Below are 66,649 nucleotides of genomic sequence, written 5' to 3'. Positions count from 1 at the left end.
GAACACTGTCTTTCAAAGAAAAGATAATTGTTACACTGTTTTATAGGAAGATTGCCAGTGCATGGGCTGGTACTGTTTTTTAATGACTTCACATTGTAATCTACAAATTGAGATATTCTTAGCATATTTTTAGTAATTTTATACAATTTTAAACACCATAGGTTAGCAATTGAATTTATTTTTATGCTTAAAATTGTTCACCTTGATAACCCACAAACCCTACAACCCTAACTCTGGAACAATTTCTGTGTCATGAATTCCTAATGCTCTCTTTGTCATGAATTCCTAATGCTCTCTTTGTGGAACACGTCTAAACAAAGTATACAGATATGCAGATTGCAAGCACAGTTTGTACATAATCTACATTTTAACTGGGATGTCATTGCTATATGACTATGCTTTTATCTCTTGCATATTTTGCAATAATAAGATCTTTTAAAAATATACTCAATACTCTTATATACCTTTTGCTCCTAATGGTTGCATATTCCATTATTTTTCATTCTATAAGAAAAATAAAATGATAGGAAGTAAACTGTCTCAAATTCTAATTCTCACACAAACTTTTCACATCTACAGTCATTTTTTCTTTCTTATTACTCTATTTGTTCATTATCAATTCATTTTTCTGATCAAGCAAGGTTCTCAAAATATGGTCTTGGGAGCTCAGACTATCTAACACTTACTCCTATATCTTGTGTTCACAACCTATATAAATTCAGTCACTTTTTGACCCAATAGCAAAATTTTTCTTTATCTTAGTGACCTTTTTAAAGCAAGTTTCTGAGAAAAATTTTCCGAACTAATTATTTCTGCTTTTTGACTCCTATTTTTTTACTATGTTATAATCTGGTTTCAACCACAAGTTTAACTTTCCATTGAAATATCTGTCATCAAAGCCAACAGTGACTCTTTGTAATTGGACTACTTGACAATATGTTGTATTATTGGCTATACCTAATTCTCTAAAATCTATTAGCTACCACTTCTGTGATAGCACAAGATCCATACTTTTATTCTATGTCTATAATGTTTTTCTTGTTTTCAAATAAACTATATGGATCAAAAAGAAAACCTCAGTTATGTCGATAAGAAAAAATAATAATATTTCAAATCTGAATGCAATAAGGCTAGAAATAAAGGAATTAAAAAGTCAATATTTTTAGTTATTAAGCAACTGTAAATTTAAATGTCATAGCAATATCAGTTTCTCTAATAAATTCAGTATGGATTTCCTAAAGATAAACTTTTTCTTGGAATGGTCTAGAATGCAAACTCTTATACACTGCTAGGGATATGTTTTAGATAAATAATAAAACTAGCATGATGATTACTGAAAAATTTATTACAAATTTTTTATTAAGTAAAATGAACCTAAAATATCAAAAGACAGAAAAAATTAAATAAATTCTATTCATCTGTTTAATAAAAAGTATGCAGTCTTAAAATTTTTCCTTGGGAGAGAGGGAAGATGGCGTCGGAGTAAGAGGGAGCGGATTCTAGCTCCCGCACTCGTGGGTGAAAATCCTGGCAGATCTATAGAAAAGCAGCGCACTAATCCATCAGTTATCCAGCATTTGTGAAATTGAAAGAACAGAGACTCTGTTGGACGCTGAAACACCAGAAAACGGCAGGTCAGTGGGGCTTTGGGGTCCAGAGTAAAGACAAAGAAGCGGCAGGGGCTGGCGCCCCAGGCCAGGTGGCCCGGGTGCTGCATCTACAGCCGGGGTCCAGAACCATCGGTCTGAGACCAACACCAAAGAGGTCTACCACAGGAGCTTGGGCACCCAGCGGCTCCAGTGGCCACCAGCGTGGGCCAGAAGCTCCCCCTTCATCCTGTATAAGCAAAACTGGATAACACCAGGCAGAGACCCGTTTGCTTGCCGGCTTGCATTTTTGGGGAGGGGTACAAACACACAGGGCCCGGTTCAACTGCAGACTCTGGGATTGCAAGCCTGGGAGGAATCCAGAGGCGCATTAGCCTCACGGGTTTGGTTGGGGACTGAGCAGGAATGAGAGACAGGATGTCCGGAAAGTTTTGTTTTGTTTTATTGAAAGTGGACTGAGGTGTTCTCCTGCCAAGGCAGATTGGCTTGTTTCCTATCCGACCTTGCAGGGAGCCAAGGGGAAAGTGGAGGCTTTTGGGGACTAGCCACACGAATGGGAAGCGCCCTGCCGGTTACTCCGGGTCCCAGAAGGTCTGTTGGAAGCGGAGGCCTCTGAGCCAACACCAGGGGACCGGGAAGCCCGCTGCCGGTTGCGCCAGTCCCAGAAGGACGAGTTCGCGGGCACAGAGAGTTCGGAGAGGCGCCGCAGGACAAGGACGCTCCCTGACGGTTTCCTGCTTGCACCCATAGCTGGACTCTGGCGCGCACTGGCGCAGGGTTCTTTGAGCCGGGGCTACTGGTCCTAGAAGCGCCAGACGGTTTCCCGCGCGAGCGGGGGCGCAGAGAACTCTAGGCTGACGCCACTAGGGTCGGGAAGTGCTCGGGCCGGCCGGTCCCGGGAAGTGCGCGGACCCGGGAAGTACCCGGACCCGGGAAGTACCCGGGCCGGCGCGGACCGGCGCGGACCCGGGAAGTGCCCGGGGCCGGCGCGGTCCCGGGAGGCGCTGGTTGCACAGTCCCGGACAGCCCGGGAGTGCGCCCGGCAAGTGCGCAGGCACCCACACCCCAATCCGGTAGCCTGGCCAGTGCGCGCGGCGGGTGCACAGGCGCCCACACCCCAAGCTGGTAGCCCGGCTGATGCGCGCACTTGCGCCGGCATCCCAGCACACAGGGAGATCCTGCTACAACCGGTTCGGCTAGTTTGAAGCCAACAAGAGACATTCCTTTTTCTGAGGCTGTGTTTGAGAGATTATTTTGGTGCTTTTTTTTTTTTTTTTTTTTACTTTATTTTATTTTTATTCTTTCTTTTTTTATTTACCCTTCTCCCCTCTCCATTCCTTTTCTTTATCTTTTTGCTTTTTTAAAGTAATCTGTTATTTCTTTTAAACTTTATTACTGTTTCATCTTTCCATACTTTTGTCCTCTTTTCCCGGATTTTCTGTTTTATTTCTTTTTCTTTTCTTTCTAAACTTACTGCTATTTATTCCATTCCCCTACCATTTTTTTCTCTCTTCCTTTTATTTCTTTCCTTATCATTTCTTTTACCCACAAGAGTCACAATCAACTTGAAAATATAAAAAGACCAGAGCTGGACCCATAGAAGAGGCCTCCCAATAGTAGAATCAGAGAGACAAATTGCACATTGTTGTAGGAGAGAAGCCACAAGTTGCTGCATATTTGAGTAGGTGGAAGCAGAGAACAACAGGATAACCAAAAGAGGCTGCACCATTGAAATTCACAGGCATTCCACCACAAGTTCATACCATAAACCCAGGGTGTCAAAACAGATTAATCTAAGAAGCTGAGGCTAACAAGAAGAGTCTCACAAACAATGGGAAGACAAAGAAACAATCCCCAAATGAAAGGAAAGGAGGAATCCTCAGAAAGAATGTTAGATGAAACAGAGGCAAGTCAACTATCAGATACTGAATTCAAAGCACTGGTGGTCAGGAAGTTCAAAGAGCTCACAATCAGCTACCAGAAACTACAGGGAAGTTACAATGATCTCACTGTGAACTATATCAACATGAAAAAGGAAATGGAAATTATTAGCAAGGGCCAAGAGGAAATGAAGAATACAATTTCTGAATTAAAAAACACAGTGGAAAGCATTAAAAATAGGGTGGATGAAACAGAAGATCGGATTAGTGAATTGGAGGACAAAGTAGAAAGCATCTCACAGAAAGAACAGGAAAGGGAAAAGAGGCTCAGAAAGAATGAAGAGAGATTAAGAGAAATGCAAGACAATATGAAACGTAATAATATCCGAATAATAGGAATACCAGAAGGAGAAGAAGAAGAACAAGGGATAGAAAACATATTTGAAAGAGTAAAGAGAGAAAATTTCCCTAATTTGACAAAAGAAAAAGTCACACAAATCCAGGAATCTCACAGAGTCCCATTCAAGAGGAACCCAAAGAGGCCCACTTCAAGACACATCATCATTAAAATGGCAAACTTCCAAGACAAAGAGAGAATCTTAAAGGCAGCAAGGGAGAAAAAAGAAATAACATACAAGGGCATCCCAATAAGGTTAGCCACTGACTTCTCAATGGAAACACTCCAAGCAAGAAGAGATTGGCAAGAAATATTCCAAGTAATGAGAACCAGAGGCCTACAACCAAGGCTACTTTACCCAGCAAGGCTCTCAATCAAGATAGAAGGCCAAATAAAGAGCTTCCAAGACAAAAGAAGTCTAAAAGAATTTGCTGCCACCAAGCCAGCTCTACAAGAAATACTAAAAGGTCTGCTCTAAGGAAAGGAAGGAAAAGAGACAGACAGAGAGGAACACAGATACAAAAATGGCAATGAATAAGTACCTATCAATAATAACCTTAAATGTAAATGGATTAAATGCTCCAATCAAAAGACACAGAATAGCGTCATGGATAAGAAAGTATGACCCACACATATGCTGCCTACAAGAGACCCACCTCAGGACAAAAGACCATCAAAGACTAAAAATCAAAGGCTGGAAACAAATTTTCCAAGCAAACGGACAAGAAAAAAAAGCCGGGGTAGCAATTCTCATATCAGACAAAATAGACTTCAAAAAAAGAGCCATTAAGAGTGACCCAGAAGGTCACTTCATAATACTCAAGGGAAGAATCCACCAAGAAGACATTAACATCATAAATATATATGCACCCAACATAGGAGCACCAAAATATATAAGGAAAATCTTAGAGGAATTCAAGAAAGATATAGACAGCAACACAATTATAGTGGGGGATTTTAACACCCCACTATCAAAAATGGACAGATCTTCCAAACAAAATATCAACAAAGACATTGTGGCATTAAACAACACCCTTGATGAAATGGACCTAACTGATATATACAGAGCTCTTCACCCCAAAGAAGCTAAATACACATTCTTTTCAAATGCACATGGGACATTCTCAAAGATAGATCACATGATAGGGCACAAAACAAGCCTCAACAAATTCAAGAATATTGAAATCATACCAAGCATTTTCTCTGACCATAAGGGACTGAAACTGGAAACCAACCCCAAAGGAAAAAACCCAAAACACCCAAAATCATGGAGACTGAACAGTATGCTATTAAACAATGAATGGGTCAAGAATGAAATTAGGGAAGAAATCAAAAAGTTTCTGGAAACAAATGAAAATGATCTCACAACAACCCAAAACTTATGGGATACAGCCAAGGCAGTCCTGAGAGGGAAGTTTATAGCAATACAGGCCTACCTTAAGAAAGCAGAAACATTTCAAACAAATGAACTTACTCTACGCCTGCAAGAACTCGAGGAACAACAACAAAAACAGCCCAAAGCAAGTAGAAGGAAGGAAATAACTAAGATCAGAGCAGAACTAAATGACATAGAGACTAAAAGTACAATTCTAAAGATCAATGAATCCAGGAGTTGGTTCTTTGAAAAAATAAACAAAATAGACAAGCCTTTAAGTAGGCTCATCAAGAAAAGAAGGGAACGGACACAAATAAACACAATCAGAAATGAAAGAGGAGAGATTACAACTGATACCACAGAAATAGAGAGGATTGTAAGAAATTACTATGAAGAACTGTATGCCAAGAAATTTGAGAACCTAGGGGAAATGGACACATTTCTAGAAAAATATAATCTCCCAAAACTCAATGAAAAAGAAGTAGAACACCTGAATAGACCAATAACAGCAAAAGAAATTGAAGCAGTAATCAAAAAACTCCCATCACACAAAAGCCCTGGACCAGATGGATTCACAGGAGAATTCTACAAAGCATTTAAGGAAGACCTAACCCCCATTCTTCACAGACTATTCCAAAAAATACAAAAGGATGGAAAACTCCCTAACTCCTTTTATGAAGCCAGCATCATCCTAATTCCAAAACCAGATAGAGATACAACAAAGAAAGAAAACTACAGGCCAATATCGCTGATGAACATAGACGCTAAAATCCTCAACAAAATATTAGCAAATCGCATCCAACAATATATCCAAAAGATTATACACCCTGACCAAGTGGGATTCATCCCAGGGATGCAAGGATGGTTCAACATTCGCAAAACAGTAAATGTAATTCATCACATAAACAAAAGCAAAGACAAAAACCACATGATCATATCAATAGACGCAGAAAAAGCTTTCGATAAGGTACAACACCCATTTATGATAAAAACACTCAGCAAAATGGGAATAGAGGGAACATTCCTCAATATAATAAAGGCCATTTATGAGAAACCTACAGCCAATATCATACTCAATGGACAAAAACTAAAAGCTTTTCCACTAAGATCAGGAACAAGACAAGGATGTCCACTTTCACCACTCCTATTCAATATAGTATTAGAAGTTTTGGCCACAGCGATCAGGCAAGAAAAGGAAATAAAAGGCATCCAAATAGGAAAGGAGGAAACAAAATTGTCACTGTTTGCAGATGACATGATAGTGTACATGGAAAATCCTATAGACTCTACCCAAAAACTGCTCAAACTAATTAATGAGTTTGGCAAAACAGCAGGATACAAAGTCAATATCCAGAAATCAAAGGCATTTTTGTATACAAACAATGAATCAGCAGAAGCAGAAATCAAGGAAAAAATCCCATTTGATATAGCAAAAAGAAAAATAAAATATCTGGGAATAAACCTAACCAAAGAGGTAAAAGACCTGTATGCAGAAAACTACACAGCACTGAAGAACGAAATCAAGGAAGACACAAACAAATGGAAACGTATACCTTGTTCATGGATTGGAAGAATTAACATCATCAAAATGTCCATACTACCCAAAGCAATATACAGATTCAATGCAATACCTATTAAAGTACCAATGGCGTATTTCACAGACATAGAACAAACACTTCAAAAATTTATATGGAATCATAAACGAGCCCGAATAGCAGCTGCTCTTTTGAGAAAGAAGAACAAAGTAGGAGGGATCACAATACCTGATATCAAACTGTATTACAAGGCCACTGTAATCAAAACAGCCTGGTACTGGCATAAAAACAGGCACATAGACCAATGGAACAGAACAGAGAGCCCAGAAATCAACCCAACCCTCTACAGTCAATTAATATTCGACAAAGGGGGCAGTAACATAAAATGGAGTAAAGATAGCCTCTTCAGCAAATGGTGTTGGGAGAACTGGACAGCTACGTGCAAAAAAATGAAACTTGAGCACCAACTTACACCATACACCAAAATAAATTCAAGATGGATAAAAGACTTAAATATAAGCCATGACACCATTAAAGTCCTAGAGGAGAACATTGGCAAGAAAATCTCAGATATTCCACGCAGCAACATTTTTACTGATATGTCCCCTAGAGCAAGGAATATAAAGGAAAGAATAAACAAATGGGATCTCATCAAAATAAAAAGCTTCTGCATGGCTAAAGAAAACAGTATTAAATTAAAAAGACAACCAACTGTATGGGAAAACATATTTGCCAATGATACCTCAGACAAAGGTTTAATCTCCAAAATATACAAAGAACTTACACGACTCCACTCTAAGAAGACACCCAACCCAATTAAAAAATGGGAAAAGGACTTGAACAAACACTTCTCCAAGGAGGACATACAGAACATTCAGAGACACATGAAGAGATGCTCAATATCGTTAGCTATCAGAGAGATGCAAATTAAAACCACAATGAGATACCACTTTACACCAGTCAGGATGGCTATCATAAACAAAGCAACAAACAACAAATGTTGGAGAGGTTGTGGGGAAAAGGGGTCCTTAGTTCACTGTTGGTGGGATTGTAGACTGGTACAACCATTATGGAAAACAGTATGGAATTTTCTCAGAAAAATAAAAATGGACCTGCCTTTTGACCCAGCAATTCCACTGCTAGGATTATACCCCAAGAATCCTAAAACATCAATTTCAAAGAACCTATGCACCACAATGTTCATAGCAGCACAATTTACAATAGCCAAGAGTTGGAAGCAACCTAGGTGCCCATCAGTAAATGAATGGATCCAAAAATTGTGGTACATATACACCATGGAATTTTATGCAGCAGAGAGAAAGAAGGAGCTACTACCTTTTGCAACAACATGGATGGAACTGGAAAGCATTATGCTGAGTGAAATAGGCCAGGCATTGAAGGACAAATACCATATGATCTCACCTTTGACAGGAAGCTAAAGAATAAAACAAACAAGCAAACAGAATAAAAACAAAGACGCTGAAATAGAGAACAAGTGGGCAGCGACCAGAGGGGAGAGGGAAGGGAACTTAAGGGGAAAAAGGGGGAGGGATTTTGAGGAACAAGTATGAAAGACACAGAGTTGAGGACTGGGGATGGGGGGGGAATGGGAGGGAGGGGGGAGACCGGGGGGGGGGGGAAGGGAAAAAAAATGTACTTGAAAAGTAACTAAATAAAAAAAAAAAATTTTTTTTCCTTTGGAAGAATAGTTATTGTACTAATTGTAAAAATAGCAATACATGTGGGTAATGAGATAACATTATTTCATTTCTCTTAAAGCATGTAACTGGGCATATACTCATATTAATATATTTAAAAGATATACTAATAAATGTTACTTCTCTGTAAGGACAAGAAAATACATGTTAAAAGTAATTTTAAAGAGTAATTGAATAAATGATTGTGTAAATAAATCATTGACATAATTTAAATGTATTCCACCTGCTTTCCCCAGGGTCTTTTCAAATCTTCATAGGAAATAAAACAAAACTCTGCAATAGTGAAATCATTAGTTTATTGTTTTTTTTTCAAATATTTGTTTTTTTAAAAGAATTTTATTGTTGTTCAAGTACAGTTGTCTGCATTCTATTAAATTAACTTGTTTCTAATTTATATCCAGCTCTTTATCTACAGACAACATTCACATGTCAATATAAAAGTGCATGTGCATTCACCCATTCATGCAGGCATACATACATACGTGTATGTCTTTACATATTTATCAGTCATGATTTAGTAACCTGGAGGTTAGCTTGATTCCAGTACCATTGGTGTGTCTCTGAGGCTTCGAAATGTTCTCTTAGGATATTTGAGAGATATAGACTCATTTTCCTTCAAACTCAGGTTAACAGTCTTCTTATCAAAGAAAATTCAGTTCAAAATTTGCTCCGAGATTGTGATGATTAGACAGCCAAGTTTATGGGATACTGGAGCAGGTATATTTCACATTGATTTGTCCTGCAAAAACTAAGGTATTTAAATATAACAATGTAGATGTCAGCAACAGGAGAAGTTCCACTTTACATATGGAGGAAAAGAACTTAAAATGGAAAAAAATTTTATTTGTTTTAAAACAATAGATTAAATCTGTTATTAACACTATGTTACTTTGGTTTAAGCTTGTACCACTAGCTGGCCATTTACCAAATGTATTGAACCTGTGTGGGACCTAAAATTTATTGTAACAAATCTATTTCTAAGTGATTTATGAAAAAGCATATGGAATATACTTTATAGTAGACATTATAGGGGAAATATTAAGACTTAGAATTGAGCATTTTCCAGAATCATCAAGATTTGTTAAAAAAAATAAAAACAAAGCTGGAAAAGTGTGTAAATATTTAGAGACACAAGGAGATACACTGAGGTAGATAGGGAAGAGTTTATAGACTAAAAGTTTTTTTTCAAAAAGAGAATAATGGGGAGTACAAAAGTGTCAATGTTTTTTTTTTATATATTAAATTTTATTTAGTTACTTTTGTTCACATGTATACGGCACAATTAATTGCAATATTGGGAAGGTAAACTTTGTTTTAAAAGTGTCAATGTTTTAAAACAAAGTTTACCTTCCCAATATTGCAATTAATTGTGCCGTATACATGTGAACTTATATTTTGGTAACTGATATATGTGACAGTTGTTTGAGGTGTATGATGTTGTAAACCTATTTGTTAACAAATTTGTAAGTGTATTTAAAACACTTATGAACTCAGGATTGCAATATTGGTCCTAGGGGAAATATTATTCATATAATTGGAACCGCCATATTTTGAGTGTTTTTCTAAAATGCAGATTAGTAAACACAAATGGTAACTTAAAACCAAAACACTGGCATAAAATTGAAAGCTGGAGCTTTCATAACATCTAAGTGTTATTTTGAAAAGTTTGCATGTTAATACCTACTGTATTTGAATAAATTATTAAAGAATGTCTTTGCTCCCCCATGATTTTGTTTACAAATATTCTTATTTTTTGAAAGATTTTATTTATTTATCTTTAGAGGGGAAGGGAAGGAGAGAAGGAGAGAAATATCAATGTATGGTTGCCTCTCATGCGTCCCATGCTGGGAACTGGCCTGCAACCCAGGCATGTAGCCCGACTGGGAATATATTTAAAAGATATACTAAGAACCACGATCTTTTGGTTTGCAGGCCTGTGCTCAATCCACTGAGCTACACTAACCAGGGCACAAATATTCTTATTAAATATGGAGTACATTTGACATGGTTAAAACAAATAATTTTAATTGCATCTGATGACTTTTACCTAGAATTTTGAAAAAAAAAGTTGTTCCTACCTTATCTTCCTTTGATTTCTATAGCATCTGGAATTAATATATCAACTCCAAATTTCGTGTGTATTTTCTATGACAATTGCACATCACTGCCTGTAGCTGTTTATTTTTTAAATTATGTGTCCCTTTGAGTTGCTTATGTAGACTTTTATAAAATTGAGAGACTTATATAGGGAAGTTTAAATAATTGACCTTACCAGCTCAAAGCAATGTATATGATCTGCTTGTTGTCACCTTACTATTTTAATAATTTACTTAGAAATCTTTAGACTTCTCTGTTTTATGATGAAAATGTTTTGTTTATTTTACAGTGATTTATGCATGGATGTTCTGATTTTATATTCAGTACAATTCTTTTGTCCTTTCCAAATCATAGCCATTAACCTTTATTTTAAGAATTATCAAAGCATTCTTATTCCTGAAATTTTTAATATGATATTGAAAAACAGGTAGCCAACATATGTCCCTCAGCTTAACCATTTCTTAGGAGAATCCTGCTATTAAGAGACCCATAAAATGTGTCATAATCTTGCTCCATCTCCAGCTTCTTATCACTCATGTGCAAAAGACATTACTATTTTTTTTCAAAATGTACAATTTATTTAAAGTTTCATGATTTTTTTGTGTTGATATTTCTCATTGGGATATATGTATAGTTTTAATATTTACATATATATCTTAAAATAGCTTCAGAAAAATAATAACAAAGACTTCATCTTTTATAGTTACCATTTGTCAACTAAAGACCTGGGCAAGTCAGTCATAGAAAGACAAATACCATATAATTTCACTTATATGTGGAATCTAAAAAACAAAATAGACTAACAAAGTGGAGACAAACTTGTGGATACAGAGAACAGACTGACAGCTGTCAGAAGGGAGGAGTTTAGGGGCTGTGAGAAGGATGGAAGGATTAAGCAAAGAAAAAAACAAGAAATATTTATGGACACAGACAACAGTATTGTAATTGTCAGCGGCAGAGGAGTGGGGGGGTGGTAGAAGAAGGGAAAGGGTTGTGAATGGTGATGGAAGGAGACTTCACTTGAAGTGGTAAACACACAATATAATATACAGATGATGTATTATAGAATTATATACCTGAAATCTACATGATTTTATTAAACAATAAATTCAATAAAAAATGAAAAACTAGTCAACTATTAATCATTAAAAAGTATTTCTTTTCTACATTGATAAATAAATGTGTATATACATACAGAAATAAATCTACTTGGTTTAAAAAATGTTAATGCTCATATTCCCTAGAAGTAGAAAAGTGGGTTGTTTTGACATACAAATATTTGGGGGGAAGGCAAAAGAAATTAAGACAGTGACAATAGCCAAGATGTTTTCTTTTCTTCTATCTCGGAGGATCCATAAACTCTATAAGATGATTAATGATCATACTGGCTTAATTGTGCTGAATCAAACAGATGTGACTCGAGCCTCATTTATTCTTAATGGAGTCCCAGGACTGGAGGACATGCACCTCTGGATTTCCTTCCCATTCTGCTCCATGTATGTTGTGGCTGTGGTAGGGAATTGTGGACTCCTCTACCTCATCTACTATGAAGAATCACTGCATAAGCCCATGTACTACTTCTTGGCCATGCTTTCCCTAACAGACATTGTCATGTGCTCTAGTACAATCCCTAAAGCCCTCTGCATCTTCTGGTTTCATCTCAAGAAAATTAGCTTTGATGAATGCCTGGTCCAGATGTTCTTCATCCACATCTTCACAGGAATGGAGTCTGGGGTACTCATGCTTATGGCGTTGTACTGCTATGTGGCCATCTGCTACCCTCTGCACTACTCAACTATCCTCACCAATCTTGTCATTGCAAAGGTTGGACTCCCTACCTTTCGCAGAGGGGTGAGGCTCATTATTTCCTGCACTTTTCTCATCAAGAACCTTCCCTACTGCAGAGGCAATATAATATACTGTGACCACATGTCCGTAGCAAAATTATCTTCTGAAAATATCAAGGTCAGTGCCATCTATGGTCTGATGATTGCACTCCTGATTGAAGGTTTTGACATCCCGTGCATCACAATCTCCTACACCATGATCCACTGGGCAGTGGTCAGCCTCTCCTCTGCAGATGCTCAGCAGAAGGCCTTGAGCACTTGCACTGCCCACATCTGTGCCATTGTTTTCTCCTACAGCCCAGCCTTTTTTTCCTTCTTTTCCCACCGTTTTGGGGGCCATACAGTCCCTCCATCTTGCCAATATTTATCTGCTCCTACCTCCCACTATGAATCCTGTTGTTTATGGGGTGAAAACCAAACAGATATGAGACTGTGCCATAAGAATCCTTTCAGCATCTAAGGACATCGAGTCCCATAACATATGAAAAGAACATTTGCCTTGGATAGAACAGAAAGGCAAAGAATGCTTCTCCCTATCTGCTTAGGGAGAAGACTTTCCAAGGACAGTTTCTCACCTTGGCAAGTGAGTGTGATCAGTAGTCCATTCCCATTAATTTTTTTTGCAAAATTCCAAAATTATTTCTCTGGCACATCAACCTCCCCATGAGCTTTTTACTTTTGGGTTCTGTGTATAACTAAAGTCTCAATAATAACAGGTTCCAAGAGAGAAAAATACTAATGGAGAGCTGGAGCAATTATTCAGAATATTGAACCTAGTAAAACTAATCATGTGGCCAGATGACCCAAATTGCTCTGTTTTTTATTTGTGAATGGAATTTCCAGTTCAATAACTGATATGACTGGGGAAAATGCTCTATATATTCATATTACCCTCAAAAGTCTTGTTTTCTTATTGGAAACTGCCCTGCCTGGTTTCAGAAATTGTAAACCCCCATGGATAAGGCTTAGTAAAAGACCTTGGGACCATAAGCCACCAAGAAGACAAAGCTTATCTTCATATCAGGGGCACCATCTCTGCCCCCTCTTACTTCATCCTACTTGGCCCTGGGCAGATGACTGGGTAGCCAATGAGGTAAGATTCCTTAAGGGAGGGATGACCTAAGACAGACATGGTCTTGAAGAGGCCCTAAGGGAAGGATTTGGGGGGTTTATAAAAAAAGGGGGTGATGGGCCCTCACCCCTTGGCTTTGACACAGCCTGAGTTCTCATTCTGTGTAAAGAAGTCTCCTAATCTCTTGGCTGCCTTACTTCCCCTGCCTGACTTCAGCCTGAAACAATGCTGGAGGGTGGTGCAGCCTCTCCAGGAATGGGCGGGAATAGGCTATTCCCCTAGGTGATCAGGCCAAGAAAGAATGCATAAAATCCTGTGAAACCTGCTTTGATAAGAATGTCCTCAATTTTCTTTTTAAAAAATATATTTTACTGATTATGCCATTACAGTTGTTCCATTTCCCCCTTCATTCCCCTCCACTCTGCACAACACTCCCCCACCATTCCCCCCTTTAGTTTATGACCACATGTCTCAAGTTCTTTAGATTCTATATTTCCTATACTATTCTTGCCCTCCCCCTATCTATTTTCTACCTACCAAGGTTTCTACCTATAGTTTCTACCTCTACCAAGGTTTCAACATAGTTTTCTACCTTCCAAATTTTGATAAGGATTACATTGAGTACATAGATAACTTTTGGAAGAATTTTTAACAGCATTGTCTTTAAATCCATGAACACGGGATGACTTTCCACTTAGTAGGTATTTTAAAATTTATCTCAGCAGTGATTTGTAGCTCTTAGTGCATAAATCTTTTACTTCCTTGGTTAACTTTATTTCCAAATAGTTTATTGTTTTTGATGCTGTTGTAAATAAAATTGTTTTCTCAGTTTTCTTTTCAGATTGATTATAGCTGGTATATAGAAATACAACTAATTTCTGTATGTTCATCTTGTGCAATTTTGTTCAATTTGTTTATTAGTTCTAATAGATTTTTTGTGACTTCTATATAATTTTTTAATATATAAGATTGTGTCATCCACAAATAGAGATAGTTTACTTCTTTTTTGTTAATTTGAATGACTTTTTCTTGCCTAATGGTTCTGGCTTGAACCTCTAATACAATGTTAAATAGCAGAAGTGAAAGCAGACATCCTTTTCCTGTCTGTGATTTTAGGGGCAAAGTTTTCAATCTCATCACTGAATATGAGGTGAGCTGTAGTTTTTTTAATCCATAAATGCCCTTTATCATGTTAAAAAAGTTTTCTTTTATTTCTAGTTTGTTTAGTGTTTTTATTACAAAACAGAGCTAGATTTTGTCATTTTTTTGCATCAGTTGAGAGGATCATTTTTTCCCTTCATTTTATTAATGTGATATAATGCATCAATTGATTCTGTTACATTGAACAAACCTTGTGTTCCTGGGACAGTCCCATTTGGTCATGGTATGTAATCCTTTTTAATATAATGTTGGATTTGGCTTGCTAATATTTTGTTGATAATTTTTATCTATATACATAGAAATATTTTTCTGAAGTTTTCACATGTACAGGGTGGGAAATGTGAAGGGATCAGCAAATAAAAAACTCATAGACACATAAAACACTACGATGATTATAAGATGGACAGCATGGGAGGCAGAAGAGGGTAAAGGGGGGATAAATGGTGATGGAAGCAGTAATGACTTGGGATGGTGCACATATAATATACAGATGATGTATTATAGAATTATATACCTGAAACTTGTATGATTTTATTAACCAATGTCACTCAAAATTTTTCAATAAAAAGAGAAAATACATATTCTGTAACATAAACAACAAACCTCACTTCATGTGTATGTGAAACAACTTTTTGAATTCACCATATATTTTTAGTAGAATGAACCACATTTGATATTTTAATATTAGTACCTCAAGGTCAACCAGAGATGACAGATTAGAGATTTCTCAGGTCTTCACTGGACACTTGCATAGTCCTTTACATGTGTGTGATTTTTTAGTTTAGGAATACTTTAGAACTTTGAACAATTCTGTGTGGTCAATTTATTCCTCAAGTTTGCCTTTTAAGTTTTTTTTTTAAGATTTTTATTTATTTGTTTTTAGAGAGAGAGAAAGGGGGGGAGAAAGAGAGGAAGAGAAACATTTATGTGAGAGAGAAACATCAATCAGCTGTCTATTGTAGGCACCCCCACTGGGGACAGAGCAAGCAACCTAGACAGGTACTGTGACTGGGAATTGAACCTATGACCTTTTGCTTTAGGGGACAACACCCAACCAACTGAGCCACACCAGTCAGTGCTTTTACATTTTTGGTCAGTCAAGAAACATGTATAAAGACCCATGGACAAAGCCTAAGAGGGTAAGATAAAGGGTGGGAGTCAGAGATGGGTGGGGCAGGGGGAGTGAAGAGGGTGAAATAAAGAAACTGTACTTCGACAACAATAAAAAGTTTTTTGGTCAGTCTGTTCCTAGTTTCAACTCTCATCCCTGCTTCAAGAAGTTGGTATGTTAAACAATTTTTATTGATTGTTTTGATTAAGCCCAGGGAAAAGGCTGTCCACAGTTAGTGAGTTTTGAGTCAGGCCAAATAAAGATGCATCCTGGGAGAGGGAATTTCCTGAGAGCTTCCAGATAGGTTAGATAAAGACAGTTCTCTGGGACTATATCTTTAAGACACTATTAGTTTTCATCCCTGGGGGAAGTGGAGTTGTAATAAAACCATAAATACCTCCTATTCAGCATAATAGAGGGCATGGCAAGAAAATGTTAATGGAGTTTTCTTAGAGATTTGGAGACCAAGGTAAGCCATATTATGGTTAGGTTGTAAAAATAGCAAAAGGTTATAATCTTATACCAAGATAGTAGGGAGAGACAGAACAAAAGTGAAAATAAGGAAAACGAGATGAAGAGAGAATGCACCCATCAGCTCCTGAAACTGCACCTTTACCTACCTGTATTAGTCCTGTGACTGTGCATAACCTCACATACAAAATGAAAAGGCAAAAGCTGATATGAAAGGAGATACACCAATATACCCAGTATCGATGTAGTTATCACTTCTAACCCTGTGTGTAGGCACAAAAATGTAAATAAAAAGATTGAAAACAAGGATAAATTTTCTCTATTTTCTAGAACTGTGTTAAGTATAGTAAAGGTGATCAAAAATGCTTTGAATGATAAAGTTGTAAATAACTAAGTGAATCATAAAACATGGCTCTGAGGAATAGACTGTTGTGAAAATAAGACCTACGGTTAAGATGTTGAAGCATCTGATAAAAAGATGGTTGATGGCCATGAGACTTCAGATTAAGCAAGGATAAGAAAGAAAGTGTACATTATATCCTCCTCTTATGATCACCAGTTGCAGAAAATGGGAATGTGGGTATCTGATGTGTGGTAGAGTTTGGTGGAATAACATAGAATGAGAAGATACCGTATTGAGGAAATGACTGCTGGGTAGCTGGATATACTTAATCCCAGGTGTCTCCTAAGAGGTAGGAGGTCAAATGAGTTCAAAGGACCAAGTCTTATTGATAAACCCAGCAGAGATGGAGGATGTACTGAAATAATAGGTCAGTATACATTATAGAGTGATTAGTGATTGGTTACTTTATAAATGTTTACCAACTGAAAATGTATTCTCAGAGAGGAGGGAAGTACCAATTTTCAAGCCCTCCTAGAAAATCCACATAAAGAAATAGGATAAGTTGATTTTCTTGCAGCATAACCATGTTTTATTTTAAAAGTTTCTACTGTTATGAAACACCAAGAGTGATCAAGACACCAGACAATTAGGAGTCTGGTTATTAATCTACTGAATTTCTGGATGAGGTAATTGAGAGGATGACAGATTTCCTTTCTATGTCTTGACTGGTCACTGTTCTTTTATTTTCACTTTGTCCTTGCTCTTCATTCCACCTAGAATAAAACTTATTTTCTTCTTTGTCTTAATATTAGCCTAACCTCTTCCTTGGAATTTTTCTTGACCCATCTCTTCATCTACAACATTGTGTGCATACTTCTGCATCGTACTTACTGTACAATTTTCAAATATCATCTTTAGAATTTTATCACCCTTGCTACTCAGTCATCTCTTTGAGAATATATGACCAGTTTTATTCAAAACTGTGTTCAAATTGCTAAATAAATTATGATACATAGAGGAGTCACTTCTCCTCTTAAGTTACATATTCTTCACTAATTAAAGACACAATACTATCTTTGATAATTTTCAAATTACGAAATTGAGAACTTTCAGTTTTCTCTTCTCTGACCCTAGCAGTCCAACTCTATGCACACAAAGACATATACACAATATATATTTCCTGATAAAATTTTCTAAGTTGCAAAATTATCTCTCATCACTGCTGATTGTCACAGGTTTCAAATGTGCACAGTTAGAAAGGAATTTTTCTTGACATGAGTTTAAAGAAGGTTGTTCCTACTTTCATATCTGATGGAAGGCTCTCAACTTTGACTTTCCCCAACATCCAAGTTTTCCTAAATTTGAATAAAAGCTTTCCGCATAATTGTACACATTATATTTAACTACTGTAACATCTTTGGAATGACTAGTTTTCCCAAATAAATTATACAGCAATAAACTCCTCACCATTTGCTTCAAGTGTTTAATTTGCTATAAGTTCAGAATTTTCATATATTCTGGATGAGTGCTATAACACAAAATTACTTAATAATTCATCTTTTCATATATAAAGATGTGACAACTAAAATAGAATCTTTGTAGGAACTAAATTTTAGCATATCCTAAATGATTCTTCCCTCTTTCCATAAATAAAAAGCATAAATTATTAGAAAGTTGCCAAGCCTAGAATGTTTTGTCTCCCACTCCCATCTGACTTATATTTGGATAGTTTCTTTACTCGATGTGAATACTTACACACTTTTTAAATGGTACATTTATCTAGATTAAGGTGATCTCTAAATTCATGTTTCACCATAACTACAAGATATCCTTTGTCAATTATCTCTTCTTATTATTACTCATTTCCTAAATCTGATGAAACTATTTTTCCAGAAGCAAATTATGATCTAAACTGTTGTTAATTTAAAAATTTGCTAGCTGTTCTGTCTCTTCTTAATCAGTCAATCTATTTATGCATTTTAAATTGAGAAATTTTATGTGACAGAAATGTTTTCAGGCACACAAATAAAAACAGATAAACAGTTTATTGTTCTCTAAGAATCAGGCTGTCTAGTATTCACAGACACACATAAAAGTGCATAAACATACACACACATGCACTCATGCATACAGTAATATACACTGTACATTTTGGGGTTTTTAGATTTTTCTAGTAGAATAATAGTTTAGATTACTAATACCAATGAACTCTTAATGCACATTAAGCAAAAATATGTGGAATAATATCAGATATCAAATTTATTCTTTCCATTTATTTCTGGCCAGAGTTTTAATCTCCATTAAAACAAAGAGACTATTCTGCCTGCTCTTCCTTATATTAGATTGTTATGTTATCAGAGAAAGAGGTATCAGGGTTGCCTGGCTGTATTCTTGGTTTCACATGATGTTCAGGAGAGGCTAGCAGAATATGAAGAATGTATTTAATCTTTTTTCCTTCATTTTTTAAAGAATTGAGATATAATTGACACCTAACCTTATGTAAGTTCAATGTGTGCAATATGTTGATTTAATAAATTTCTACATTAGAAAATAATTACCAACATAATTTTAGCTATCATTCCTTTCACATGACATAAGTATCATTTCCTTTTTCCTATTATTTATTTATTCATTTATTTATTTACTTACTTATTTATTTTTATTGTTGTTTAAGTACAGTTGTCTTTGTTTCCTGAACCCCCCACTCACTGCCTCCCACCCTGATCCTAGCCCCTTTGGCTTTGTCCATGTGTCTTTTATACATGTTCCTTGCTGGCCCTTCCCCTTTTCCCCAATAATCTCCTATCCCCCTCCCCTCTGGTTACTGTCAGTTTGTTCTTTGTTTCAATATCTCTGGTTATACTTTGCTTGCTTATTTTTTTGTTGATTAGGTTTCACTTCCAGCTGAGATTATAAGCATTTGTCTTTCACCACCTAGATTATTTCACTTAGCATAATGTTCTCCAGATCTGTCCATGCTGTTGCAAAGGGTAGTAACTCCTTTTTTCTTTCTACTGTGTAGTATTCCATAGTGTAAATGTGCCACTGTTTTTGGACCCAGTCAGTTACTGATGAGCACTTAGGTTGTTTCCAGCACTTGGCTATTGTACATTATGTTGCTATGAACACTGAGGTGCACAGGTGCTTTTGAATTGGTGTGTCAGGATTCTTAGAATAATCCCAGCAGTGGAATTGCCAGGTCAAAAGGCACTTCCATTTTTACTTTTCTGAGGAAATTCCATAACGTTTTCTATAGTGGCTACACTAATCTACATTCCCACCCAAAGTTTTCCAAGATCAGGAACAAGTCAAGGATGATTGCTTTCACCACTTCTATTCAACATAGCATTGGAAGTTCTAGCCACAGCTATCAGAGAAGAAAAAGAAACAAAAGGCATCCAAATGGAGAAGGAGACAGTAAAACTGTCACTATTTGCAGATGACACAATAGTGTACATAGAAAACTATAGACTCCACAAAAAACTGCTTTACCTAATAAGTGGATTTGACAAAAGGATACAAAGTCAGTATTTAGAATTGAAGGCATTTTTGTACACCAAAAATGAAATATCAGAAACAGAAATCAGAAAAAAAATCTCATTTGCATGGCAACAAGAAAAATACATAGAAATAAACCTAACCAAGGAGGTGAAAACCTTTACTCAGAAAACTACATAACATTGAAGAAAGAAATTAAGGAGGACACAAATAAATGGAAGCATATACTGTGTTCTTGGATTGGAAGAATTAATATCATCAAAATGTCCATATTACACAAAGCCATTTATAGATTCATTCCTTTTTTTTCTGATCAGAATATTTAAGATTAGTCCCTCAAATAATTTTAAGTATAGAACAGTGTTTGTTGAAAAAATTATTGTTTAATCTTCTTTCTGAATAGGAACAAAAGGGGATTAAAATGCTTTTTTGTGTTTTGTCAGGAGTCAGCACAAATGGATAGAGGAGTATGAGTCACTAATGGGAAGTCAATAATAGTTTCTAATAAGCTAAACAGCTAAGTTTGAGGCCTCTGATTTTAGAATAATATAGAAGTATGCATACTGTCAAATGTATATACATACACACACACAAATCTATACATACTTATGTATAGATATGTATGTCCATGAGCATATATAAATGGTCACCAATTTTTCAATAGAAATTGGGTTTGATTCCATATGCTAAAATACTTTGTATCAATATGTGTAACATTACAAGATACATTGCAATATGTGTAACATTACAAGATACATAGAAAAGCCTTTATTATTTCTACTCCTTACTTTCTTATTGACTTGATGGATATTCTTGTCTCTCTGTTCTTGGTCAGCCTTTTATGAGGGTTAAACAATGTGGGGAAGAGTGAGACTGACTCAATCCTAGCGTCATCTGATGTTCAGGTAAGGATAGCAGAAAAGTTGATGACATTGAGTGGGAGAACACGAATATTACAAAGTTATTTTGCTTTTTGCCAGGGGACAGGAAAAAAAAGAGAATTGGAGCAAGAATCTCTAAGGGAAGTCAGTAATTGTCTCTGATACACACGGCAGCCACCTGTGGCAGAAAGAATGTCTTTCCCTAATGCCACCCAGCTGCATCCTTCTTCATTCCTTTTGCTGGGCATCCCTGGGCTGGAAGATGTGCATGTTTGGATTGGATTCCCCTTTCTCTTCCTGTATCTTGTTGCACTCCTGGGCAATGCTGCTGTCCTCTTTGTGATCCAGACTGAGCGTAGTCTCCATGAGCCCATGTACTACTTCCTGGCCATGTTGGACTCCATCGACCTGGGCTTGTCCACAGCCACCATCCCCAAAATGCTGGGAATCTTCTGGTTCAGCCTCAGGAAGATATCTTTTGAAAGCTGTCTTTCCCAGATGTTCTTCATCCACTTCTTCACTGTTATGGAGAGCATTGTGTTGGTGGCCATGGCATTTGACCGCTACATTGCCATTTGTAAACCCCTTCGCTACACCATGATCCTCACCAGCAATGTCATCAGCATTATTGCAGGCATTGCTATTCTGCGGAGCCTGTACATGGTGCTCCCGATAGTGTTTCTTCTCCTGAGGCTGCCCTTCTGTGGGCATCATATCATCCCTCATACCTACTGTGAGCACATGGGCATTGCCCGTCTGGCTTGTGCCAGCATCAAAGTCAACATAATATTTGGTCTTGGCAATATTTCTCTTTTATTATTGGATGTGCTCTAATTATTCTGTCCTATGCCAGGATTCTCTATGCGGTCTTCTGCCTGCCTTCTTGGGAAGCCCGTTTTAAAGCCCTCAACACGTGTGGCTCTCTACATTGGTGTTATATTAGCTTTTTTCACACCAGCATTTTTTTTCTTTCTTGACACACCGTTTTGGCCACAATGTCCCCCAATATATCCACATCCTTTTAGCCAATCTATATGTGGTAGTTCCACCAGCCCTCAATCCTGTAATCTATGGGGTAAGGACAAAGCAGATTAGAGAGAGTGTTTTGAGGATTTTTTTAAAAGATGGGTAAACATTGGTGGTGTTAGAATGACTTAATATTCATATTTTCTCTAAATGTTCATTAAAAGGGTTAAAAAGGAGAGAGGGTGCAAAGTCAAATAATTCTTTGAGTGAAAGGATAATTCTATAGTCCTTTGGCTTTAAGAAGAATAATAAATTTATTGATTATAGTATTATAATCTTAAGGTTTGCATCTTTCATAAAATGCTTATATTTATATATTTTTTGATAATCAAGATAGCCATTTAGTGTAGTTACTATAGTCAGAAATTTTCAGACCATAAGTTGATGTTTTGGATTGTTAAATGAGTCATCTGAAAATTCGGCTAGCAGTAAGAGGTAGATTACTAAGTAGGGTATTTTTTAAATTGGACCAGTTTCTAAATCACCAGAAGGAATATCAAAGCAATAGAATAAAAGTTGTTCAGGGATTGCAGAAAGGTTTTGTGACAGGGTTACCAAAACAATAACAGTAACATTATTTAACTCATTAGCATATACTGGTCTAAATAATTTACTTATATTAACACATGTATTTTTATGTGAATTCTATAATTTGGTTACTCTCAATATTTGCATTTTCATATGCGTAAACTGTGAGTCAGAAAAATCTCTCCATAACAAATTATGATTAAATTTTGGTTCCTGGCACCTGGAAAAACAGAAGATGGTATACATTTAGAAATTAAATAAGGAGAGCAAGGAATAATCACGCAAAATTCTAAAAGATATGTTCATTAAATAAGTGGTAATTTAATTCTACATGTGTTAAGTTGACCATGGCTGTTTGGTGATAGGCTGATGAAAGGAGAGAATCTTATGTTCTAAGAGGGATAGCGGAGGAAATAAGGAAGAAATGGTCATCAAGGAACATGTGTAAAGGACCCATGGTAATGGACAAAAGGGTGAGGACTGACTGAGGGAGAAGGGGATGGGCGGGGCAGGGGAGAGCAATGGGGGAAAAATTGGGACAACTGTAACTGAACAACAATAAAAATAAGAAAAGGGGAAAAAGGAAAATTGGGGGAAGTAGGCTATTAAGGCTAAGCACATTATGCTGTAGGATTGCATATTAATATATATCAGGGCAGAGCATTTTAGAAACCTTTTATTAATATTCAATAAATATTCAAAATACTGGGCCAACATGCTGAAGATAGCCACACAAAACTAGAAATGTGTTTGACTTCTTTTCACTTTCTAACATAACCATGTGGAAAATTATGGACCTAGTCCATAAAGGACATGTTATTTGAAACTATGTTCAAGGGAGTCTGTCAGAGATATGCTATCTCTTTTACTTCACTTAACACTTCTGACTTTTATCTGTTTGTAAGCATGGAAATTCTAATACATGGTCGTGAAATGTCAAAAAATAAATGTATGAGATATTACTTGCAAAATCTTGTAGTTTAATCTAGCAAATATTGTGAGTAGGATAGCATTGATATTTATATATCATATATGCTTTAAAATATCCATAGATTACAGTGTTTTTTTTCTATTGAGAAAATCTAACAGGCCAAAATCTAATAAACAGACATCAGACAAATTAAATAAAGCTTGCCTATGTATTCAAAGCCTCCTGACTTTAAGATAAGGTAAGAAAGCTTTATGTATCAAAATAGATAACAAAGGTTAGCTATTGGTACATTTAAAAGTAAAAATAATATAATATTCAGATGTAAATAAATATAAAAATTAGAATCATTATCTAAAATAATGTGAGCCTTGGATAAAATAATCACAGTAAGAAAAAGTTTTCTGAAGACTTTTGAGAAAGAATATACAACTTGCAAATATATGTTTTAGTAACCAGAGAATAAAAATTAAAAAATAATTTGTTTGGCACACTTAAGTTAGACATTACTTGTGCTTACTGGCATTTCCAGTTTTCTCTTTCTTCTGAAAACATTGCATAATTATGTGTCAGACTCTGGCAATTAAACTCAGCCATGGGACTTGCTTTGGCAAATAACATATTTGTAGAAGTAATCTGACCAGTGTCAATTCTGAGAAGAAATATTTAAGAGTGATTGTGTGCTTCTCCATTTTTCCCCCTGCTCTTGTGTACCCTGAGGGTTTATTTGTTATTTATAAATTTTTTAAATCCTTGCACATATTGGTTTACAAGAGAGAGGGAGAGAGAAGGAGAGAAACATCGATGGGTTGCTGCCCTTACTGCCAACTGACTGAGCGTTGAACCCACAGCCTAGTTATGTGCCCTGACTGGGAACTGAACTTGCAACATTTTGGTGCACACTTCAATGCTCCAACAAACTGAGTCACCAAGCCAGGTCTACCTTCAGTCTTTACTACAATGCCATATCACATTCTGGTGCCTTCATCAGAATTGATCCCAGAGTGACGACAATAAAGTTCTTCCTTACCACCAAACCCTGCATTAGTTATGTAGTATAAACAAGAATTAAACCTCTTATTTTTAATACACTAAAATTCAGGATGGAGGTGGGTGTTACCTCAGCATAATCTAGACTATCTTGAATGAAATCATACTCATGGACCATATATTATATATATCTTCAAGAATAGCCAAGTTTTTCCTGAAGAACAAAGTTTGAATACTTACACTGCCAGAAAACAAGACCTGTTCTAAAGCTATAGCAAAGACCTATGTAAAGCTATAGCAATTGAGAGAGTATGGTTTTTGTTCAAATACAGAAAAAAATTAGACCAGTGAAACTGAATACAGAGCCAAGAAATATAGACACAAGCGTACATTTACCTGCATTATGGCAGAGATAACATTGCAAAACAGTGACAAAAGATGATATTTCAATAAAAATTGTTGGATCAATTGGAAAGCTGTATGACAAGTAATGAATTTTGATGTTTATCTTACATCATACAGAAAATTCTCCCCAAGTAAATTATAAGAGCAAGCAAACTGGGCCCCCCTAGTGCTGGCTCCTGGATGTGTGGGCTTGTGCACCCTCCAGAACCCTGTGGGTCTCTCCAACAAACTCTCTGTGAGCCTGGGAGCTTCTCCCTGCACCTCAACCCAGAAAGTTTTTCCAATTGGTGCTTTTAGGCTTTAATTCCCATTGCTGGGGCTGTAGCCTATATAGTCTGTCTCACTGCTCGCTCCTTCGTTTGGTTTATCTGTATGTGAATGTGTGACCACAGTCAGCCAGCCACTTTATGCCCTTACTGGGTCCACCCATTGCCACCCCACACCTGGGATCTGTCAACCGCTGCCTGCGCTCCCGGGTCAGTCTGGCCACTTTTTCTTTCTTGATCCAGCTCCGCCATCCACTAACTCCGCCCCTCTGACCAGTCTGGATGAATGGTTCATTGTTGTTGGACTTCCATACAGTTCAGTTTTCTATGTTTTGGTTGCGTTTTTGTTAGTAAAACTTTGTTGTCTTTAAACATGGTTGTGCGATGGAGATGGTCTCCATCTTGGCTGTAAGTCCTCAATTTTCTGATAAGGGCCGAAGCATGAAATGAATTTGTTTCCTAAAGTTTTCTGACCCTGACTCAGAATAAGCCTTCATAGTTTTTTAAATGTTATCTATTGTTTGGTCATTATTACCTAATGATGATTGATGAGCTTTACCTGTGTTCCTGTGCAAATTGAATCCAATGAAAGCCCACTGAGGAACAGGCTCAAGGCTGTTCTCTGAGAGATTGGCCACCTCTCCTCCCCAAGCAGATCATGTTTTGGTAGACTTATTCTCATCCAGGGGGGCTCTGCAGGTGGAAGCCCCCACATCTTCTCAACAATTTTTTAAGATTAAAGTAAAATGTGTATTATTAAATCATTATACATGTGATGAGATTAAGTCTCTGGGTGTCTTATAAGAAGCATACACAGACTACATATTATAGTATTGTACACTTGAAACCTCTATAATTTGATTAACAGGTGAGAAGAGGGGAGTTGTGGGGGAAAATGGAGACAACTAAATTTGAACGACAATAAAAAATAAAAATAAAATTTTAAAGCCCAGTTATGTAGCATTTGATCAGATCTTGCCTAGCATGAGCCATTCATATAACTGCTTTCTTCCAAACTAGTGGGTTGTTTGTTTTCTTCAAGGTGACTTTCAAAAGATGCACACTTAGGAGGAAGAAGTAGGACTATTGAGGAAAGTTATACAACATTATAATAAATGTTTCTATAAGTACAAAGTTATGAAAAGCAATAGTTACTGATATTCTGAGATTAGAAAGAAAATAAGATAATTACTAAAACATTTTTTTGTATAATATTCAAGTTCTTTCTAAATTAACATGAAGGTAAGAGACCACAAAAATAATGGTTTTGTAGCATTGTCACAGATATCATAAAGAACATTGCAGAGTTGTTTTTTTGGTCCAACTTCTAAGAATTCACATTAATTTTCTGTGATGTTATTAATTTATGCTCATTAACTTCTATTTTATACTTCTTGTACTATTTTATAAATGCACAAAACAATAATTTTTTTCAGAAAATCAATCTTGTATATTTGATTCCTCTTGTTCATCTTGATAGCAAATTTTTTTTTCAAAAATTGCCAGTATTCATTCTCTTTACTTATCCCAAATAATTCTTACCTCTTTCTGGCTTTCTTGAGAATGTCTTTTATTTCTTCAGATCACTGAAATAGCTCTTGTCAATTTCATAAATAAATTTTATGTCACTAAATCTATTAGGTCCTTCTCCATGCCCATCTTGTCCTAGCTCTCAACAATATTGAATATAATTGATTAATTCTTTTTTCTAGAAACTCTCCTTTTCATTAATTTCTAGAACACATCACAAATTCCAAGTTGTTCTTTATATTCACTGAACATTTTCTATAATTCTATTTGATTTTATTTTTCCTCTGCTTTTCTTTCATATCCCTGGGTTCAGTTTTATTTCATTTTTTCACTCATCCTCTATGCATTTCAGTATAAATGGCCATAAATACCACTGTATGTTAATGACTCCTAAATTAATTAACTCATTAATGAATTAATTGAAGCACTAGAAACACAGTAAATATTAGGAGTAATAAAATGCAATATTTCATAATTACAGCAGCAATTCACTAGTAAAATACAAAATACCTATACCTGTATGTGCTTAATATTATAGATACAAACAGGAGAAATTGATAGGACTGGAAGGGGAAATCAACAGTTGGATATTTTAAAACATCCTGTTAGTAATGGAAGAAAAAAGAGTTAGGAAAACCAAAATGGCTATAGAAAATCTGAACACAGTAAGGGACCTAACCTAACTGGTTTACACAGAAAACACCATCCAACAACTCTACAGTAGAGTTTTCATTTCTCAAATGAACATAAAACATTTACCAAAATAAAAAATGAAAGCCTCTTAAGAACAATTTTATCCTAATAATTTTTAAATCTGTACCACCTTTTTTATTCTTGTTTATTCTATTACGGTTGTCCCAATTTTCTCCCTTTGCCGTCCTCCATCCAGGTCACTCCCCCCAATTCCCACAATTTCCACACCATTGTCCATGTCTGTGGGTCATTCATACATATTCTTTGGCTAATCTCTTCTCCTTCTTTCCAGCATTCCCCCTTCCCCCTTTCCTCTGTTAGCTGTCAGTCTGTCCCCTGTTTTTACATCTCTGTTTCTATTTTGTTTATTAGTTTATTTTGTTCATTAGGTTCCTCTAAAAAGTGAGATCCTGTGGTATTTTTCTTTCACTTACTGGCTTATTTCACTTAGCAAAACAGTCTACAGTTCCATTCATGCTGTCACAAAGGGTAGGAATCTCTTCTTTCTTTATGCATAGTATTCCATTTTGTAAATGTACCACAGTTTTTTTTTTAATTTTATTTGATTTTATTGATTATGCCATTACAGTTGTTCTATTCCCCCTTCATTTCCCTCCACCCTGCACACACCCTCCCCCACCATTCCCCCCTTTAGTTTATGACCACATGTCTCAAGTTCTTTAGATTCTATATTTCCTATACTATTCTTGCCCTCCCCCTATCTATTTTCTACCTACCGTCTATGCTATTTATTTTCTGTACCTTCTCCCCCCTTCTCCTCCTCCCACTCCCCTGTTACTAACCCTCCATGACATCTTCATTTCTACGTTTCTGCTCCTGAACTAGCTGTCCTTTTAATTTGCTTTTGTTTTAGATGTGGTTGTTAATAACTGTGAGTTTGCTGTCCTTTCACTGTTCATCTTTTTTATCTTCTTTTTCTTAGGTAAGTCCCTTTAACATTTCATGTACTAAGGGCTTGGTGATGATGAACTCCTTGAATTTGATCTTATCTGAGAAGCACTTTATCTGTCCTTCCATTCTAAATGAAAGCTTTGCTGGATAGAGCAATCTTGGTTGTAGGTCTTTGGATTTCGTGACTTGGAATACTTCTTTCCAGCCCCTTCTTGCCTGTAAGGTCTCTTTTGAGAAATCAGCTGACAGTCTGATGGGAACTCCTTTGTAGGTGACTGTCCCCTTCTCTCTTGCTGCTTCTAGGATTCTCTCCTTCATTTGAATCTTGGCTAATGTAATTATGATGTGCCTTGGTGTGTTCCTTCTTGGGTCCAACTTCTTTGGGACTCTCTGAGCTTCCTGGATTTCCTGGAAGTCTATTGCCTTTGCTAGATTGGGAAAATTCTTCTTTATTATTTGCTAAAAGAAGTTTTCCACTGGTGGCTGTTCCTCTTCCCCTTCTGGTACCCCTAAAATTTGGATGTTGGAGCATTTAAAGATGTCCTGGAGGTTCCTAAGTCTCTCCTCATTTTTTTTTGAGTTCTTGTTTCTTCATATTTTTCTGTTTGGTCATTTTTTTCTTCCTTCTGGTCCACTCCCTTGATTTGAGTCCGTTTCCTTTCCATCACTATTGGTTTCCTGTGCAATCCCTTCATTTCAGTTAGTTTAGCCTTCATGTGTTCCTCTAATTTATGAGTAAAATCAACCAGTTCTGTGAGCATCCTGATCACCAGCGTTTTGAACTGTGCATCTGAAAGTTTGGCTAGTTCTTGGTTGCTTAGAGTTATGGGCTCTGGGGCTTTGAGTTCTTGAGCCAGGTTTTGGTCAGATAGCCCCTATTATGTATGAGGGGCAGAGCCTTGGGTGTTCACCAGGGCGGGGCCGCCCTGGTCGCTGAGTTGTGACGCTGTATGTGGGGGCGGGGTCAGAGCTGGGAAATAGCCCCGCTACTGCTTCTGACCCCTCTGCTGCTTCTTGCTGCTGGGGCCAGCAGGTCGGTCTCACTGCTCAGTCCTTCACCGGTCTATCTGCAGGTGAAAGTGTGACCATGGTCAGCCTGCTGCCCTGTGCCCTTGCTGGGTCCACCTGTTGCTCACTGGGTCCGCCCGTTGCAACCCTACATCTGGGATCAGCACACCTGAGTCCATCTGCCCGAGTTTTTCTGTGCAACCCTGCTCTGCCAGCTGCTGGCTTTGCCCCTATTACCGGTCCGGCTGAAGAATTCGTTGCTATCAGACTTCCAAAAAGTTCAATTTTCTGCGTTTTGGCTGTGTTTTTTGTTGCTAAAATTTTGTTGTCTCTAAACTCGGTTGTGTGAGAAGGCACAGCATCTCCACCTATGCCTCCATCTTGGCGTCTCATACCAGACGCCATTCATCTGTGGGTGAGCATTTAGGCTGTTTCCAACACTTGGCTATTATAAATTGTATTGCTATGAACATAGGGGTGCATAAGTTGTTCTGAACTGGTGTTTCAGGATTCTTAGGGTATATTCCCAGCAGTGAAATTGCTGGGTTAAAAGGCTGTTCCATTTTTAATTTTTTAAGGTGTCCCCATATTGTTTTCTGCAGTGGCTGTACCAGTCTGTATTCTCATCAACAGTGCACTAGGGTCTCCCTTTCTCCACATCCTTGCTAGCACTTGTTGTTTTTTGATTTATTAATGATAGCCACTCTGACAGGTGTGAAGTAATATCTCATTGAGATTTTAATTTTATCTCTGATGGCTAGTGATGTTGAGCATTTTTTCATATGTTTATGGGCCATCTGTATGTCCTCATTGGAGAAATATCTATTCAAGTCCTTTGTCTAGTTTTTTAATTGGATTGTTTGTCTTCTTGGTATTGAGTTGTATGAGTACTTTACATATTTTGGAGATTAAGCTCTTTTTCGATGTATCACTGGCAAATATGTTTTCTCTTACAGTCAGTTCTCTTTATTTTGATGATGGTTTCTTTAGCTGTGTAGAAGCATTTTAATTTGATGTAGTCCCATTTGTTTATTTTTTTCTTTGTTTTTCTTGCCCGGGGAGATATATTGGCAAAAATATTGCTATGTGGGAATTATGAAATTTTATGGTCTATGTTTCCTGCAAGGACTTCTACATTACAATTTTATTCTGAATAAAGACTTTATTTTGAATTTATTCTGGTGTATGATGTAAATTGGTGGTCTAGTTTCATTTTTTTTTGCATGTACCAGTCCCATTCTCCCAATACCATTTATTGAAGAGACTATTTTAATTTCATTTTATGCTCCTGCCCCCTTTGTTAAATACTAAGTGACCATGGAGACATAGGTTTATTTCTGAGTTCTTTATTCTTTTCTGTTGATCTATGTGTCTGTTATGTCAGTACCAGGCTGTTTTGATTACAGTCACCTTGTAATATAGTTTGATATTAGGTACTGTGATCCCTTCTACTTTGTTCTTCTTTTTCAAAATTGCTGAAGCTATTTTGGATCTTTTTGGCTTCATATAAATTTTTGAAATATTTGTTCTTTATCTGTGAAATATGTCATTGGTATTTTAATAGGAATTGCATTGAATTTATAGTTTTGGATGGTGTGGACATTTTAATGATGTTAATTCTTTCAATCCATAACTATGGCATATGTTTCCATTTATTTGTATCTTCCTCAATTTCTTTTTTCAGTGTTCTACAGTTTTTCAAGTACAGGTTGTTTATGATTTTGTAAACATTTTAAAAATCTTGTAAACAGGTTGTTTATGATTTTGTCTTAAGTACTTTATTATATTTTTGTTGCTATAGTAAATAAAATTTTTCTTGCTTTCTCTTTCTGATATTTCATTGTTGGTATACAAAAATGCCATCGAGAACTGGAAAGCATTCTACTAAGTGAAATAAGCCAGGCGGTGAAAGACAAATACCATCTGATCTCACCTTTAACAGGAACCTAATCAACAAAACAAACAAACAAGAAAAATATAACCAATGACACTAAAATAGAGAACAGGGGGACAGTGACCAGAGGGCAGAGGGGAGGGAATTTCAGGGGAAAAGTAGAAGGGTTTGAAGAAACAAGTATAAAGGACACATGGACAAAAACAAGGGGGATTGGAAACAGGAGGGAGGTGGGGAGACCTGGGGGTTGGGCTGGGATAGGGGTTAAAAGCAAAAAATCTTTACTTGAGCAACAATTAAAATAAAACAACAAAAAAAACCATCTGGCTACTTTTTATCTGGCTACTTTGCCAAATTTCTTATTAGGTCCAGTAATTTTTTTTGTGAAGCCTATGGGGTTTTCTATGTACACTATGATGTCATCTGCAAAAAAAATCACTGTTTTACTTTCTCCTTTCTAATTTGGATGGCTTTTATCTCTTTTTGTCGGAATGCTTCTTTGGTGTGAAATGCTCTATAAATATCAGTTAAGTCCATTTGATCTAGAGTGTTGTTTAATGCTGCAATATCCTTCTTGATTTTTGTGTTTGGAAGATCTATCCCTTGTTGACAGTGGGGTGTTAAAATTCCCTACAGCGACTGACTGTGTTGCTGTCAATCTCTTTCTTAAAGTCCTCCACGATTTTCTTTATATATTTAGGTACTCCTATGTTGGGTGTACATATGTTTACATTTATTATATCTTCTTGTTAGATTATTCCCTTAAGTATTATGCAGTCATCTTTTTTTGTCTCTTGTTATGGCCTTCGTTTTAAAATCTATTTTGTCTGATATAAGTATTGCTACACTAGCTTCTTTTTTATGTCCATTTGCATGGAATACCATTTCCCATGCCTTCAGTTTCAGCTTGTGTATATCTTTTGTTCTGAGGTGTGACTCTTGTAAACAGCATATATATGTGAGTCATGCTTTCTTGTTCATTTAACTACCCTGTTTTGATTAGAGCATTTAATCTGTTTACATTTAAGTTTATTATTGATAGGTACTTATTCATTGCCATTTTTCTCTTTGTTCCTGTGTTCTTTCTCTATATTTCTTCTTTTTTACACAGTCCCTTTAGCATCTCTTACAATGCTGGTTTGGTGGACAGGAACTCTTTTAGCACATCTGATGTATTTTATTATGATCTGCACTGATTGCCACTGAGTCTGTGATCATAGTATGTCATTAAGTAGATGGAATTTTTTATGTAGTATCACTTAAAAATAGGGATTCATTTGGAGTGCAGGCCCAATGAATATTAGTAACTCTATTATATGTTGTATATTGTCACTCACCTTCCAGTCTGATATAAAAGTTAAGGTCTATCAGCTCAGAGATATTATGAAAATAATCTGAAGGATCTTCTTTATAAGTCTGGTTTTCCATGTAATCTTGAGCACATTTATGTTCACTTAAAGGCTGATAAATAGAAAACCCAATGTTTCTATGGACTCATAAAATTACTTTCTTTAATAATGATATATTTCAATAAATTAAGATAATTTAAGAAAAATATGTTTGATATTTTCAATAAAGATACAAGAAGATGGCACTTTTATTTGTTGACATTGACCATAATGAAAGGAAGTTCGGTGAAACAGAACTGATATTCCACAACTAACTTACACGTTACAGTACAACAGAATTAGATTTACTAGAATAATTTTTACAAACCCTATGTCAGTACTGCCATCTTTCCTATGTCAAGTCCAGAAATATTTTAGTATGTTTTCTAATCCTCATTCACCTATTTAACCCACACTCACCCCTCTCCTTTCTGGCTATCATCTGTTTTTTCTTAGTGCTTATCAGTCTGTTATTGTTTTGGTTTGTCTGTTCACTTGTTTTGTTTTGTTTATAGGCCGTATATGTGAAGTAATGCCATATTTATCTTTCTCTGATTTATTTCACTCACTGTAACACCCTCTATGTCCATCCATGCTGTCACATATGGCAAGATTTCATTATTTTTTATGGCTGAGTAATATTCCACTTTATATATGTATCTCCTTTATACATCTGTCAATGCACACCTGGTTCTTTCCATACCTTGGCTAATGTAAATAATGCTGCAAGGAACTTGGGGCATATGCATGTTTTTAAAAATTTTCAACTGTTGTTCAAGTATAGTTGTCTCCATTTTCACCCCACCAGTCCCTACTTCCCACACTAGAACCTACCCCTTTTGACTTTGTCCATGTGTATTTTATACATGTTCCTTGGTAGACTTTCTGTTATTTCCCCCCATTATCCCTCTCCTTGCTTTGGTTAGTCTCAGTTTTATTCTTTAAAACATGTATGTTTTTGAATGAGTGTTTACATTTTTTTGGATAAATATCCAGAAGTGAAACTGCTGGGTTATATGATAATTTTATTTTTAATATTTGAGGAATCTCCATACTGCTTTTCATAGTGGCTGCACCACTCTGCATTCCTACCGACAATGCCAACTGGTTCCTTTTTTTCTGCACTCTTGCCGACACTTATTTGTTAATATTTAATATGATTATAAACATGTTATATTTTAGTTTTTTTACTTGGTTTATATTTCTCATATATATTCTTTGTTGTCTTTTGCTCCTTTTTTTGCCTTCTTTTATATTACTGAGTATGACTACATTTTATTTTCAAGCTTAGCACACATGCCAAAAATAAATAAATAATGATCTATTTTTAAAAAGTGCCCTGGCTGGTGTGGCTCAGTGGATTGAGCACTGCCTTGTGAACTGAGAAGTCACTGGTTTGATTTTCAGTCAGGGCACATGCCTGGGTTATATTTTAGATAAGGTTAATATTTAAACCAGTACATTGGGATCCCACCAAGTCCTGAAAGAACATATTCCACATTCCCTCTCATTGGAAGAGCAGACTTTTCTCTTTGTTCTTGAGCATTTTTGACTCACTGCAAATGTCAAGCTGACCTGAGCAACAAAACACTTCTCTACACAATTGTTAGAAAAACCCACAATTGTACTTCTGACTCATCGTATCACCATGAATAATTAAGTCTCTAAAACTGAGTAAACAAAGCTAATATATTTCGATGAAATAGAATTACTCCAGAAACATGGGGTGAGGGTGTGGAGACTAGGTAGCTAAAAATGGTAAAAACATTTATTTTACAATTAGCTAATTTTTTTAAAAAATGTAATTCTTTCATCAAGTTATTTTATTTCTTAAAACAAAGTAAGGGCAATAAGGTTGAGAGTAAAATAATATGTATTCTTTTTTTTACTTTTAGAGTGAGGGGAAGGGAGGGAGAAAGAGTGGGAGAGTAACATCAATGTGTGGTTGCCTTTCATGTGTCCCCTACTGGGGACCTGGCCTGCAACCCAGGCATATGCCCTGACTGGGAATCAAACCAGCAACCCTTTGCTTTACAGGCCCGTGCTCAATCCACTGAGCTACACTAGCCAGGGCAATAATATGTATTCTTAAAATCATTTATTTCAGTCACAGTTAGAGGCAAACAAAAAATGAAGAGACAGCATATTGATTACTGCTTATGTGCTTAAAATGATGGAATTTATTGAAAACATTTGTTGCTTAATTCTCACAAAATTACATGTGGGCCATACAGGTCTTTTTCTGAGGCATTGGTAATTTTATTTGGGATGACAGAAAAAAGTAAATTAAGATTCTTTACTAGTGCAAACAGGACATTGAGGAAAATATGCTTGACACAGGGCAAATTTTACACTCTGTTGTTGAATGAAAGATGTTGATATGAAAAAAGGGGGAAGGAAGCAGTAAAAAGTTGGTGAGAACAGTGCAGAAAAGCTCAGCACCTTAGGTGCACCCAAGGCCAGAGGCACTACAAAGAACTGGGTGAGAGTATAAGGGCTTTAAGAGCTTGGAGGACACAGTGTCATGGGGACATCACATGTCATAGGAGAGAAATATGGATACATTTCCTGAGAAAAGGAACATGAAGAGAATTTATAGATAAGAAATCCATGGTTTGTGATGTTATAAAATGAGACAGTGCAAGCATCATAGTCTAGGAAAACGCCAACACGATGGGGAGGAACAGTTGGATTGAGGGTTACTTTGAAGACATCAGAGAAGGAAAATTTTGTAAGAGCATTATATTCACATCCATTTACTAATTGTATAACCCAATAACCATCACCTTTAGGGGCTGGGGTTGTAACTAAAGTACGAAGTGTAAAAAGTGGAGATATGTGAACTTTTCTACGAACAAACATCCCATTGAGCTCATACAACAGATTGAGGCTAGGGGATTTTTGAGAACACACCCCCAAGATCCAGGTACGTTTGTTTGAGACATCTACCTCCCAATAATGTTTCCCTGATGTGATAGATGGTACACCGACTACACCATTATTGCCCTCCTGATGGCAGCGATTTTCGTGGTTACCAAGAATGAAAGAGAAGTCATGTTGCACTTGTGGGTTACAGTGGTATTCATATCTCACTTGTCTAAGATCTGCAGAAATGGCAACATTTCGCCTGTCTGTGGGAGGGTCCAGAGTAATGTGATCTGTAGAAAAATTACAGGGTTGGGTGAGGGATATGATATATTTGTATTTGTGACACTGTAGTGGGATATTGAGAATAGCATGAATAGAAACTTGGAAAGAACCAGTTTCCAAAAACAAGAACTAGTTTTATTCTTGGGAATAGAATAAAACCAAGAATTAGTTTTATTCTTGGTTATAGGTATAAAACTGCTGAATCATAATGTGTATGTGTGTGGGGGAAAGGGATCCTGGGTCTTAAAACAAGGAACATAATAGGAAACCCGAAATTCTGAGAGAGGATGAGGGCAGAGGCTTCATGATACAGTGATTTTTCCTTACCCCAATAGCGGCGCACATCTGCCAGCTCTAAAATGAAAAAAATATATAATATTAAATATAAGCAAAGGAGTTAGCACTAGAATCTATTTCTTCTCCAGGTGAGGGGAGAGACTGGGGGCTATGTGAGATAGTAAACAGCAGAATGAGAGATGAATAGGACAGCTGGCCTCTACCCATTAAATATGATCACATATCCCTCCTCCTTTGTCTCCTCTATCCACACCTAGAAACTGAACCCTCCTCTCTCTTTAACTCCCACCATCACAAGAATCCCACAGCCACCCACTTGCTCAGCATTACTCACCATCAAACACTTGTAGCATCCCATTCAGGTCAGGAACTTGGAATACTCTCCTTTGTTCCTTGGAGAAAATTTTTGGCCTCTTTAGAGTGAAGGTCTGACTCCTAGGATGACAAAAAAAGAAAAGATCCCTACATTTTTGTCTCTCCAAAACTACTGAATTCTTTATATTTAACCCATTAAGCACTTAAGCCTCCTTTCATGTAGACCTTGAGAAAGGAAAAAATAGACACTTGACCCTGTAGCCAAAGGAATGTGCTCATGTCCAACTTTTCAGTACATGCTGTGTGTTCTTAGAAAGGCCTTGACCTCTCTGAAGTACAGTTTATTCCTTTCAAGATGATAACTAACCTATACATCTCTAACTCTTAGAATCATATAAATTTACATGAATTTTTTAAAGGAAAACTTTTGTTTGTAAAAATAACATAATGTGAGGAAAAGTCACTGAATGGATGTGTAGGGATATTGCACAAAAGTGAGATTGCAGAACCTAGCTCCTAGTTGTTTGAGACACATCAAGTGAGGGAACACTCTCTGGAGGGCATCAGGACCTTTAAAGTCTCCTCCCCAGTGGGGAGGCCCTAAGAATACATTTCAGGTTTTCTGGGGAAAATTGTAATACTTGGAAAAGAAGACACATATTCCATGCTAATAGTGGTCTAAATGTCATGGGTTTGAAGATCTTGATGCAGCCAGGTAGGTGTGCAAATTTAGACAAAAAAGTGTGGCACTTTCATTCTGGCTTCAAAAATGCATGATCAAAAGGGATCAATTGTTTGCACCAAGACCAAAATATTCTTTGTGATTGGGGTCTGTTTTTGAAAAATAAAGAGAACCATGTAGAAGGACTAGAACTCTCCTATTCCCAGAACAGAAACTTAAATATAAAAGAGTTGTCTCCAATTCTGGGTATTTGGCAGGTAAAGAGGACATAACCTACCCACTACAGATCAAGCAGCTATGAAATACTCAGTTAAATACAGGCACACTGGATGAGTAAAGTTTCCAAAATCACATGGATCTGATACTGCAACATCTCATTTGTGCTGCTGTCACAAACTCCGCAAGTCCCCCAACCTAAATTCCCTACCATAGAATCTTGTCCAGTCTCAACAGTTATATAACATGCAAACCATAATATGTGAACACAAATTTAAGATAAAACTGCACCCAGATTTTTCTCCCTTTAGCAATATTTTACTCTAATTATACACCAAATAACCTTAGGGCTTCTGGCCAAGATGGAGGCATAGGTAGATGTGTTTTGCTTCCTCACATAACCAAAAGAAGGATAACAACCAATTTAAAAACAAAAAAAAACAACCAGAGCTTCCAGATAATTGAACTGTGTGGAAGTCTGACAACCAAGGAGTTAAAGAAGAAACATTCATCCAGACTGGTAGGAGGGGCAGAGATGGGAAGATGGGACAGTGATGACAGGTGAAAAGGTGGGAGATGGCAGAACAAGATACCCCACATTCATGTACAGATAGGCCAGAAGGAACAACTGGGGAGTGGGACAGACTGCATAACCCAGGGTTCCAGTATAAGAAACTAAAGTTTCTAAACCTCTGGCTGTGAAAACCTGTGAAGTTTGCAGCATCAGAAGAAACTCCCAGTTTCACTAGAGAGTCCATTGGAGGGGCCTATGGGACCTTAGAATGTACACAAGCCTGCCTACCCAGGAATCAGCACAATCTGCTTGTGGAAAGTGAGGGAAGTGACTGAAAGTGGAGCGAGAGCCAAGCAAGTGGCAATGTTCCCTCTCTGACCCCTCCCCCCCACATAGAGCTCCACAATGCAGTGAAGTGAGTTGCCTTGGTCTGGCAAATACCTAAGGCTCCTCCCCTTACAATGTAAATGGTGGACTGAGACAAAGAAATATGGCCCAAATGAAAGAACACATCAAAACCCCAGGAAAAGAACTATGCAATGAGGAGGAAGCCAACTTATCAGATGCAGCATTCAAAACACTGGTAATCAGGATGCTCACAGAAATGTCTGAGTATGATCAAAAATAAAGGAAGAAGTGAAGACTATACAAAGTGAAATAAAGAAAAATATGCAGGGAACCAACAGCAAAGGGAAAGAAACTTGGACTCGTTGGGAACTGCCCTGCCTGTTTTCAGGAGCTGTAATGCCCCCCATGGCTAAGGCTGAGTGAACGACCTTGGGACCTTTAGTTACTAAGGAGACAAAGCTTATCTCCCTGGCAGAAGTGCCACCTCTCCTCTTTTTACTTTACCCTTCCTGGTCCCCAGTGTTTGATTGGTTAGCCAATGACAGGTAAGATTCCTCACGGGGTGGGGGGAGGTAGGTGGGGGGGGTGACGACCTAAGACAGGCACCGTGATGAGGACCCCAGGGAAGGACTCAGGGTGTACAGAAAAAGGGTGATGGACCCTCGCCCTTGGCTTAACCTGAGGCCTCATTCTGTTTGCAAAAAGTCTCCTAATCTCTTGGCTGCCTTACTCCCACTAACTAAATTAAGCCTGAAACAATGCTGGTGGTGAATGCAGCCTTGTGCTGGAAAAGGCAGGTTCCCTAGGGCAATCAGGCCTAAGAAGAAATATGTAAAATCCTGTGAAACCTGCTTTGTTTAGAAGCTCTCAATTAAATAATAAGGGTTCACACAGAAAGTGAGTTTGTTCCCCAAAGTTTTGTTGCCCTTTAGCTATCTGACACTGACTCAAAATAGGCCCTCAGAGTTCTTTGGATGTTATCTATCATTGAATCATTTCTGCCTGATAATAATTGATGAACTTTACCTATATACCTTGTATTCATATGCAAATTGAATCCAATGAAAACTTGTCAAGGCAAGGGTTAGAGCACTCTCCTCTTGAGAGGGGGGCCCAGGTGCTCAAAAGCTTGCTCTCCCCTTGAGAGAGAAGTCACACTGTCCCTTTTCCTCCACAGGGCTTGGTAGTCTTTGTGAATTTATTTCATCTCATCTGTAATGCTGCGAACAAGGAGGGCTGGCATTGCGTCAGGACCCAAATCAATGATTTGGAACAAAACAAAGAAATAAACATTCAGCCAGAACAGAATGAAGAAACAAGAATTCAAAAAAATGAGGAGAGGCTCAGGGACCTCTTAAACATTTCCACATCTGAATCATAGGGGTGCCAGAAGGGGAAGAGGAGAAATTAAAAACTTATTTGAAAAAATAATGAAGGAAAACTTCCCCAATCTGGCAAAGGAACTAGACATGCTAGTCTAGAAAAACACAGAGAATCCCGAAGAAGTTGGATCCAAGGAGAGACACACCAAGACACATCATAATTAAATTACCCAAGATTAAAGATAATGAGAGAAACTTCAAAGCAGCAAGAGGAAAGGAGACAGTTCCCTACAAAGGAGTTGCCATAAAACTGTCAGCTGCTTTCTCAAAAGAAACCTTACAGGCAAGAAGGGGCTGGAAAGAAGTATTTAAAGTCATGAAAGCAAGGACTTACAACCTATATTACTCTACCCAGCAAAGCTATGATTTAGAATTTAAGGGTAGATAAAGTGCTTCCCAGATAAGGTAAAGTTAAAGGAGTTCATCATCACTGAACCCTTATTATTTGAAATGTTAAAGGGTCTAAGAAAATGAAGATCAAGACTATGACAGTTAAATGACAAGAAACTCACAACTATCAACAATTGAACTCCCCTCTCCCCACCAATAAAACAAAAACAAACAAACAAACAAGAAACTAAGCAAACAGCTAGAACAGAAATAGAATCACAGAAGTGGAGACCACATGGAGGGTTATCAGCGGAGAGGTTCAGTGGGGATAATGGGAGGAAAGGTACAGGGATTAAGAAGCATAATTGTAGACACAAAATAGACAGAGGGAGGTTAAGAATAGTATAGAAAATGGAGAAGCCAAAGAACTTACATGTACAACCCATTAACATGAACTAAGGGGGGAATGATGGAGGGAAGGGGGTCAGGGTGAAGGTGATGAAAGGGAGAAAAAAATGGACAAATGTAATAGCACACTCAATAAAATATACTTAAAAACCCCACCAAATAACTTTAATGGCTTTAAACCTTATTTGATACCACAAAAAGTTCATCTCTGGTCTCCACACATACCTTTCCAAGATGCCATTCACATCCTAAAGAGAAAAACATAAGTAAATAAGTAATAAGCCTCCTCATTTACAAAGCTTCAACTCATCCCCACCACCCTGTGATATGATGGGAATAGATATGGTCCCAATGTGGGCCAAAAATTAAAGACAAGACCCAGGTCAATTATTCCAGAAGGCTCAGTTAAAGTTGCCAGGTTTCCTACAATTTAAAAAGAATTTTGACCCTTGTGGAAGTACAACATGATCTTTCAGTACCTGGTGATAAGACTTGGAAGAAAACATCAGGTCCAAGATATTTTTCCCATGTTCATAAGGCTCCCGTTAAGATGATTTGAATAATTCATGGTTGTTAATTCATTCAATGTGAATGTAAAGTGATGCACTATTATTTGTCAAACATTATGCCATAAGTGGGAGAAACAAAGATGAGTAATTATAGTATTCCTCAAGAACTTGACCTTTGCTAAGGGTACTAGCAAAAAAAATGTATTAGTGTAGGCTTTTCTCAAGTCTCTTATTTTATACAATATCCATAATTGACCTCATTCAGTCCCTAAATTAAATACACACATGTGCAATTGATTTCCAAGCCTTTATTTTTACTCAGTTTTGTCTCTTAAATCCAGGTTAATATATTCCCTAAAAAAGAAGCCACAGAAACCAGTAACTTAGGATGTCTCATATGTACCTTACACTTCACCAACCAAATTGCCTCCTTCTTTATACCCCTTTGTCTATGTTACCAATATCCACTTAGTCACTGTCATCAACATTACAATGCTTACCTACATTTCACTCTCTACCAAGCCAGTTCAGTACACACTGTTAACAGTTTTTAGTCATGTGAATGTATTTACCATTGCTCATTTATTTTTTTGAACACGAGTTCTAATATATTTGTTCTTTTTATCTCAGACTAACTTCTTCCATGACACCAAAAAGCAAGCCAACTTATGGGTCCACACACAAAAACATACTTTGCTCTCTGTGTGAGGGCTTTGTTGTTGTATATTACAAAAACAATTAAAAGTGGATGAAGTAGAGAAAAGGAATCTGGGGGACAGTTGTGACTTTAATCAAAGTTTAGTTTTGAAGCTCCAACACTGTCATCAAGATTTGGTGTATGTCATTCTCCAATTCTATGTATGCTTCTATATTGACTTTATCCTCAGTTCATGAAGAAAACATGTGTCTCCTCTAATAAATTCCTGAAAAAAATAGAATTTGTCTTCTCAGTTATATCCAGTTCCAAGGCCCTCATGGCACTGGCCTGCTCTGGATCAAATGCCCATGTAAAACCATCTCTGTATTGTTGCTGGAAGAATATAAAGCAATGTTAGATGCTAGTATTTGTATTTTACTGGAATTAATTTAATATTAATCTGAAGTAGATCATGAGAAAATAGGATACATGTTGTAAATAGAAAAGCAAACACCACAAAAGTAGAAAATAGTAAAACTTAAAATTTTATACTAAAAATATCTATTTAACTCAAAAGAAGCTGTCAATGAGAAAGAGCACAATTAAAACAGCAGGCAACATGTAGAAGCAAATAATAACATAAATTAAATAGGGCTATGATTGTGTTAAATGTTATTGTCTTAATCCACCTACTAAAAAGCAGAGGTTGTCAGACTAGATAAAAAGCAATTACAATTATCGCTATCTACAACAGATGTGTTTTGGGTTCAAAGATACAAATATGGCAAAACTAAAAAGATGAATTCTCATTTAAATGGTGCAGTAGGTAAATGCTATGCTCATCTCCTCCAGCAACCACATAAAGACAAGCTGAACAGAACTCTTATAACTAAAGATATAAAGGAGAAGCCATCTCAAGAGTGGTAAGAGGGGCAGAGACTAAACTGGCTGGTACCATACCCACATGTGGAGGTTAAGAAATGAGAGAAATATCTTGGCTGTAGAGGTCCTACTGAGGAACGAGGAGTCCCAGCCCCACAGCAAGCTGAGACAGAAGTACCAAGAGGAGTCCCCACATGATCTGGCTGTGAAAATCAGCAGTCTCAGTCCACATGTAATAGAGGGCTGATGCAAACCAAGTGTCTCCTTAAAGGGCCCTAGCATGGTGTGATTCCCTCACAAACACTTGTCTTATGCCCCAGAATATGGGAAGAGTCTTGCAAAGGCCAGAGACATTCAGAGAGAAACTGAATTGTCTGGCTTCAGGTGGAGGGCTTGACAGGAAACTCCCAGGGACTAAAGTACCAACAGGTGCCATTTTTCTCTTGTTGAGCCCTGCCCTCACATGGCCTGTAGGCCCAGGTCAATGCCAAATCTGAGTCTTCATTAACCCCAGACTCTTCTAACACGACTCTTGCTCCATTCTAGTGATTTTCTGAGACTCCACCAAACACAATTAAAACCTCTGGCCAAATCTCTTTCAGAAATACAGGGACACCTGCCAGCCAACACCCTAACTTTCCTAAAACTTCTTAAAGGTCCACAAACAGCAAACAATCAGTGGCTGACTTCAGATGCCCTTTAATTCTTGCTAAGCAGCTGCACACAGACAGTAGTAGCATCTGATCTTGGTTAACCACAGCACCTCTTCAAGGCATCTCCAAGCCCAGAACAGGCAAACACCAACCCCAGACCTCCTTGGAGTCTGTATCAGGAGGCACTGGGCCACGCATAGGCAGTGGCTGACCTTGGCCTACACCAGAGGCCCTCTAAGGCCCCAAACCAAAAAATCTGGTGGCCAGCTTCCGAACACACCAGTGCACTGCCCAACTAGTACCACAAATGACACACCCAAATGGTGGATTCAGCAGGCACTAGAGCCCTGCTAAAGTGAATCCTACTCCACTGAGTCATCACCATTACAAGAGCTTGTTCAATGCTATAGCCAATGCTATTCTTCAAATGCACTCAGCCTGAGGGTCAATCCCACCCACCAATTTGCCAACAGTAATCAAGCTCAACTACAACAGAAGAGGCATACAACCCACACAAGCGAAACCCCTGGAGCACCCAGTTCAGATGAACAGGGATGCTGCAAAGGACACTTACTACATAAGGCCATCCTGCCAAGATGAGGAGACTTGGCAGATATACATAATATATAGAAATAACCATGGGGAGGCAGCCAAAATGCTGACCCAAAGAAACATGTCCCAAATGAAAGGTGAGGACAAAACTTCAGAAAAATATATAAACAAAATTGAGGCAAGCAATATACCAGATAGAGAATTCTAAACTCTGGTTAATAAGGATGTTCACTGAACTCAGGGGAAGAATAAATGATCTCAGTGAGGACTTCAAAAAAGATATTAGAAACATAAAAAATGAGATAGAAAGCATAAAAGCCCCTGTGAGAAATGAAAACCAAAAAGAGAGAATCTGAAAAGCAGTTAGTTATCTCTAAGGGGGCTCCCATAAGACTATCAGCTCATTTCTCAATAAAAAATTTTCAGGCAAGAAGGGATTGGCATGAAATATTGAAAGTGATGAAAAGCAATGACCTACAACCTAGATTTCTAGGCTATTTAGAATTCAAGGAGACATAAATAGCTTCTCAGAGAAGAAAAAACTGAAGGAGTTCATCACTACCAAACAGTATTACAGCAAATATTAAAGGGACTTAAGAACAAGAAGAAAAAAATCAAAGATATAAATATATAAAGAGGGTAAGTGGTAATGGAAAAATACAATAAAAAGTTTTAAAACATAGAAATAAAAAAATCATTAAGAATGTAGATGAAATGTCCAACTGTATGAACCAGGTTTACCTGTCATCTATAGACCCCATCACCCAATGAATGCACAACACACTTTGTAAATTAAATTCATGTAATAATTTTGGACATGCAATATTTTAAGTAATAAACATGCATCAATACATTTAATAGATTTAAGTCCTAAAATATATTTCCTGATTAGAAAGAAACTAAATATGAGACACAGCAGAATAAGTTTACACCAAGTGTTTGTAAGTTAAACAAGAGTTTCAAATATCCCAAGAGTCAATAAAGTAATCAAAAAGAAAATCTGAAAATAATTAAATTTAAAAAGTAAATAAATCAAAAGTGGAGAATATAATTTTAAATGCACTTATATATTAGAACTATAACAGAAAAGATTATATGCACCCCAATGTTCATAGCAGCACAATTTACAATAGCCAAGGGCAGAAAGCAACCTAAGTACCCATCAGTAAATGAGTAGATCAAAAAACTGTGGCACATTTACACAATGGAATACAGCAGAAAGAAAAAAGGAGCTCCTACCCTTTGCAACAGCATGGATGGAATGGAGAGAATTATGCTAAGTGAAATAAGCCATGTGGTAAAAGAGAAAATACCATATTATCTCACCTATAATTGGAACATAATCAACAAAACAAACAAGCAAGCAAAATACAACCAGAGACATTGAAATAAAGAACAAACTGACAGTAACTAAAGAGGAGTGGGGAGTGGGATAATAAAGGATAATAAGAAAAAGGCTGTCAAGGAACACGTATAAAGGACACATAGACAAAGCCAAAGGAGGTAGGTTAGAGAGTGGGATGCGGGGATGGATGCGGTGGGGGCGCATGGTGGGTGAAATGGAGACAAATGTACTTGAACAAAAAATAAAAAAAGATTCTCTCAAATCAGTGGTCTAAATTATCACATTAAGAAACTATAAAGAGAACAATAAATTAAACACAATAAGCACACAAGCATACAACACACAAACACATATACACATACTCATATACACATGTGCATACAGATCTAAACAAGCAAAGGGAACTATATAAGAGCAAAATCAATCATACAAAAATATTAAAAATAGTTAAATTAATAAAACAATATAGTTTATTCTGGAAAAACATCAATAAATTTAACCAAACATAATTAAATTGGCAAAAAATAAAATGAAATCAACGATATTGAGATAAAAGAGGGAAAATCACTGCAGTACTGTAGAAATAAGAGAAATTCTAAGGGACTATGATGACTAACATCATGTTTACAAATCTTACAAATTAAAATGGACAAATTTCTACAATGATGTACATTATGAAAAATTGTTAAATACCATATGATCTCACCTTTAACAGAAATCTAATCAACAAAACAAACAAACAAGCAAAATAACCAAAGAAACTGACACTGAGAACAGGCTGACAGTGACCAGAGGAGAGAGGGGATGGAATTTCAGGGAAAGGGGGGAAGGGTTTGAAGGAACTAGTATAAAGGACACATGGACAATAACAAGGGGCAGGTGGAGGTGGGAGGGAGGTGAGGAGGGCTGGGGGGATGGGTTGGGATGGGGTAAAGGGCAGAAAACTGTACTTGAACAACAATTAAAATTTTAAAAGTTAAAATTAAAATAAATGTTTTTAACTGCTGCATGAAACTTTTAAAAAATTGACTAAAGAAATATTTTTTTAAAAAAAGAAAACCTAATACAAGTAAAAAAAGTTAAACTTTTCCAAAAAGAAAAGTCCACAGTAAGATGGTTTCCGTGGTGAGTGTATTGAATAATTAAAAAAAATATCAATTCTTCATAATTGTTTACTCAGAAAAACACAGAAGTAGAAGAAAAAATCTCAACTTATTCTAAGGAAAAAAATCTTGGATCATGAAGAGGTATCTTAAAAATATTCTATACTAGATCATAGATACAAGGGCCTATAGAATATAATTAAACACAATGGATCTTTTATCAATCGTCAATTTTTTGCACTGAAATTGATACATTAATTTTAAAAAAAACAAGATTTTTCCTTGTTACTCATGCACAGTTATTCCTATGACCTCTGAAATGCAGGAAAATTTTACTGCAAGACCATGGGAACCTCAGTGTCACCACCAGAAACAGCACAGCTGCACAGCAGTGCAGGAAATTTAGTCTTCATTTTCTTCAAGTTCAGATGCTAACGCTTCTTTCCTAGTCTTACCTGCAGCATCTTCATTGTTGACCCCTGCAACCGATGCTCCAGCTCAGAGATGAGATCACTCAACAACAGGGTCTGCTGGACCTGCTCACTCTCAGACTGTTCCAGGTCACTGAAAATATCTCTCTTTTCCTTCTCCAGCTTTTGTACTTCTTCTTGCTCCTTGCTGTACAGGACGTCTCTCATTTTTTTAAAACAATCCTGGGCACTTTGGATCTCACTTTTTATTTGATTCTTTAGGAATGAGAAAGATAGAAAGGAACTCACTTAATTAGGCAGACTGGGAGCCAGAAAAAGTATTTGATTAGGAAGTTCTCACAGAGAAGGGAGATAAAAGTAGAGGAGCAATTCTTGGGGAGGCTATATTTCCTATAGGAACTAATCACATTTTAAAATATTAGCCTCTGATTTGCATTATTCAGGCCAACCCTGCACCACAATGGAACCCTGGGTGTGGCTCAGCTTTCACATAGCTGTGCAGGACTGTCATGCCTCCTGCATTACTCATGACCCTCATCCTCAACCTAACACTGAGAACCAGAAAACAAGAGCCATGAGACATTGGCAATTGTTTTCCCCTGGAAGAGTTAAATGCTCAAAATAACAACAAAAATAAACAGAGAAGTCACTAGCTATCCTTCCCAGAGAGGCTCTCTATGAGAATCACTAACTTACAAATATCTGTGTTAATTTGTGACAGGTTCATTCTCAGTCACAATCTCTCTCAGGAAAAGGATAAAGAATGATTAATCAATAACTCTGGACATACCAACTGTCAGGGAACAGGAGGACGGGAGCTCCTTGGGACTGAGATCTACCCAGATCCTTGTCTAACTCCCTCAAGAGGAGTCTCCTCCTACCTCCCAGGAAGTTCTCTCTTCTCTGATGTCAGTGCCAAACTTCTTAACTTTCTGTTGTTCAGCCCTCAGCCTGTCCAGAGCTGCCTGGAGTTTCTCCTGTGAAGAGGAACCACATCAGAGTCAAGCTATGAACTTTTTCAGCATCAAAATAGAGGACAAAGGGGGAAAATCAGGCCAATGTCTGAAGAAACTATAGTATACAGTAACTATGAAACAACAATTAGAATCTGTGACTTACAAGAAACCTGATGCCTGAATATTTTCTCTAAGACTTAGGTGATAGAAACTATCATTCCCATGTCAGAAGACTGATCCTCTGTGTCCTTGAAGAAGACACCTGATTTAGTAGTAAGGAGAGAACTTAGGCATGAATCCACCCAGCTGCCCACTTACTCCTCCTGTTCAAAGGGGCAATGACAGCTTTGCTTAGACACTAAACCTCCACTTATTAGCACAAGCTATAAAAATATCGACTTCTGATTTTGAGTCTCCATATCATTTTATAATTGTGTGGAATGCACAGAAAAGTCCTTCTGGCCTTGGAAGCTGAGCATAGGGAGAAATGTGATGACAGGACTCAAGAATATATTAGCAAAGTAATTAAAGCCAAATGCAAAGTAGAGATTTCCCATCAAGTACTATTTTCTGCCCTGTCTTTCCTCCATCCTGGTCTGTTACCTTGTACTCCCGGGCAACCTCCTCTATGAGGAAAGTGTGGTGATCTCGGTGCTCTTGAGACCTCTCGCAGAGCCAGCAAATGAACTTCCCATCCTCCTTACAGAAGAGCAGGAGTTTCTCTCCATGGCGCTCACAGAGATCTGTCTTTTGCTCCTCCTCTGGGCTCAACTTGGTCTTTCGAAGCATCTCCACTATGTTGGCCACATGCCGATTAGGCCGCAGGTTCCCAGGCTGGTACCTGATTCGGCACACAGGGCAGCGGCTCTCTCCTTCACTGACCATGGACTCCTTGTTTGCAGAGATACAGGTTTGGCAGAATGTGTGCCCACAGTCCAGGCTCATAGGTTCTGTCAGGAGCTCCAGGCAGATGGGGCAGGTCACCTCCTCCTTCATGTTTATCAGGATTCCTGAAGCCATCGCAGCTGCTCTCCTTCTCCTACTTGTACTGGTGTCCGAAGTTTCTCTTGCTCACAGATCCTGACTTTGTGTCAAAGGTTAAAAGGGAGCAGAGTAAGAGAATTAGGAGTAAATCATGATAATTGTTTAGAAATCAAAGTGGGCAGTGACCAAAATTGAAGAAAATAAAAGAATAGAAACAAGGGGGAAAAGTTGGAAACCTGGTTATAAAAGTTTTGCATAAAAATTTCAAACACTTAATTTCTGGATCATCTCAAATGATAAATTATTACTTTACATATGAAATTGTTATTTTTATTATTTTACTAAAAAAAAAAAAACAAAAACAATGGCCTGACACTTTTTCTACCAAAGTGCTTGTGTGATTCTCCATCTCTCTTGATTCTTTTTTCCTAAGCCATGCACACCCTGGATAATAAAAGCACCAAGCTACTCATGCTTCCTGGCTTTTATATCAGCTCTTCTCTCAGCAGGCAGTGCTGTCCCCAATATCGGTAGGGCTCACTCTCCTCCTGACATGTTTGTTTATCAGAAAGACCTGCTTTGATTTGCTTGTTTACAGTTTAACCATTGTCATCACTTATTGTACATTTACAACTTCTCTTATTATCATGACACACTATGTGACAATGTGTTTGCACACATAGCCAAAGCAAACTCTTTATCAGATGAATATATAGAAATAGTAAGTGAATTAAGAAAATCATTACCTTCAATACAGAGAGTTGAAATGAAAATAATATTTGGGATCTCCCTTCAGAGATCTATTCCTACTCCACTGAATCAACCAATGACAAACTGAGGTAACCTCATTGACCCAATTAATACCCAAATGGGGAAAGGGGTGGTAGTGAAGGGACACAGACCAGCTAGGAGGTTTTTGGGAGTCTTGTGCTTATAAAGAGTGAAATTTCAGCTTGGTCTGGAAGTATGCCAAGGACATTTATAGGAGATAAAATGTATGCATGTATGTGGATGGTAGGAAATGAAATAGTACAAATATACTCATAGGATTCTGTCACACATCTAAAAACAGAGAAACAGATGAAATTAATGTCAGTCTTGAGAAAAAAGTCTCCAAATACTAGGAAAGATCATTCAACAGATTATCACTTTTGGGGACCGCCCTGCCTGGTTTCAGGAATTGCAAACATTTAAGGCTGAGTGTGCGACCTGCAGAATGCCAGCCACTGAGGAGACAAGGCTTGTCTCTGGCAGCAGATGTTGTCCCTGCTTCATCTCCCTGCCCCTAAAATATGGTTGGATGGTCAGAGACAAGTGAGACCCCTCAGAGGAGGGGCAACCTAGGCCATACATGATCACTTGGGAGGCCATCATAGAAGGATTTGGGGGGCTGTGACAAAGAGGGAGTGATGGACCCTCGCCCCCCCCCCCGCCAGCTGTGACAAAGCCCAAGTCCCCATGTCCTCTGGGAGAAGCGCTTCCTGGCTCTAATCCACTTAAGCCTAAAAACCTATGATGGGGAAAAAATAATAATAATAAAAAAATTAAAAATAAAAATAAAAACCTATGATGGGGAAGGAGGCGCAAGCCTTGTGCTGGGAATGGCAGGCTCCCTGGGTAATTAGGCCTGAGAAGGAATATGTGAAACCCTGTGACACCTGCTTTATTTAAGACTGCTTTTAGTTAGATAATAAGGGCCCAAGCAGAAGAAGAGTTTATGTTCTCAAAGTTCTATTTTAGCTGACAGGCCCTGATTTAGAAGAAACCCCAATTGTTCTTTGTATCCTATCTACTGTTTACTGCTTGACAATGATTAATAAGCTATACCTGAACTCCTGTGCAAAAATCCCAATAAAAAAGCCTGACTAGGCAAGGGTCAGGGCACTCTCTCCCCTGGTGAGAGAGTTGCCTGGCCGCTGCAGCAGCTCTCTCTCCCTTGGAGAGAGTTGCCCGGCTGCTCTGAGCTGCTCTCCCCTTGAGAGTGTGGCGAGGCTATTCTGAGGCTCTCCCCCCTTGAGGGCCCTTTTCCTCCACAGGACTCAGTAGTCCATGTGAATTTGTCTCATGTCTCATCCATGATGCTGCGGGCACTACTTGTCAGTGCACGTATCAATCACTGACAGTGAATTACATGCTAATAACTGGGCTAATATTTATAAACAGCACAATGAGTCTAAACAGAGAGCTTATTAAACCACTAGGACCTTGACATTCACCTGAAAATAAATAGTAAATTAGACAGTCATATATATGTGCAAACAAGATGATGTAAAAAACACCGAAAGAGAGATGTGCATTCTGTTGCAAAATCCAATAATGGGGGCAGATAAAGGGTTGTCCAATAACTCTAGCTTGAAAACATAAAAGTTGGATTGACCAATGAAAAAGATGAAAAACTGAGGAAGAGAAAAAAAGGTATTAGGTAGAGGAAATGACCTGTTTATGGAAGATATATACCACCTTGTCTTAGTTTGTAAATGCTAGTATGGCCAGTGTGCACAAAAGTGCCAGGCCTTTGATATCACACGAGCCTATAGTGACCATGATATATGGCGTTTCCCCAATATGTAACATTTAGGTACTCTTTCCAGGACCAAAAGATATTATCCGTATTTTCCCACCAGAGAACACAGGAAACGTGATTGGCTCTGCACTTGCAGGCTGTACAATGTGAGTTGTAGTAGCTGAGAGAGAGGTTCTATGGATAGTTACCTCATAGGGTGATCTGATCATAAATTCCTAACTGGGTAAGTCACCCCCAGGCACATAACTTATTTACTTAAAAGATTATCTTTGCCTAAATGCACAGTTTCTGTGTACCTTCAAAATGTCCCATTTTCAGACTTCTCAGAAGTGTGACCACCCTCAAGAGAGTACATAGTCTTAACTATTCTGTAATTCCTGCCTTTCTTTTGCCAACTTTTGTGTAATATTCCTTACTATGCTGCTTAATTTCAAATGTGTAAAAGAAGCTGAAAACTGCCTTTCTAGGAAGTATTTTTCTCAGTCTGTTGTGGTCTTGCTTCATGGCATATCCTCTGTTTGGCTCAAATAAACTTTTAAAAAAACTCTCCAAGTTTTGACATTTTTACTTTGACAATGGAGTTGGGAAGGTGAGGAGGATGCACGTGCTGTTGCCCAGGGGAGAGATGATGACAGCTTTTAGGACAAGGAGATAAAAGAAACAGAGAGCAGGGGATGAGAGAGTGAGACATACCATGAAGTAAAAAGACAGGAGGGGGGTTAGATCATGTGGGAACGAAGGATCAACGTCAGATAAAGGTAATATTGGCTTATTCATCTAGTAGGCTGGTTTTTGCTGTTGTTTTTCAGAGAATCGGGGCCAGGGGCACCTACTGGGTTACATTAACTTGGAAGTTTGGCTGCCTTGTAAGGCAACATTACAGACAGTAAAAATGAACAAATGTGTAAAATACATTTGGACTACAGAGACTTTATATCACCTTTAAATGCCAGTTATCATAGACCTTAATTGTCATAAGTGACATGTAACTCATAACTTACTATGCTTGTTTTAGGCCTCTGGAAGTTGTGTTCATGGACTATTACAAGGTAATTGGTTCTTTGTCATTACTAGGCTTACATAAACAATGGTAGTTTTGTAAATAGCAAGAATGGCACCAGTTTTTAACCAATGGAGACAGACTGGACCTTGGTTTAGCAACCTTGGTACTTGAGTTCTGGTTAAGAGAAGCATTCAGAGCCAAGAATCAAATCATTAAAAAATTTTTATTTAGAAAATCACAGAGGTAGAAGAAGGAAACTATAGGAGAAATGGCTCAAGAAACAAGTTACAGAGGCAAAAGTAGGGCCCTTGGAGCTTAAGCGGGGAGAGAGAGAGGAGAGAGACATGTGCCTTGATAGATGAAAAGAGAAGAAAAGAAAAGAAAAGAAAAGAAAAGAAAAGAAAAGAAAAGAAAAGAAAAGAAAAGAAAGGTTTAGGGTAGAAATGGGAGGGAGGTGGAGAGGGCTGGGGGTGGTGGGCTGGGATGGGAGTAAAAGGCAGAAAACTATTTGAACGGCAATTTTTTAAAAAGGAAAAGAAAAAAAGGTTCAGGCATGTTCAGGGAAGAGAGTGAGATCCCTGGAAAAGAAGGGGGTGAAAAAAGCTTCAGGCTTGCTCCATAGAGAGAGAGCTTCACTGGGTCCTCAGTCCTGGGGGCTTTTTTCTGAATTCTCAGGGGAGGGTCTCAATGGAATACTCATCAGCTTTCTCTATGTGTCTCCTCAGGGTCTAGTTTTCAACACATTGGTCAGCACTAGAGGACGGGGCTGATTAGTCATTGCAGCTGGTCTGGATGTCTTCCATGGCATTGCTCTGCCTGGCCTTGCTGCCTTTCTGGGCCTGAAGCTGAAACACACCTGAGGCCTAAATGTTATTTCCAGGGGTGAGCAGGTGGTTGTGCAAGAGATAGTAGTTTTGCCATTGCTAGATACCTGGGGCTCTCTACTCTGGTGACCCTACGTACCCAGCCCATCATTCCTACTCTGCTCATGCTCTGCTTAGTGCTTACTAAAATTTCACACATTTTCTTAGTGTGGTTTCTTAAAAGACTGAAGTGACAGGAATAAAGTACCTCTTGTATCTGCAAAAGATATCACTTAGAGCACACTTGAAGAACCATGTCAGCAGGCCCTGTCTCCTAGCCCCAGGGACTATCTGTCCTTCCCACGATGGAGTAAAAAATGCATACAAAAATTAACTTCAGATAGTAATAAAGAATAAAAAGTATGTATTGGAACAAAAGGAGCTGCAGCCTGGAGACACAGATTCAGGTAGCAACATAATTACGTTTCCCTCCACGAAGGGGAGGTCAAACTTTATAAGTCCAAGTTTCATCCAGAATTCCATTTAGGTATGTTCTATGTAAATGAGATATCTAAATAGCACAGTTTGTTCTGGGGTTCTTCCCTGTGCACAGAGCAGCCCTCTGTCAGCAAATAATTTTATCATGGTCTAGGTAGGTTACATTACATATCCCTTTCTATTTCTTCGCCCTGTCAGCCTAACTTCCCTACAACACACTCTTGCCACCTTTCTGATTCTGGTTAGGACATGTTTTATCATTTCCTTGAAGACTCTACTCAAAATAATCTTCCCACACTGAGACCTAATCTGAAATTTATTTAAAATTGCAAAGCTTTTTACCAGTGTTTTATAGATAACTTGTTCTGTCGTAACCCTTTTGATTTATGATTGTTGTTCTTTCATTGTTTTATACTTATAACATAGTAATTTTTATTTTGTTTTATAACACCTTTTTCTTTCTGCATGATTACCTTCTCTTTCATGCCTGGAGATACAATTTTTGTAGGTACTTAATATTGATTGTAGGTTCAGTATAAGTTAATACAGTTTATACCACAGGTGTATGCACTTGTTCTTGTGATTTTAATAAAATATGTTCAATATTTATAAACATTTATTTTTCCTGTATTTGAGACCTCTGATAACTCCTGAGGAGCCAATTAACGTAGATCAGATATGGACATGGTGCACATATAAGGCACAGACTCCACACCTCTGAAAAGAAGGAAAATACACATCAAAACATGTGTAAAAGAGATATCAAGGTACAAAACGATCAAAGGTGAAATTAACATGGAGTTCTTTCCACTTTTAGTCCAGATGGCAGTGTAGGTATACATGGTGCTCACATCTCCCACAGTGGCATAAAAATTAAAACTAAACTACAGAACTACCATCATTCAGAATTGCCTGAAATCTAGGTGAACAAAAGTTCAATAACTAAGACTATAAAGAAGTAGCCACATGGAGACTGGTAGGAAAGGTGGAGATGCAGAATGGGCTGGTCCCACACCCACATATGTCAGATAAAAATTTAGAGGAAATCTCAGCTTCAGAGGTCCCTCTGAGGAACTGGGGGTATTAGCCCTATACCAGAAGTTTCAGCCCAGGGTTACAGTACCAGGAAGAGAATTCCCCATAATTTCTGGTTGTGAATAGTAGAGGAGATATTGGCTGATTGAGATGGAGGTTCCTGAAGTCCCAGCTTCCTCCTCTTAAAAGGGCCCATGCACAAACTTATTTGAACTCACTACCTCTGAGCGCCAGCATGGGGGCTGCAGCTCTGAAGGTGCCAGGGACATATGATGAGGAACTGAATTGTCTTTCTGTCAGGACATGGGGAGAAGAAGCAGATTTTTCCCAAACAGAAGTGCTGGCAAAAGCTGCTGTTACTTTGCTGTGCCCTTACTTCACAGAGCTCCCAGATGGGTACAATATCTGAGTATCCATAAATGTGGCTAACACTGTTCATCCAGCCCTGGCGATTCCCTGAGACCCCACCCAGAACAACTTCTGGCCCCACCCAACCTGGAGAACAAGAATTCTCAATGAAGAAACAAGAATTCAAAAAAATGAGGAGAGTCTTAGGAACCTCCAGGACATCTTTAAATGCTCCAACATCCAAATTATAGGGGTGCCAGAAGGGGGAAAGGAACAGCCACCAGTAGAAAACTTATTTGAACAAATAATAAAGGAGAATTTTCCCAATCTGGCAAAGGAAATAGACTTCCAGGAAATCCAGAAAGCTCAGAGTCCCAAAGAAGTTGGACCCAAGAAGGAACACACCAAGGCACATCATAATTATATTATCCAAGATTCAAATGAAGGAGAGAATCCTAGAAGCAGCAAGAGATAAGGGGACAGTCACCTACAAAGGAGTTCCCATCAGACTGCCAGCTGATTTCTCAAAAGAGACCTTACAGGCAAGAAGGGGCTGAAAAGAGGTATTCCAAGTCATGAAAGGCAAAGACCTACAACCAAGATTGCTCTATCCAGCAAAGCTTTCATTTAGAATGGAAGGGCAGATAAAGTGCTTCTCAGATAAGATCAAATTTAAGGAGTTCATCATCACCAAGCCCTTATTATATGAAATGTTAAAGGGACTTATCTAAGAAAAAGAAGTTAAAAAAACATGAACAGTGAAAGGACAGCAAACTCACAGTTATTAACAACCACACCTATAACAAAAGCAAACTAAAAGGACAGCTAGATCAGGAGTGGAAACATAGAAATGAAGATCTCAAGGAAGGTTAGCAAAAGGGGAGTGGGAGGAGAAGAGGGGAGAAGGTACAGAAAATAAGTAGCATAGAGGGTAGATAGGAAATAGATGGGGGGGCAAGAATAGTATGGGAAATATAGAATCTATAGAACTTGAGACACATGGTCATAAGCTAAAGGGGGGGTAATGGTGGGGATGGGGGGTAGGGTGGAGGGGAATGAAGGGGGGAATAGAACAACTGTAATGGCATAATCAATAAAATAAATAAATAAAAAATAAAATAACAAAGGAGATAGAAAACCTAAAAAAGACCCAGTCAGAAATGAAGAATACACTAAATAAAAAAAAAATACATACAGGAAATCAATAGTAGAGTAGATGAAACAGAGAATAAAATCAGTGATTTGAAAGATAAAAAAGCAGGAAACACCCAATCAAAACAGCAAAAAAAAAAAATCTAAAAAATGAGGACAGTGCCATATAAGGAGTCTCTGGGACAACTTCAAGCATAACAACATTTACATAATTGGAGAGCCAGAAAAGAAAAGAGAAAGAAATTGAAAACATACATGAAAAAATAATGGCTAAAATCTTTCCTAACTTGGTGAAGAAACTCAACATACAAGTCCAGGAGCTCACAGAGTCTAAAACAAAATGTGCCCAAAGAGGCCCACACCAAGACACATCATAATTAAAATGCCAAATGTTAAAGAGAAATAGAGAATCTTGAAGGAACAAAAGAAATGCAGTCAGTTAATTAGAGGGGTGCTCCCATAAGACTGTCAGCTGATATATCAACAGAAATTTTGTTGGCCAGAAGGGATTGGCATGGAAATTTCATACTGATGAAAAGCAAAAGTCTACATTCATTCTTACTTTACCCAGCAAAAATATTTTTTAGAATTGAAGATCAGGTAAAGAGCTACCCAGAAAAAAAAAAGCTAAAGAAGTTAATCATCACCCAATCAGTATTACAAGAAGTATAAAAGCATCTTCTTTAAGGAGCAGAATTAAAAATATATAAAAATTATGAATAGTAAAATGGCAATAAATACATATCTATCAATAATTACTTTGAATGCAAATGTATTAAATATTCACAGTGATTGACTTTTATATATACTGTTACCAAGGACTCACTTCAAATGAAAAGACACACACAGACTGAAAGGAAAATAAAAACAAATGAAAAGTTGTGATAGCAATATTTCTACCAGACAAAATAGACTTAAATATAAAAGCTGTAAGAACAGATAAGGACCCAACAATTCCACTTCTGTGTATTTATTTGAAGAAACCCAAACACTAAATCCAAAAGACATATATATCCATATGTTTATTGTAGAATTATTTACAATAGCCAAGATATGGAAGCAACCAAAGTGTTTATTGAAAGATGAATGGATAAAGGAGTGATGCTATATAGAATGAAATACAATTCAACTTTAAAATAGACTGAAATCTTGCTATCTGCAACAACATGAATGGACCTAAAAGATATTTTGCTGAATTAAATAAAGCAAACAGAGAAACACAAATACCAAATGATTTCACTTGTATGTAGAATCTACAAAACAAAAAAACAAAATAAATGATCAGGAATAACAATAGACTCAGATACAAAGAACATTTTCAAGGGGATATAAAGTGCATTATAGAGAATAGAGTTAATAATTGTATTAACTACATATTGTGTCACATGGGTACTAGAATTATCGGAGTGATCTCTTTTTCGGTCATGTAAATGCGTAATCATGATACTGTATATTTGAAGCTAAACATCGATTCTAATTTTTTGTAATATTTTAAGAAATAGAATAGAGGGGTTTTTTTCCAGAAAAATTACCAATTTTATTTCTTAGCTTACTGCAAGGGAAAATTGAGTTAGGGGCTGAAGTAACAAATAGAAGGGTATGTCTAGGTGATGAACGCAAACATCAAAAACAGGAAGGAACACCAGAGGGGAGAGGGAAGGGAACTTAAGGGGAAAAAGGGGGAGGGATTTTGAGGAACAAGTATGAAAGACACAGAGATGAGGACTGGGGGGGGGGGGGGAATGGGAGGGAGGGGGAAGACGGGGGGGGGGGAGAAAAGAAAAAAAGAAAAAAAAAAAGAGGAAGGAACACCAGAGGGTCATGTGATACACTGAGGTAGAATAAGCCACGGCGCTCCGCGGACAACAAATTCTTTGTGCCTGGTGCACAAAGACACGAGTGACCACAGGAGAGTTACTGTGATTGGCACTAATCTGACCATCCAGGTTTTCTCATCCATCTTGCCAAAGGGCTAGGCATTTATCAGAGAGATTGTGCACAGCTTCCCAAAAGTTAGCAGGACAAGAGTACAACAATAGCAACAAAAGGGGTGATTCCTGGCAAGTTCCTGAGATCCTGTTTCTCACACATGCATTCAGATAGAGGCTCTCATTTCAGCTAGCCCTCCCAAGAGCTTTTGCTTTATGAAGAAGGAAACCAGGGCTCCATCTCACAGACATCACTGGAGAAAAAGATAAAGGGATTATCTGCCTGGCAGTGGGTGGGGGTGGGGGAGAGTATTCTGTTTCAAATTGACAAGGCAGAAAGTCAAAACTACAGAACAAGAAGATGAGGGTAACACAGCCTGGGGAAATAATGGTCCCTCCAAGAAACAAATAAGACTCTGCCCTTCTAAACCTCCCTTCTTTAAAGGTCACTTATCCCCAAGATTCCAGGTTCACCTGCCACTTCAGCAAAAACACATGCAAGCAGAGCAGCTCAGAACCACCATTACGGACACCAAACACATTCAATCTGTTCCCTCAAAGCCTCCTTTTCTCCTCAGAAACTGGCCCACTTACCTTCAGGAGAAGTACAGAAGTCTAAAGTCAGTGGAGAAGATCAGGTGTAGGACTGGTCAAGATTCACTCACCAAGCCAGAGTTCAGCTCTCCATGGAGGAGCTCCCCACAGGAAAAGGAAGAGAAATGAAAGTTAAATTCATAGGAGTGGAAACAACTAAAAAAAGCAGAGCAGAATTTAAGAACAGTGCCACCTCATGGTACACTTGGGAAGTTAATGCCTCAGTATGTTCTAGCACCTACATCAGCTGGGCACTCAATCACTGTGTTTTATTCCTCTTGCAAATTATTTTAGCAGAATATTTCAATGAATAATAAGAATGTGAATTTTAATGACACATTCTACCACTCGCCTGAATACTCAGAATTTTAATTTAATCCTATAACTATTAAAGCTTATCTTATGTTCATGTCCTAAACTACTAACTAAGAATGAAATCATGATCTAGAAAGCCTGGTTACCTGCCCTTCATAATACAGAGTGTGATCGGTGTTACAGCTCTGTTAAATTGAGCTGAGTGGTAGCAGCTGTCATTGTACAAGGTAAAAATTGACATTTTAGAAAATATTATTTTTTCCCTAAATAGCAGCTACAAAGAGCTGCTATTTAGAAAAATGTTGAGCCTACTGGAAAAAAATGTTTTCACAACACAACTGAATATTTTTATTTTTTATTAATTGATTTAGAGAGAGATTTGTTGGTCCACATATTTATACATTCTTTGGTTGCTTCATTTTTGTGCCCTGACCAGAGATGGAACCCACGACCTTGGTGTATCAGGATGACACTCTAACCAACTGGGCTACATGGTCAGGGCAATAGCACTGAATCTTAGGGGTCCACCAGCTAATTATCAGTTTTTGTTCCTGACCTAGGCAGGACAGATGAGAAACCCTTCCTGACACAATGGTGGTACAACTGTACCAGTGACATGTTATCAGAAACTGGCACAATTGTAGGTAATGAAGAACATAGAGGTTAACAGATGGTGCTCTTCAAGTATAGTCTTTCACCAGGTAACACACACCTCCATGATTTTTCAATTCCCCCACTTCCTGTGCAAAACATTTTCTCCTTTTTAAACCATCCACCAAATCCAGAACTGATAAAAATGAATAAAATGAAGGTACAAATAATGAATTACATATTACTATCTCTCTAAGGCACCTCCAAGCTCAGCACAAGCAACCATCAATCTCACATCTCTTTGGAGCCTCTACCAAGTGGTGCTGGGCCAGAAACAGGCAGTGGCTGACCTTGGCCTACACCAGAGCCCCTCCCAAGAGGCCCAAGAACCAAAAAATCTGGTGGCCAGATTCAAACCATATCTGAGCACCAACCAATTAGCACCACAAATGGCACTTCCAAAGGATGGACTTAGCAGGCACTAGAGTCCACTAAAGTGATCTCACCATGGAGTCAGCTTGTTCACTGTAGTAAATGCTATTCCTCATAGCCACTCATTCTGAGGATCAATCCCATCCACCAGCTCACCAACAGCAATGCAACAGAAGAGGCACACAACCCACAGAAGCAACACCCCTGGAGCACTCTGTTCAGGTAAACAGAAATACTAAAGGACACCTACTATATAAGGCCACTCTGCCAAAATGGAGATACTTAACAAATATACACAATATACAGATATAAACATGGGGAGGCAGCAAAAACATCAGGACAAAACTTCACAAAAAATAACTACACAAAATGGAAACAAGCAATCTGACAGATGAAGAATCCTAAGCAGTTTTTATATAGTTGCTCACTCAGCTTAGGGGAAGAAAAATAGGTGATCTCAGTGAGAATTTCAATAAGGAGATAGGAAATGTAAAAATAAGAAGATAGAAAGCATGAAAAAGACCCAGTGAGAAATGAAAAATACACAGAGAGAATCTGAAAGGCAGCAAGCAAAAAAGTAGTTAGTTACTTAAAAGGGGGATCCTGTAAGACTATCAGCTAATTTCTCAATGGAAATTTTACAGGCAAGAAGGGATTGACATGAAACATTCAAGTGATGAAAAGCAAGGACCTACAACTTAGATTAGTCTAGCAAGCAAGACTATCCTTCAGAATAGGAGACATAATGAACCCCCCAGGTTAGAAAAAGGTGGAGTTCATCACCACCAAATCAGTATTATAAAACATGTTAAAGGGACTTAAGAAGAAAAGGAGGAGGAAGATGGCCTCAGAGTGGGTGGAAGATGAGCCCACTTGCTCATGCTCCCAGAACAGAATTTCAGCTGATCTTCTGACAAGTGACCTGAACAATCAGTGGAATCTCAGCTGATATGAATTTTTGAAGCCAAGGAGTGCAGAGGATGCTTTGTACCATCTGGTAAGAGATTTTATAAGTTGAAGAGAAAATACCCTGTGTGAGGTGCCTGCAGCAGGGGAGACCAGATGGAAAATGCTGCTTAGTTGCTCCCTCCATTCCTGGAGCAGGAGGCCCAAGTCCTGCACAGGGAACCACCATCCCTAATCAGGAGAGACTTAGGAAGATGCACAGAGTCTGAGAGATTCAAGTTGCACACACACAATAAGCAACACATCCATAGCTGCAGTATCAACCAGGATAGTTCCAGAGAGAAATTCTATCTTCTAAAACTGTCAGACAAAGTGGCAGGCTGCAGCCAGCCCTGACTGAGAGTGAGACTCTACTTTCTGGGGAGGTTTGAGGATATGGAGAACTGGAGTGACTTGGTCCTGTAGTGCGTGTGCCACATAGACAGTTTTTAAAAGGGGAACTTAAATGTGGCTGGACAGGAAACCTGCATGTATGTGCAGCTGCTCTTTTCAGCAAATAAACCAGACTGAAAATGCAGGGTTTGTACCCACAGAATCCAGTTAGGCAGGAAGATTAGAAAGCTGTATGGCAAACTGATTGCAGGGCCCCACCCAGTGCACCTGGCAAGAGGATAACTATGCACCAAATGGAGAGATCAGGTCTGAGGCTCCTGTGAGAGAAGTGGGCTGGGAACTAGATGGGCAAGACCTGAGCACCTGAGATTCTTTGCAGTCAGGCAGGTCACTCACACTGCAGAGTTCAAAGCTCCAGGAAGAAGAAGGTGTGCCTAAACCCCACCTACAGGATTGAAAGCTACATAGAATAGTATGGCCAAGCTCAAGAACCCCCTGCTAGTGCATATCCACATAGGAAATAAAAATAATCTCCACATGAGCCCTCTCTGAACTTTTAATAGATGTGAAAGCTGTACTCGTTCATCCTTGGACCCTATTCCACCGAAAACAGCAGAGCAGAAAGATTAGAAATTTGAGCAGCAAGGGGTATTTAGGGTCCCACCTAGCCTCAGCTATTGTACAGAGATACTCTCAGCACCAAGCAGGAAAGAGCTGATTCTTTTACACAGATTAGTCCCTCACATGAAATGGACAGTTAATTCACCAGAAACTATACATTACTGGACATAATCTGGGACATATCAAGACTTGTGGTACAGGAGTGGGAAGATGGTGCACATACCCACCATCTTCCCTGAAGACTGAACAGCACCTCCCAGGGGAGAGCCAGGAAGATGAAGCAACCCTAGGCCTTGTGCTGATAAAAACCCAGCAGGGCAGAATGACAAGGACCAGCCATCATGAAGGAGACAGACACAAACTGTGGATCACTTGTAGCCTAAAACAGACTTCCTAAAGCTAGGCTGGGACCTTATCTGACATTACCAGAGAACAATCTAGAAGGAGAAAACAGTAGGCAAACACCAGACTATGTTGAGGTGAATTCTACCTCATTCTTTTTTATTATTTTTTCTCCTGCATACATTTTAACATTTTCTTCAGTTTTTAAATTATTTCACTATTTTTTAGTTTAGTTTTATTCCAAATCTCATATTTTACTCTTTCTGTCTCTACCTTTATTTTGACTTCTTCCTTTCCTTTCTTATTTTCATTTCAAATTCAATTTTTTCCCTTTCTATGCTGTGTGTCTGTTTCTCTTACTACTTCTCTTCCCTCCATCCTCTCAAAACAACTTTTCTTTCCATTAGTCATCTCACACTTTTCTCCTATCTTACAATATCCTTATTCTCTTTCCACTTTATTAATCTCTACTCATTTGTCATTGATAGTATGGCTGTGTAGTTGTTGTTGCATTTATTCAATTTTATTCCCAGATGTTCACTACATTTTTACTTCGAATCTCATATTTTACTGTTCTCCTGTCCTACTGCATTTCACCTCCAACCTTACCTTTCTTGTTTTTGTTTTAAATTTTATTTTGTCCCTTTCTTAGCTTTGCTTCTATTTCCTACTCTTATTATTTCTCCTACCTCTACTCCTTCAAAATCATTGTCTTTTAATTAGTCACCTCATATTATTTTTTCTTTCATATGATATCCTTATTCTCTTTTTTGTTGATATTACCATTGTGGTGTGGGGTATTTTTGCTGGTGTGGGTTTTCCGTCCTGGGTTGTTTTGATTTATTCTGGAAGCACTTGTACAATGGTGTAGAAGACATGGTAGTTTTGTGAATCTCAGTCAGCCAGCTAGAGGGGATAACCCACCAACAAATGAGCCACCAACAAGCAAAACATAATTATAACAAGACAGCCCACATAGAGGGAGGGAGATGGTGGAGGAGTAAAGGGAAATCACACTAAGCTCCCCCCAGAGACAATCTGGAATTATGAGTCAATTGGAAGAAACCACCCAGAACAAACAACTGAGCAATAGCAAGAGAGGAACCTTATAACCTTGGACAGACAGAAGAATCAGCTTCAGCACAACCTATCTTCACCTGCACAACAGCACACAAGATCTGGTAAGCAGGGTGACCCTCAGTCAACCAGCTGGAGGGAAGGACCCACCAAAGGAAGACCTAACAACAGTCAAAACCCAATTACATCTGGAAAATCAACATAACCAGCATAAAGGGCATCCCAGGAGCATCAAGTTCTGGTGATCAAGGAGACTGCACTGTAGCAGGAGACCTGCTTAGACAAGCCCAGACAAGTCAGAAGGACATGGTTCGTTTGCTGAGCCACTAAGATAAGGAGGGGTGAGCAACTAAGTAACTAAGAAGTAAGAACAAAAGAACATTGTATGACCCTATCAGCAGCCCTATTTTTTTTAGCAGCCCTAGTTTCTCAGCAGCCCTGCTTTCTTGCTTCTGTAAACCTGCTTCTGCCACATAGGTTTAGTAAAATTGCTTCCGCATGCCACACTATATAAACAAGCCCCTACCCAAGCTCGGGACCCAGAATTTGGAGACTGTCTCCTCTGGGTTCATATGCATAAATAAAGTTCCACTCTGTGCACCTGAAAGCAGCTGAGTTGTTTTCTGTAACAGCACCACTGATTCTCACAGACCTCTACCACAGAAGTTCACACCACGAAGTCAAGAAGTCAAATAAGATCAATTTAAGAAACAAGCAAATAAGAAGAGTCTCACAAACAATGGGAGGACAAAGAAACAACCCACAATTGAAAGGAAAGGAGGAATCTTCAGAAAGAATACTAAATAAAATAGAGGCAAGTCAAGTGACAAATAATGAGTTCAAAACAATGGTTATAATGAAGCTCGTGAGCTCACTGAAAATTACCAAAAAATACAGAAAAACTTTGAGGAACTTATTGCAAACTATATTAGCATAAAAAAGGACATGGAAACAATCAACAAGGGCCAAGAGGAAATGAAGAATAAAATTTCTGAATTGAAGAATGCAGTAGAAGAAATAAAAAGCAGGATTGATGAAGCAGAGGATTAAATCAGTGAGATGGAGGAAAAGGTAGAAAAAACTCATAGAAAAAGTAAGAAAAGGAGAGATCACTCAAAAAGAATGAAGAGGAGTTCAGGGAACTGCAGGACAACATGAAATGTAATAATATCCTTATAATAGAGATACCAGAAGGAGAAGAAGAGGAACAAGGAATAAAAACCTGTTTGAAAAAGTAATAATGGAAAACTTGCCTAATTTGATGAGAGAAAAAGCCACACAAATCCAGGAAGCACAGAGGGTCCCAATCAAGAGGAATGCAAAGAGCCTCTCTCCAAGATACATCATAATTAAAATGGCAAAATTCCAAGACAAAGAATCTTAAAGTCAGCAAGAGAGAAACAGGAAGTAACATTCAAGGGAGCTCCGATACAACTAGCAGCTGACTTCTCAATAGAAATGCTCCAAGCCAGAAGAGAATGGCAAGAAATATTCCCAGTAATGAGAACCAGAGGCCTTCAACCAAGGCAACTCTACCAAGCAAGGTTCTCAATTAAAATGGAAGGTGAAATAAGGGGTTTCCCAGACAAAAAAAGGCTAAGGGAATATACCTCCACCAAATCAACTTTGCAACATATGCTAAAGGGACTGGTCTAAGAAAAGGAAGAAAAACACTGAGAGAGAGAGAAAGAGAGAGAAGAACACAGGTACGAAGGAAGTAAAATGGCAATGAATAAGTACCTACCAATAATAACCTTAAATATAAATGGATTAAATGCTCTAATCAAAAGACATATAGTAGCACAATGAATGAAAAAACATGACTGGAACATATGCTGTATACAAGAGACCAACCTCAAATCAAAAGACATACACAGACTGAGAGTGAAGAATTTGAAAAAAATATTTCAAGAAAACGGACAGAGGAAAAAGGCTGTGGTAACAATACTCATATCTAACAAAACAGACTTCAAAACAAGGGCCATAAAAGGAGACCAAGAGGACACTTCATAATACTCAAGGAAACAATCCATCAAGAAGGCATAAACATTGTAAATATATATGCACCCAAGATAGGAGCACCCACATACATAAAGAAAATTTTGGAGGACTTCAAGAAAGATATTGACAACAACACAATTATAGTAGGGGATTTTAACAACCAACTTTCAAAAGTAGATAGATCTCCCAAACAAATTATTAACAAAGATGCTGTCACTGAACAATGCACTAGATTAAATTAACTTAACTGGTACACATAAAACCTTTCATCCCAAAGAAGCAAAATACACATTCTTTTTAAATGCACATGGAACATTTTTGAAGATAGACCACATGGTAGGACACACAAAAAAAGCCTCAACAAATACAAGAAAATTGAAATCATAGCAAACATTTTCTCTGACTAAAAGGGACTGAAACTAGGAACGAAACTCAAGGAAAAAACTTTTAAAAAACCCCTCCAACTCATGGAAATTGAATAGCATGTTATTATACAATGAATGAGTTAATAATAAGATCAAGGAAAAAAGCCAAAGGTTTTTTGGAGAAAAATGAAAATGAACTCATCAGTCCAAAACCATTGAGACACAGCAAAGGCAGTCTGGAGAGGTAAGTTCATAGAGATACAGGTTTACCTAAAAAGATAGAAACATTTCAAATAAACAACCTAACCCTGTATCTATAGGAACTGGAGGAACAACAACAGAGAAAGTCCAGAGCAAGTAGAAGGAAGGAAATAACAAAGATCAGAGCAGAATTAAGTGACACAAAGACTAAAAGCACAATTCTAAGGATCAATAAATTTAGGAGCTGGTTCTTTGAGAAGATAAACAAAATCAACAAGACTTAAAGCAGACTCATCAAGCAAAAGAGGGAGAACCCAAATAAACACAATCAGAAATAAAAGAGGAAAGATTACAACCACAGACATACAAAGGGTTATAAGAAATTACTATGAAGAATTATATGCCAAGAAGTTTGAAAACTTAGGTGAAATAGACAAATTTCTGAAAAAATATAACTGTCCAAAACTGAATGAAGAAGAAACAGAAAGCCTGAACAGACTAATAAAAGCAGAAATTGAAGCAGTAATCAAAAACCTCCCAGCACACAGAGCCCTGGACTGGATGGTTTCACAGGACAATTTTACAAAATATTTAAGGAAGAGCTAACCCCTATCCTTCACAGAATATTCCACACAAAAAAAATCCAAGATGAGGTAAGACTCCCAAACTCTTTTTATGAAATCAGCATCATCCTAATTCCAAAACCATATAAAGACACAACAAAGAAAGAAAACTATAGGCCAATATCGCTGATGAATATCAATGCTAAAATCCTCAACAAAATATTGGCAACCACATCTAGCAATACATTGAAAAGATTATATATCATGATTAGGTTGGATTCATCCCAGGGATGCAAGGATGGTACCATATTCACAAATCAATAAATGTAAAACATCACATAAATAAAAGGAATCATAAAAATCATATGATCATGTCAATAGAAGCAGGAAAAGCACTTGATAAGGTACAGCACCCATTTATGATAAAAACACTCATCAAAGTGGTAATAGGGGGAGCATTTCTCAACATACTAGTGGCCATTATCAGAGACCTACAGCCAACATTATACTCAAAAGATTTCCCACAAAGTTCAAGAATGAGACAAGATTTTCTGCTTTTACTACTTCTATTCAACTTAGTAATGGAAGTTCAGCCACAGCAAACAGACAAGAAGAAGAAATAAAAGGCATCCAAATTGGAAAGGAGAAAGTAAAACTGTCCCTGTTTGCAGATGACATAATAGTGTACATAGAAATCCTGTA

At 37.8% G+C, this 66,649-nt stretch overlaps 3 protein-coding genes across 7 annotated transcripts; 2 read left to right on the top strand and 1 right to left on the bottom strand.

The window, feature by feature from the left end:
* The first annotated feature begins 11,977 nt into the window (after positions 1-11,977).
* On the top strand, positions 11,978-12,884 carry LOC119044643 (olfactory receptor 52N4-like). Its single transcript, XM_037139103.2, is given in 2 exon segments — positions 11,978-12,804; positions 12,806-12,884. Coding segments are annotated over 2 exon segments (906 nt in total).
* An 8,295-nt stretch (positions 12,885-21,179) lies between these two features.
* On the top strand, positions 21,180-22,125 carry LOC119055625 (olfactory receptor 52E8). Its single transcript, XM_037153869.2, is given in 4 exon segments — positions 21,180-21,819; positions 21,822-21,916; positions 21,918-21,953; positions 21,955-22,125. Coding segments are annotated over 4 exon segments (936 nt in total). The 5' UTR covers positions 21,180-21,185.
* Positions 22,126-34,707: 12,582 nt separating this feature from the next.
* On the bottom strand, positions 34,708-58,277 carry LOC119055626 (tripartite motif-containing protein 5-like). 5 transcript variants are annotated; one of them, XM_037153871.2, is made up of 8 exons: positions 58,212-58,277; positions 47,875-48,355; positions 47,197-47,292; positions 46,340-46,570; positions 40,429-40,451; positions 36,343-36,443; positions 36,039-36,065; positions 34,708-35,719 (listed from the first exon to the last, which is right to left on the bottom strand). In XM_037153871.2, exons 2-8 carry the CDS (start codon positions 48,289-48,291, stop codon positions 35,061-35,063), a joined length of 1,554 nt encoding a protein of 517 aa, XP_037009766.2. In that variant the 5' UTR covers positions 48,292-48,355; positions 58,212-58,277; the 3' UTR covers positions 34,708-35,060. The 5 variants fall into 5 exon arrangements, with proteins under 5 accessions (XP_037009766.2, XP_037009765.2, XP_037009767.2 ...); XM_037153870.2 differs by having other exon boundaries at positions 58,141-58,271; XM_037153872.2 differs by having other exon boundaries at positions 47,875-48,351; positions 58,141-58,271.
* Positions 58,278-66,649: the final 8,372 nt, after the last annotated feature.

This window comes from Artibeus jamaicensis, unplaced genomic scaffold (assembly GCF_021234435.1).
Source record: "Artibeus jamaicensis isolate MK-2021 breed Jamaican fruit bat unplaced genomic scaffold, CSHL_Jam_final contig_1940, whole genome shotgun sequence".
Lineage (NCBI taxonomy): Eukaryota > Metazoa > Chordata > Mammalia > Chiroptera > Phyllostomidae > Artibeus > Artibeus jamaicensis.
The sequence above is the reverse complement of the archived record's forward strand: the minus strand, read 5'-3'. Positions and strand labels throughout refer to the sequence as shown.

Bases quoted from the DNA above. Each gene is read 5' to 3' on its own strand.
- LOC119055626 (XM_037153871.2), bottom strand. From the start codon at position 48,291: ATGGCTTCAGGAATCCTGATAAACATGAAGGAGGAGGTGACCTGCCCC. The intron at 46,571-47,196 runs GTAGGAGGAGAC...TCATTCCTAAAG, and splicing joins AAGAGAGAACTTCCTGGGAG to AATCAAATAAAAAGTGAGAT. The intron at 36,066-36,342 runs GTGAGTAATGCT...TTTTCATTTTAG, and splicing joins GATGCTACAAGTGTTTGATG to AGCTGGCAGATGTGCGCCGC.